We start from the raw sequence: 72,089 nt of genomic DNA on the forward strand, positions 1-72,089 counted from the left end.
CAGAGCTTTAAATAGTTGTGTCTCATCCAAACCATACATCAATGGAAAGCTTATTTATTTAGCTTTCAGATGATGTATAAATCTAAATTTCGAAAAATTGACCCAAAGATTAAAAACAAATGTACAGTAGGCTACAATGCAATGTAAGTGGCTTTTGATAAAAACATCTGCCAAATGCATAAATGTATATAAACTCACCCCATTGCATGTTACTTCGTCAGGTCTAGTTGTCTTATGGTTGTTTCCTAGTGCCGACCGTGTTTTGCTTATCAATTTACCTGGGGATTTACCTGTTAATGTGAGGATTACTTACCTGTTTATCTGTGGAATTTACCTGTGGGTTATTTTCTGTTTGCTTGTGCAATGCTCCTTACTAAAAAGAACAGTACTTATCTGTGGTGTGTCTGGTCTCATCAGTACAGTCTGACAGAAGACCTGAATAACTTAACGATGACAACACCACAGACAGCCGCCGATCCATCCCAATTTACTGCCTCGGCACCCCCTGCACATCCTTTACCAGTCCGATGGCCGAGCCCAACTGTTTGGCCGGTTCTGTGCAGGAATGCAGCGGGTTCATTCTCCAGTGTGACCTATTCTTCTAGCTGAATGCTCACCAGTTTCCAACAGAACGATCAGCGTTATGTACCCAAGAGGTCACATATGATGATACTGTCGGTCTGGAAAACCTCACACAGCTCTCAATATTTGGGACAGTGGGGGACCTCTCACAGCCTCAGTAAAACTCTTTTTTTAAAAACTTACTTGACGTTTCGGGCAAATCGGCATACCCCCCCCCCCGGTACAAGACCAAGTCCTCCGGCTCCAAGGGGGTCGCTAAACACCTGTTAAACCACCAGAACCCATGTAAGTCGACCAGTACCACCACTGCTGGGACAAACGAGCCCGCGTCTTGCTCAGAGACTATGTTTATGTTGTGGGAGATCCGAAAACATGATCGCATCCTGCCCAGTGCACCCGCCACAACACTCAGTGAGTATTCGGCTCAATTCGGTCTCCTTCTATAGCTATTAGTTTGTCTCTCACTGATTACAATAACGGTAATGTCCCCCTCTTCATCTGTTTCATTCAAAGCCCTAATCGACTCTGTTGCCGCCAGAAATTGTCTCTCTCTCTCTGCTCACTGCCCTTGGGCTCCCCAGAAAACGAAATGAACACAATCTACGGATTCACAACATTCTCGGAATGTCGCTGGGCTGTGGCTGGAACTGCTTTCACCCCCCCCCACAATATATCTAAGAGTCAGTCCGAAGACAGCATGTTGTGATCTCTGGAGGGATCCACCACAAACATCGTCCTGGGACGACCCTGGATCCCACGGCATCAACCGACTGGAAAACTGGAGAGGTCCTGAGTTGATGTGAAAGCTCCCCAGTCGATGCCAGTGGGCTTCAATTTGGTGGAGTACATGGCGCTCCAGGAAGTATTCTACAAGAGACGGATACCAAACTTCCCCCTCACCGGCCATAGGACTGTGCCATTGATCTGCTACCTAGGGCCCCCATGCCCAAAGGTCAGATATAGCCTCTCTCCATCCTGGAACAGAGGGCCATGGAGGAATACATCCCGCAGGCGTTAGCACAGAACTTCTTTCGTCCATCCACGTCCCCTGCCTCTTCCAGTTTTTTCTTTGTGGGTAAGAAGGATGGGGTCTGAGACCGTGCATTGATTTCTCGACACAAAACAGCTTCACGAAGAAGTTCATTTACCCTCCTCCCCTGGTCCCAGCTGCCATGGAACAATTAACTCATGCCACCATATTCTCAAAACTTTACCTGCACATTGCCTAAAATCTTTATTCTGGATAATAGCTGGCGTTGAATGTAGATTCATAACCTTCATAACCCCCTCTGGTCACTACAAATATTTGTTCATGCCCTTTGGCTTAGTTAATGCCCCAGCCATTTTAGAATTTTATGAATTACATTATAAGAGACTTAAAGGTACAGTGTGTAGGATTTTGAAGGATTTACTCACCAAAATGTAATATATAATACAAAACTATGTTGTGAGTGGTGAAGAAATACCTTACAAAATGAAGCGAAATGTTTATATTATCTTACAATGAGCCATTTTATGTAAATACACCGCGGGCACACCCTTACATGTAATTTATCAATGTGCACAGCCATGTTTCTATAGTAGCACTACACGGACAAACTGAGCGCGTTTCGTAAAACGAAGGATGCGCGAGAATATGTTCTTCTTCGCCTGTGTTTTGAGGCAGCTTGCCACGCCACTACATAGAAGGATTAGCAAAAGAAGTGGAAGAACAATATCAAAATTTACTTGTCGTGTTTTTTATTAGAAATAGAAACGGTTCTTTGTTGCAGTAAGAAGTGTAATTTGCGCTAATGGCGGACAACACATACTCTGCACACGAGCCGACAGAGCGTCAATCTGTGTCGTCAAATAATAGAAAATGTGATGCAGCAAGGCGAAGTCGAGACAAAAAACGGCAGAAAACCTGAATAGACATCGCCGTAGTTCTTTTCAAAAAGGAGGGCACTGTAGCAGGAAACAGCTTTGCTAAGCGACGCCGAAGTTGCCAGCTTTCTGCTGGACCGGTAAGTTTGTCTAATTTCCACAATGTAAGTGAACTGTTTGTTTGATAGCTTTAGCTAATAGATGAGCTGATCATCAAGAGAAGTAGCGTTTCTCCTTGTACATTTTTAGCACTTTGTAATTGTAGTAGAAGTCCTTGTTGCATGGCCGTGTGCAAATCAAGTTAGAAATCATGTTTACAATCATAATTTGCACAAATCGGGTTTAAGTTATATTATAATACTGCTTAGCTTTCACATCCTCTCTTGTGCGGTCCTCCCGGGTAACGTTAGGTCCTCTGCTTCTCCTCGCCCTGCCTGCATCTCCAACACCCCTACCTCTCCGCCCTCTTCCTCTCCCTCTTACTACCTGTGTTAAGTCCTCTGATTGACTCTGTGATGATGAGAAAAACGTCTGCTAAGACTTTCGCGGTTAGATTACACGGCTTTAGCATTAGCAAGCCGTTTCAATAGGCTGTAAATTACGAATCAAGTTACCGTGCCAAAAAATTCTTTGTATAATAAGCGAAAAAATCACTCACACAATGTTAACAAGTAACAATAATAGGAGTAGGTGCAGTAATGTCCCATCATTAGGGTAACCTACCATGCCTCCAACCATGTGCCTACTTCGCAAGCTGTCACCTGCAGAGCAAAATGACAACATCGGACACCGCGAACTAATGGCCATCTAACTATACCATAACCCTGTACTTCAGTCATGTGTAAATGCTTGGTCTTTACAACACTGAAGCGGCTGTGAATCTTTGATCATGTCCACTCAAAGCCTCTTCAATGTCCTTTACACTTTGTAGTAGAGTAGGCGGGGCGAGACCGTGGTTCGAGTCCGGTGAGTAATTGTGAATTAGCACACCGGGCTCGAATCACGTAGGAATGTAATACAATTCATTAAAAGGAAGGAAGGAGTCGGGAACCGGCAAACATTTAAACATTTAATAACAGAAATAAAAACAGCCGGCGGCCCCTCACGGACGACCGCCGGCGAACAAAACATAAATATAAATACAAACATAACACAAGTTCGGGCCCGGTCCTCTCTCTTCAACGGTCCGGTCGCTCGTTCTTTTATATGCTCCCAACCTCCTACGTGATTCGAGGCCGGTGTGTGCACAGCTGGCGCTAATTCACAATTACTCACCGGACTCGAACCACGGTCTCGCCCCGCCTACTCTACTACACACTTGCTAAAAATAAAATAAAAATGAATAATGAATTCTGTACATAAAATGTGTTTTTATTATAGGATTCGAGGTCTTAAAAATTGTGTTCTTTAATCACTGGGCATGAGATGCCCTGAATCTGTAGTGATTATTCAGTGTGAAGCGCATACCTTAAGAATTTTGCCCATCCAATAATTGAAGGTGGCAGAACTGCATGTGTTTCAACATTGATAAGGTGTTATGATTTGCCATCATACACCTCACAAGGCTGTTCTCAAAATGGTCCCATAGGTCCCAGTTGGATGTACTGCCAAATTCTCTGAAACACCTTTGGAGATGGCTTATGGTAGAGAAATGAACATTCAATACACGAGCATCGGCTCTGGTTGACAATCATGCAGTCGGCATGCCAATTGCTCGCTCCCTCAAAACTTGCGACATCTGTAGCATTGTGCTGTGTGATAAAAAACTGCACATTTTAGAGTGGCCTTTTATTGTGACCAGCCTAAGGCACACCTGTGCAATAATCATGCTGTCTAATCAGCATCTTGATATGTCACACTTGTGAGGTGGATGGATTATCTCATCAAATGAGAAGTGCTCACTTACACAGATTTAGACAGATTTTTGAACAATATTTGAGAGAAATAGGCCTTTTGTGTACTTAAAAAAGTCTTAGATCTTTGAATTCAGCTCATGAAAATGGGTGCAAAAACAAAAGTGTTGCGTTTATAATTTTGGTCAGTGTATATTACAGTCCTATCAAGTAATATTAATGTAAAACTCACTGAACATAACTACTATGTCGTTAAACAATATAAAATAAGCCCTTCAGCGGTAAACCAAAAAATTCACGGAAAAGCAACAACTCACCTCACCATGCTGCGTCACTTTCATTCACTCCCCAAATCAGACTGAAAACTTGAAGATGTAAATTATAAGACAATGTGAATTATAAGGAAATGTGAAGATTCTGATTTAAAACTATGAAAAAAATAAACTTTACTTGCTTTGGCAAAACTTGAACAAAAAATGAATTCTATTAAGCATTTTGCCTTGTTCTCTAGTAAAAATATCTGTAACTTGTTATATCAAAAATCAAGAACAATATAAGAAAAATGAAAAGATATTTAGTCTTGTTTTATGGAAGAAAATATAGGAATGAAGTAAGTTTGTGCATAAACGAAGCACAAAACAAATAAATTTAAATTAGGTAAGAGAAAGATCAAACTAAATTCAAGTTTATTTTTCTATCCCCATTGGCAGATTATTTTGCTTGTTTTAAACATAAATTTCCCTAATTCTTATATTGTTTTTCATAAACAAGACTTAATATCTTAGGTCAGTTTTCTTGTCAAGAAAATGTATCTTGATTCAAGAATGTTTAGATATTTGTACTGTAAAACAAGACAGAAATGCTTATTAAGAATGTCTTTATTTGCAATGTGGCACTGGGTTGCTTAAGTGTTTCGACGTGGTCGCTTTGGTGTTGCAAAGGAATTCTGGGTCATTGCGAAGGTGTTGCAGGGTGGTTGATATGGTGCTCTAAATGATTGCTATGTCATGTCTCAAAAGCTTCACAAAGATCTTGTCTACAGGATTTTTTTGCCCGCCAGACGAACATCATATGCTCGATCACTTATAAAAGTCATAGCACACCTCCGAAGCCACTCAATTTTAAACCTCATTTATGGGTCTACGACAAACAGTGCAGGACAAGTTTTGAACCAAACTTTTGTCCAGAACAAAAAACTGTATAAGAAGAACACCACTCATTTTGTGAAGTCTCAATCAAACAATAAAGTACAAGTAGGCTATATGCCAAACTTAAACTTTTCGCTCAATAAAATCAACTATACTTGAGTAAATTGAAGTATATTTCTGAGAAGTACATAAGAAGCAGACTGAAAATATACTTTATATACTATATTTAAAGTTATTCTTTCGTTTAAAATAAGTATACTTATATCACACTTAAACATCTTTTTGATGAGTGTATTCATATAACCCTCACTTTCGAAAAAGAAACGTTACTGTAATTAACACATTGTGTGTTGTTTTGTGTTGATTTTATGTTAAATAAGTCAATTGGACGGCACAAGGTAAAAGTAACACATCGTGTGTTTTTGAGAAACACATCATGTGTCATCAGTATTTGAAGCCCTGAGACTGGCAAGAGCTGCTTCGAACTCATCTGTACTCATCCTGCTCGATCTATCTGCTGCCTTTGACACCGTTAATCATCACATCCTCCTGTCAACCCTCAAGGCTATGGGGGTCTCTTGATTGGTGCTTCAGTGGCTCAGGTCTTTCTTCTCAGGTAGGTCATTTAGAGTATCCTGGAGAGGTGAGGTGTCTGAGTCCCAACATCTCGACACAGGTGTGCCTCAGGGCTCAGTGCTTGGTCCGTTGCTATTCTCTGTATACATGACATCCCTAGGCTCTGTCAGTCGGTAAACATGGCTTTTCCTATCACTGCTATGCGGATGCTACACAACTCCACCAGTCATTTCAGCCTTGCGATCTGACTGTTTCTGAACGCATTTCAGCATGCCTGAGTGACATTTCGCTCTGTATGAAGGACCATCACTATGGTGGTTTTTCTATCATAGTATTGAGTTTTCTTGGATAAAATGATACATTAAGTTATTTATAGGTTTCATGTATTCTTCTGAAATAATATTGGGCATGTGCCTCATGTATAAGTTTGAGCTCTTGAACACCTGTATGAACAACAAATATCTTATCACAACTGCACGTACACCACACATAATTTTTAATAAGGAAGTTTGGTTTGTCGCATAGAGTCAAGGACGCTGGGTATCTCCGTGTAGCGTCCGAAAGCCCAGGACAAGTGTCAAGATAAAGAGGCACTTGTTAGCGCAGAGGGACGGGCTAATGAAAAGGTGATGTCATATGAAACCTGATTGGAAGAAGACGATGTCAGGCACACATGATTAGTTTAAACTGTGATAACAACTTGAGAACAATGTATAAAAGACGGAGTCAGATATGTTTTGGTTGGATCACTTCAGATGAACTCTGAATATCCCACTTTGCTTGCCTGGGCAAATAAAGTTTAAACTCTTGGCACCTGGAACCCTTGTCTCTGAGATTTCTTTCTGCGATGGAAGGCCGATTCGCCACAACATCACCTGCAGCTGAACCTTGCAAAAACAGAACTGCTTGTAATCCCGTCCGACCCTAAACTCCATCACAACTTCTCCATTTAACTGAGCTCATCAACCATCACATCTTCCAGAACAGCCAGAAACCTGGGAGTGGTGATTGATGATCAGCAAAACATCACAGATCAGGTTGGCAGCACCACTCGGTCTTGAAGATTCATTCTCTACATGATCAGGAAAAATAGACCTTTCATATACGAGCATGCTGCGCAGGTCCTAGTCCAGGCTCTTGTTCTGTCCAGACTGGACTATTGCAATGTGCTACTAGATGGACTTCCTGCTTGCACGACCAACCTCTACAGATGATCCAGAATGCAGCAGCAAGAGTTATCTTTAATGAACCGAAGAGAGCACACGTCACTCCTCTCTTCATTAAGTGACATTGGCTCCATATAGTCCCTCGCATCAAATTCAAGACTCTTGTCCTGGCCTACAAGAACACCACTGGTTTGGCACCACCTTATCTTCACTCGCTACTGCAGACATATGTACCTGCCAGATCCCTACTCTGCAAATGAACAATGTCTTGTGGTGCCATCCCAAAAAAGTAAGAAATCCCTCTCACGTACCTTCTCTGAGCCGGTTCCACATTTGTGGAATGATCTTCCTGCTGCTACAAGATCAGTAGATTCTGACGCCATCTTTAAGAATCGGCTGAAACACATCTCTTCTGCAGCACCTTACCTATCACTTCTGATTTCTATATCTTTTCTACAATATCTAAAAAAAGAATGCATGCTTATTTAAGCTTAGATAAACTTTCTCTGTACACTGTAGTAGGCTTGTGAGACATGTTTTATGGCTCTTATGCTTTTTGAATGTTTGACCCAATTGGTTTCATTGTTTACCCAACTTGTAAGTCGCTTTGGATAAAAGCATCTGCTAAATGACTAAATATAAATGTGTTTTCCCAGAAATAACACAGATTGCGTTAACACAAAATAACACAGTGTTTTTCAAAATATTTTTTCAGCAGACTGTTGTTTTTAAATTAATATAACTATTCTCTCCAACGGTGTATTAATTCATAGATGTATGTTTTTAAGCTGGCAATAACTGTTCCTGCATTGACTGGAATCTGCTCTTATTCAATAGATTCAGGTAATAAACATTGAACACACCAGTGATCATCTATTCTAGTTATATTAACATCCTTATCTATTAAGAAGCTACTGTATCTTTAGTTGTCATAAAAAATATATAATATGAATGAATGAACAGAAATACTGATAAGTGTTTAAACATTCGTTGATACAAAGAACAACAAATTTGTAAAAACATACATATTTATTGAGGACGTCTGATATTTTATAGAGTTGTATGTTATTAACAGTACATAACAAGATTTCCTCTTCAGGACTCCAGACGTGTAGTATTAACATACAAAACCTCAGCAATATATGAGCTGGGTTTAATACATGACATACATGATATTTGAATGCATACATATAGGAATCTCTTCAGAAGAGGATTTGAGATGGATGTCTGAAACAAACTTGGTAAGACTGCGCAGCTCCTGCTTCCAAACATGAGCAAAGCATGAACCGTTAAACCCACGATCCAAAAAAAGATGAGGGGAAAAAACTAACCGACAGACACAAATGACTCTGCATGCGTTTGCAAAGAAACGTAAAGGACGAACAGTCCATTGATACACAAGGCGCTGTCATCTTTGCAAGACAAAAAAGTACGAAACAAAATACAATAAGGTGAGAAAAGTGGTCCAATTGGAGTACAGATGTAAAGCATGTATATACTGTAATGCACAGCGAGCACGAGACCAGCGTGCCGAAGCCTCTGTGCTCTACATTACACCCCGTCACCAGGTATGAACACATCCAAACCGTCAGATAGCTTGAGTGACAAGAGATATCATGCAAACATGCATGCATTACTGTGTGGAGGCGGGGCGAGGCTGCTGAAGGACCGCCCCTCGCCTGAAGATGGTATGTATTTGCTCTGTCTCTACAGGTCCCTCATCAGAAACATTCTACATGAACTCATCTATATTAAACCCGAAAAACCCAAATTGACCTGCCAGAGTAAATATCAGAGCATGTCGATGTTAGTCTTTGGCATGGTTATTAAAAAACGCCATTTATCTACATTAGAAATAACTCTCAGCTTTATCTATAGCTGACAACAACTAACCTGCAGAAAAACTGTCAATTGTTCCTCCCAGCAAACAGTGCACTGTAGCTTTCAGCTCGTTCAAGCAATACGTGAAAAGTCAATGGTGGACCTTAAACCCCACAGATGGTTCAGTGGGTGTCAAACGGGTCAAAGTTCTCGTGGGAGCTGATCCAGGACGAGTTTTGTTTTCAATCATATATAACTGGGACTCAAGAGCCCTGTAGTTTCTCAGAACCGCATGCGTGTTCCACACAAACTGATGAAAATATGGCAGTCAGGAGCCGGACTGATGGAAGTGAGAAAGTGTTTCAGCACTACACTCGGTCACCTCATGACTGCCTGTGCCCTTCACAGCCAGATGAAGCTCACATTTAGCGGGGAACACAGCAGATTCAGTCCAGTTGAGTGAATGTGAGTGAATCAGCCCCAGATCTCTCTAGAGCCTGATGTGTGAATGTGTGTAACCGTCTTAAACCTGTCCATTGTGAACACTAACAGAGACTAGAACACAAAAAATATGATAAAAAAACTAAAAAAAGTTTCATATTTCAGCTGCGAAAACAAACATATTGAACAACAACAATAATATTAATATAAAACAACAAAGATGGTGGAGTATAAACAATAGAGAGGAGAATATCCAGTTGTGTCCCTTCTTCAGGTGAAGTAGATCCCTCAGAGGGTTTGGCACAAGACTCTGATCAGCTCCAGAGAGAGACTAGACTACAGATCTCGCTCGACTCGCCTCTGCCGCACTGAAACAGAGAGAGAGAGAGACGTGTTGTGGTAATGATGAGGCGTGTGAACATGCTGTGAGCGAGCAGAAGCTTTAATGCGATCTGCTCCTTAAAGAGGCTCAATGAATCAAAGTTGTGTTAGTCAAACCGTTATCCTGTTACACACAATCAAACAGCAGTCAAATCACTTATTCTCCTCACTCACCGTCTGTCCGTTACAAACAAAACAAAGAGTCTAATGCTTTACTTTGTGGAACAAGCCTTACTTTTAATTCACCCTGCATTTATTGGTATTTATTTTGGGTTTAGATTTAATGAATGGTGATTGTTTTCCTATGTAAGTGAACCAGACATTATGTCGTGTCTGGATTGTGTGTTTGGTTAGTTCACGTGTGATTTCAGCACAGTGTGGATCTGATCAACTCTTGTACTATGTACATGCAAGTAAAAAACAAACATAGCATCACCTTAACACGACATGCCCAAATATCAGCAGATCAAACCCGTGCGTTCACACATAATACCTAAAGTTGTGTTTGACGCTGGAGCAGAGCTGGGCACATCACCTTATTTCACACTACACAGTCTGTGCGTGTGCGCTAACATAATAAGACTGGAGGACAGGAGACAGATCCAAACTTTACACCAGAAGAAAGAGAAAGAAAGAAAGAGAGTAATGTCCATTTCTGCAGTTACTTCAATAAATGGCTTTCAGAGACTCGAGGCGAGTTTTCAATTGTTGCAATATTTCAACCTTGGAGCTTATTATAGTTGAAAACAGAAAAGGACCAATCAGGACACACCGTTTTATAAGTCCCTCCCCCACAGTGTCCTTCAATCAAACGCCTGTTGAGGTTGACACATGTCCACTGAAGCTCTCTGTGTTCTACACAAACTATATACCGAGTGTGAGTACATGTGATCTTACCCAGGTCATTGTTTTTTGTGATGGCGGCAGCGGCGCGGGCTCTAGGACCCTGCTGAGTGAAGTGGTAGCCGAACTTCATGATGCTCGTGTTCTGTTCCAGCATCTTGGCGATCTCCATCTCCACCGAAGTGCCGAGCTGCTGCCGCTGAGATCCAACAACACACACACACACACACATGAGGAGAAACATCATCGTCTGTATCACACAACTTCTACTTAAACATCTCACTGAGTGTGTTTAAATGCACAAAAAAAATGAATACCCATCAAAAATCTGCTTATAAAATGGTCAATTCTAGTACTTGATTCTAATTGGCTGAGCCGAGTTCTAAGCTTTTATTAATTACACTGTAACCCACTGCTTCACACTGTTTATTGCTTTATTATAAAAGAAATCAGTTTACATGCATATCAATAAACCGGCTATGCAGAAAACTGTGTCTACATCTAAATTTTAAGTCTTGCCTGGGTTCTCGTGTGCAGTAACATCACCATCGATAATCCGTCTGGTAATTAAAAATGCTGCGAAAATCACTGTCCATCATGTCTGCAGAAGCCACATATGCAACAATAGTTTTTCATTTAGCCGTTTCTACATCAACTGCATGATTTAAGAGCGAACTTTAACGCGTTATTTATCTATAACTTCCTGTCAGACATGCGCACATAAATAAATCTGAGAGAAAACCGGTAAAGGCGTTCACATGCTACGTGCAATCGTAGTAATGGGCAAAAAATGACCTCTGCAGAGCGGGTTTTTCTCACACCGTTTAAGAGCTATGCACACAGCTCAGTGTTGTCTTGGCATCTCTCAGTTTATTTGTCTATATCAGTGACGAGGAAAGGTGGTGTGATGTATGATGGTACCTGGTTGTCGATCTTGATCTCTGTGAGCACGTCATTCTCCCTCAGAGCTTCAACTAAAGCCTGAGCTCCTGCGCTCGTGATAAAATTAGACTCCAGATTCAGACTCTTCAGGCTCTTGTTCTCTCGCAACATATCTGAGAACGCCTGCACGAAAACACACAAACAACAATGACATGCTATCAGGTTCTAAATGATAGATCTGGCATTCATCCAATCACAACCCATGAGAAATGCAGCTCTGAAGCATATCGTGGTGTCCCTCACCACAGCCACGGGGTCGTTGCTCCGAGTGGCAGCCATACTGAACTTCTTCACATGAGTGTTTCTCTCCAGGGCTTTAGCAATCTCCTTCAGAGTCGGGATGGGAATGTTCTGGAAGAAAACACACAGTTACATCATCCGTATACAAGAGGAATGCTCATCACGTATTTTCATATTCTCCTCTTTTCCAGGTTTTGGAGTCAAGTGGAGAATGAGTGCCATTGTTGTGATATCTGTTTGTCAAATACAAGCTCTCTAAAATCAAAACAATACTAAACAGTGAGTTTCTCTTTAGAATGTGTCAACAACAACACAACAACTCTCATTTTTCAGCCGATTCATTTTCAAGAATCGGTTGAAAACACATCTCTTCCGTCTCCACCTGACTGATCTTTTCTACAGTATCAAAAAAAAAAGTATGCTTATTTAAGCTTAGATAAACTAAACTTGGCTCTGAACACTGTAGTAGGCTTTGTTAGACATGTTTTTAATGCACTTATGCTTTTTGTTGTTCTAATGTTGACCCAATTGCTTGCATTGTTTACCCAACTTGTAAGTCGCTTTGGATAAAAGCATCTGCTCAATGACTAAATGTAAATGTAACACATCTGTCACGTGGAGTTGTAATGCAATGACTGAATGGATTCTCAAGTACTTTGATGTTGTTGAGATTGACTTCAGTCAGCGAGGGATCATTGGATTTGATCCGCTGGAGAGTTTCCTCCACGTTGGTTGGGTTTGGTGGCTCGTCGAATACCGGCTTCACCTTCTCTCCTTGAACAACATCTACAACACAAATCCGCTTTAAGTGTCATGCTGCCGTGAGATGTCACAAACGGCTATTATGAGCTCATTTATGAACCCATATTTTGACACAAGAGAACATTGTGTCATCATGAAAGAGAATAAACTCACTGTTATAACCGTCTTTACAGGTGCCGTCATAACTCCTTGTGCTTGTCACCAGTGTGTTCACTCCAAGAATAGCTACACAAACAACAACAACACACAAACTTTTATTACAAATTATTCATCATGACCAAACGCATTGAAAGAATGAAGCAGATGACATGTATAAAAAGCCTTCAGTGATGTGAATCCCATCATTCATCTGTCATGTACCTGCCAGGTCACACAGTTCAGTGTCAGTAGCGCTGGACAGAGCCTCTTCCAGTTCCGGGTCAAGGGTCGTGGATTCCTCCTTAAGCAGCTCAATGGGTTTCTGTTTGGGGACCCACGCCTTTCCTGCACCCCAAAAAAAAAACCACCGCTCTATTAAATATTCACAACATACAGACTTTCATATGCTTTTCTGATTCTATGTGAATCCTCATCATAAGAGTTTAAAAATAGTGTGCTTTATTTAATGATACAATGAGCGTGAGAATCATGAAGCTGGTGTTTTGATGACTTCATACTGTGAATAACACACAGTCTCCAGCTTTGTGTGACAGGACATGATAGAGTTCTGTTATTCTCTTTTCTTTCATCACAGAAATAAAATGTTTCGCACAGTATATTAAGACATTTGTAACATTACAGCTCCCACCAAAATAAAACTTATGTCATCAGTTCTTGCCCTTATACCACATATATTAAATTACAATTTACTATTCAACATTGTAACTATATTTCCAGAAGTCAAATGTCATGAGTAATCCTGGGGCCACGCCAAAAGATGTTTTTAAATCTTATAAGAGTTTTAAACGGTGAGAGACCACAAACAACTTCTAGATGGAATCATTTGGCTGCTATAATGTGTGATGTACTGTGATGTGATGAAGAAAGCACACAACACACCAACAGATTTTCACATCCTGACTGTCAACACAGGAAATCTTGTAAATTCTCTCGAGATTTCAGAAGAAGTTATTTATTCTCTCACTGTAAGCTTTGTTTATAACATATGTGTTTAATATAAAGAATTGTGTACATATAATCTTTTAGATCATTTTAAAAATACAATTCATGATTGAGAAATTCCTTAAGAAGCATCGTATAAAGCATTTAAGGTGGATCAGCACTAGATATCATTTTATTGCAACTCAAATATTGTTGTATTTATGTCTTCAAAGTCATTAAAAAGAATATTTATACAGTTTTGTAAAAATAGCAGCTGATATTATCACCCGAAAGAGTGGCTCCACTGGACCTATCTTTTCTGTTCCACCTTTAAGCATCTGCACATTCAGACTCCAACCACTACCGTCACTTACACATATAGTGATTTTAATTAAAGTTATTTGTAATTGTGATGACAGTGTTTGTGATGCTTTTGACAGAAAATTTACAGAATAAAGAAAAGGGTTTGTTGGAGTGATAACTACATTATTTATACTTCTGTCAGCTGGCCTTCTAACAGGGTATTATTTTGTTCCACATGACAATCAACAGAGTTCTTGAGCGTTTGTCTTCGGGGTTTCCCCCACACATAAGGATTTCTGATCTCAAATATTCAACATGTTGAATATTTAAGATTCGCGATTGGGGCGCCTCTGATGTTCTTCTGATCAGGTTCATTCACTCTTGACACACATCACATCACATGGAAATCTGATAAGATCATCTGTAGAGCCGTTTAAGATCATCAGGACTTTAACTTGGACTGTCGGAAAGGGAGAAATTGGCCCGATTATCTTGGTGTGGCCACATCATTAGTTATAATTTAATCATCCATTCCTAATAGCACATGACATGTACCATGACTATAACATGCAGACGGTCGTGTGTGACTGGTCTGTATTCATCGTATGAAGAAGAGCAGCTCAGACTATCCTAAACATCTTGCGGTGTTGGATGGAGGGCATAAGATGATACAGGTTTGGAACAGCGACTTGAAAACAATGTCTGGATGAATGATGAAGGGGTGCTTTAAGATGCTGTATAATTAACAGCTGATTCCAGACTTTTATGTACAGTGACAGAATCTTTCCAGACATCATAATGACATAACTGCTATAAAACCTCTCATTACACAGACACACGTCATATTCAATCTCAGATCTAGCCTGGACACACTCACACTTGCACATACTGGTTCCTCTAATTTTCCACATTCGCAAGCATTCTGAGAATGATGTCAGACACACAACCCTGTGAATGCCTTGAAAAACACATTATACACTGAAGCAGAATATGATATTAGATTTTATTTAAACCTTTCCAAGATTTCTGGGCCTCCACCCAACACTCATTCATTACACTTCTAAAGCCAGATTATAAATCCGATCTAAGTACACTTCAAAATATAACTGAATGAGCAGAATTTAAGCCAATGCTTGTGATGACACATCAATTCTGACTAAAGGTGCAAGTTGCTTTGATCATTTTGTGGCTGAAACATTTGTGGAAATGACAAACATCACCCAGTTAGGATAATGAAGCATTCTTGCCAGAGGAACTAGGGCCCAGGCACCCTAGATGCAAAGTCCAAGGGCTGGGACGATGTATCGTGATTCACACGAATCATACCTGTTTAGGGCGATTATGAAATCCCCAAAACTTCAATTCTGTGTTTTATGCACAGCTCTTCCGTGAACTACAGCTCTTTGATCAGAGACTGCCGCTGAATCTAAAACCACTACGGGAGTTATTTATAACACGCATTTGAAAAAGCAACACTCGTCAAACATCATCATTGTAAATATAATTTATATCTCAAGAATACCTGAAAAAGTTTGAAGAACAGCAATAGAATATGTCCACTGGCATTTCCTGGAACTACGTGTGTAAATGGTAATTCTTCTACGCCCCATATCTGGAGTTTCTCTGCGAGAGCGCCCTCTGGCTTTCGGCTGTGACTGCATTTAACCGTAATTAATTGAGAAACCGAGCATAAGAAATCACCCCAGCCCTACTGTTTTGGGGCCATTACATGCTTGAAAACTCTTGAAACTTGGCACAAATGTCAAAAGTCGTCAGCCATTAGGCCCAGGCAAAGGTTGGCACATGGGTTTTGCACTGGGACTCTGTAGCACCCCTTTGTGTAAAATAAATCTTGGTTGCACAGATTATACCAATATGTACGACATTGATGTGGATATTGTGAGTCATGTGGGCTAATCGTCGCTGCTTGCAGCAATATTTTTATGGTGTTTAGTGCGATAATTGGCGTTTTCTTCATCTAATGGGATCTGAACCTCTGACCCTTTTCATGCTTCAGACGGAACTGATACCTTAAACCATGCTGTTTTCTTAGTGGTTGTGGTCAGGGAACAAAATTCTATAGTCCCTTGGAAGGGCTCTTTTGACTTGGCCCATTAAGCAATGATTAGCCTCCACCCTGAAAACCATAGCAACAGCAAACCAATGCCATAGCAACCACCCAAACATTCACATAAGGTAGTTATTGTCAGTAAATTTAGTTTCAAAAAAACCTTTTGTCATCATTTACTTGCTTACCATTTTCTATTTTGTTGAATAACAAATGAGTTTTACCAGCTCTCTTTCATACAATGTAAACGGATGGGGAGTGTTAAGCTGCAACATGGACAAAAAAAGCAACATAGAAACATAAAAACTGTGTGGGTTTGAAAGAGTCGTGTTCAGGGAATAGCTGCCCTGTAAACACTCTGACTTTAATAGCTAAAAAACATTTTCTAAAACAAATGCACTATTTATGATCTATTTGTCTGTCTAACACATATAGAAGCATGTAATGCCTTTAAGACCTCTACAAAAGAATTTCAAATAACACATTAAGCTCTTATGCAACAGATACCACTGACAAACACCACTGCAGGACATGATGATGTGGATTAGCTCGTCCTGCAACTATTTTAACAACGGTAAATGAACATGAACATATTCAAAATGAGTCACATGCTATTATCATGTCTTGCTCACAGAGTAACACCTGAAAGAACTTCCAAGATAAAGGTTGGTATGCAGCTAATCTACATCTTTAATAAATCAAACATGTAAAAAAAACGTCCTACCCATTCACCCAGACCTTTTACTGCCACTACATGACACTTTCACTGAACGAGTCCATCTTTCCATCCATCAATGAATAAATCATGTGACATTATTAATCTTGATCTAGACTCGGGATAATCTTACACCAGCAGCTCCACACAAGAAAGTGTAACGAACATGGCCCTCTAAACACTAGAACTCATTCAGCAATCCAATCTTTACATTCTGTACCTCCAGGAAATCAGGACAAAATGGTGTTTAGTGGTTAAAGCGGCCCTAACACACACGGATTCTGCCAATCTCATATTAATCTTGAGTACGAAACAGTTTTATGTGTTCAAAAAAAGCTTTCTGAAACCTGAAGGATCGCTGGGGAGTGTATCCAGCACAGAAATACTACGTAATACGCCCAACACATTCCATGACAAGTTGACCATGTTAAGCATGACAAGACAGAACGTTTAACATTGCAGTCAGAATGCATGACACAATGTTATATGGCCGCTTTAGAGATCTGGGATTGATGTTTTTTGATGATTTCTGAACCATTACTCCTCCCATGGTGCTCTTGAGCAAGACACAGCTGTATGACAATAAAGTAGATTTTTCAAAGAAAACTTAAAATAATGCTTGTCTGGTTCCTGTAGTTGCCAGAGAGTTAGTAGAGATTCCCATTTGGTTGCTGCATATGGAGATCAACCCACTGCAGACATCTGTGATTTCTGTAGAAAAACCTCATGTGACCTTTCACACATAGTCCTCGAGTCCACTGCCGTCATCAGAAGAAACCAAACAACTTAAGATTGCAGATCACTAACCAACCAATCACACTGCACCTTGGGTTTCACTGGTGACAGATATGAACAGAGACGTTCTGTACTGAATCTTAAGAGGCAGAAGCTTTTTTTAGCTGGTGTTTTTGTTCCGTTCATCTAAACCCCTGCAGCTTCATACAGCGGGTGTCTATTGGGCTTGGCCGAGCCACTGAGCTGACCTTTGGCTGACCTCTACCTCCCCAAGAACTTCCTGTCCTCGCTGGACCCAATCCCATCCAGTTCTGTCCCCTGAGGTTGAGCCATTCCGCTCACAGCCCCCAGCAAAGAGAAAAGAGCTTCAGTCATTTTTACACATCCCACAAATCAATAGCGACTAAAACTCAAACCCCAGACCGGAGCACTGAGACGTATCCCATCATGCCTGGCCCCCCCTGACCTTGTTACCCTAGAAACATCCAGCAAAAGAGAGAAATAGATGCCTATCGCTCACATACTCTCTGTCGCTAAAAGCCATTAAGGCTTCATCCCCGAGGACTTCCAACATATCCTGTTTCCTGCTCTCAGAACTCATGTTCTCCAGTCTTCTTCATGCATAGTGTTCCTGTACTTGTACGTAAAAGCAGATGTTCTTTAAGTCCAAACAGTGTCATCCGTGCCAACTTGGGTAACACAACAGAACTGTATGAGAGAATAAATGGCGTCAGTGTGTGTGTGTTTGTCCTGTAGACAGTGACACATGAATTAATGATGAGACATTTGCAATCAGTGACCCCAAAAACTGAGCTGATGAGACGTGACGGGGAACAAAACACAGTCAAAGAGAAAAACAACCCCGTTTGAGACTTCCACAGGTCTGACAGCTGTAACACACAACAGCTGCAGTGTCATCATGTGCACATTTGCTTTATTCAAGATTGTCCCATCTGATCAAAAGAAGAAATCGGTCACTTTAAAGGAAACGGGCATCAATGTAAATTAAAGCCACAGTTTATACCAACACATGAAAATCCGTCTTCATTTCAGAGAACAGCAGCATCCGCACTAAAACTATATCCATACAGAGGGACAATAATGTTGGGATCACTTTACACTCTTAGAAAATAAAGTAGAAAACTGAACCTTTGAAGGTATGATTGAATGTCAAAACTGTCTCTTTACGGTCTCTTGTATCCTGGCAGTGTAGAGTGAGTTTTCCTCCAATCCAATCAAGATCTGTTCACGTTTAATGGGCTCTCAAACTGAGAACATGATCATTCACTGATGTGGATACTAATAGACGCATCATTACAGTTATTGTAGTTGTGAACAGGCCTGAACTCTGGTGTGCGTTAATACATCAACATCTTATCATGCAGGTGTGTGTGTGTGTGTGTGTGTGTGTGTGTGTTTGTGTGCGTGCGTGCTGACTGGGAGAAATATGACCTTAAACCCATCTGAGATAATGGATTTAGCAGACAAGAAGCTCAAGGCCAGGAAAGAAACAGTAGACACGTCTGAAAACACTGACAGGAGCACAACGTGTCAAAATGAGCACACATCTCTTGTAACAGACGTGACAGCAGAGATTTCTCCCGTTAAGATCAGCGTTTATCACATCAGTACACTGCCGTTCTTCATCTTGATCAAATATCTCAAATCACACAAAACACAATCATGCATCAAACTCTTTGAGCAAACAGACAAAATCAAGCACACACACACACACACTTAACATCTATTCAACTGACCTGCTGATATATAAAACTAATGACTAACTACAGACCAGCCCTAAACCAAACAATGCATTTTTAAAGTGAACATATTTTGATGATGTTCCTGTAAGGGCGGGGGTGTTTATATTAGCTTAACTTATGGGGAAACTACAGTTATGAAAACACGCATATAGCATCATTTATTATTAGGCAGTGTTCACATTTGACTTCTTTTTTGACAAGAAAAAGTTGAGAATGGCGCTTTATGTGAAAAAAAGAAAAGAAACGCTCGCAGCGTCGTGGTTACAAATAGCAGCCGGCAAGTTCAAAGATAGCATTTGTGCACGGAGACAGCTTAGAGAGATCATGCTGGCTTCATAGGCGACAGAACAGAATTATAAAGAGAGAGCGTCTTTGCTATAATATTTTACTTTGCACATATTTTAAAACTACAATACACATTTCTCGCTAGAAAATAGAAATGCAATCAAAAGTTGTTGAAAGTGAAAATTAAACTTGCATTTATACAAACTATGCTCCAACAGGCGTCTCGGCCGCCATTTAATTTTTTCGAGCTTGAGGCTTCCCGACCAATTATGTTCCTCGCATTTTGTTATGGAAACGACAGGTCTCTGTTATTGGTTAGCAGTGAAAATGTTTTTTAACCTCAAAAGATGCTCTGAGCTGCAGAAAACCTCCACAGGATTTTAATGTAAAACAGACGCTAGCAGCTTAAAAAAAGATGTCAAGTGTGAACACAGCCTTATACTGTTCCTCTACATACTATCAGCAGTTAAAATCAATGCGTGTTTATTTACAGGGTGGGACATGCACACACACAGATACACTGACCCCGTGTGTGTGGTTATATAAGAACAGCAGAGAGCTTTACTGAATCATGCCTGCAGAGACAGCAGAGTCTAAATCACTGAGTGAACCGATACAGCTCTTTCTCTCTCATAAAATCACACACACACACACACACACACACAGCTTTTGCAGTGTATGATGACATCACATAACATGACAAACATGCTGGAAACTTCAGACAGGCCACAGAAAAAAGAAACAACAGAGCCACAAAAGCATAGAGAGAGAATGATGTGAACTCTTCTGTTGATTCATCTTCTCTGCTCATTGTCAAATGGATCATTTTATTTTCAGTTTTTTCACAGGATTTGTGGAGCTGATGACGTCACACACTTATCACATACGTATAGCGATCTAGTGTTGGAACTTGAAATCTGTTTAACTTCAACTCCCTGCTTGGTCCCATTATACTGCTTTGAAATATGACAGAATGCTATTCGCACACATGAAAAGAGTATAACACCTCGTGTTTAATAAAATCCTCATTTATAAACGCAACACGGTCTGACAAAATCCCAACACGTTTACATTCAACACCAGCTATATGCGCTCATTTTGACTATGAATTTGTCTCCCGCAGCGCACAGCCTTTACTATGATTCACACACATTCTATAACTGTTGTCACACCTTAGATTGACTTGCTTGTTACTGATTTTGTTATTTAAAACCTATTTAAAGCAATACTGCTATTATCAGCGTTTCCTCCATAAGAAACACAGCGACAGAACTTCACCGGTCATAGTTGACCACACCTCAACACTGGAATGTGCAGAAATGTGAAACTTCTTTGTTAAAGCTTGTGTTTCTGGACTCAGAAGGAAATTCATTTCAAAAGGTTTACTGTGACTGTCCCTTTATTAGGGTTCGAGCCCGAAGGGCTAGAAACCTATTGTATTTGTTAGTTTTATTAGGGTTCGAGCCCGAAGGGCTAGAAACCTATTGTATTTGTTAGTTTTATTCTTATTATTATTCTGCCCTAAAACTGATGCTGCAGCCCAAACCGTAAGACCGACAGAGCTGAGACTTGGTCAGATGGTAGTAGTCCTTGTCGCTACTCAGATACACGGAGCCAGCCAAATCGGCCCATAGGTGGCGCTACAACGATGAAAAGCGCGTTTGCGCCTTATACTCCTAAACCATTGGTCGCACACCCAAGTGTCTTATATCAGTGTAATCACTGGCTCAAAACTTAAAAAACGTATATCTCCGATTTCATTTCCGGTATGCAAATTTTTTCGCTAATTTGCATTTTATGAAAAAAAAAAAAAATGAACTAGTCCCTGGATTTTTGCCCTATCGAAACCAAACCAACGTTGATGAATTCTGTGGAGTGTGAATGTAAATAGTTATCGAAAAAAAGTTGAATTTTCTGCTCACGGCCGCTAGGTGGCGCTAAAACGTCCAAACCGGAAGTGGCATATTTAGCTAAAATGGCCATAACTCGTGAACTGTTTGAGATATCTTCATGGGGCTTGGAACATATGTGTAGACCCTCAGTCCGGAGTTATAATAAAAAAAATGTGGCGTTTGGCCACTAGGTGGCGCTATAATTTGAATGAGCTAGAAAATGGCTATAACTACGCAACCCTTTGCCCGAATGACTTGATAATTGGTATGGTGGGTCTTTGTCTCATGCTTCATGAATATCTAAAAGGACATTGACGTATGTCAAAAAACATGGCCGCCATTGGCCAATGAATTTTGAGCACTCATTACACCGGGTAAACGGAGGCCGATCAAAACGACACTCGCTGGGCTTATTCATCTCAAGGTCCTTAAGGTCTGTAAGAAATGTGAACTCATTTGGCCACCGGGGGGCGAAATAACGCTTTAGTAGTGCTTAAACATTTGTGTATCATGTGACACTTGACATATAACCAAACTATTTGTATTATATGATAGATCTCCTTATTCTAAACAACTTTGCCTCTAGAACAACTTCTGTCGATCAAATGGTTTGTGAGTTATCGCAGATATTGATAGAAACCTTTCTTCGCAAACTTGTCCCTGAGTTTTTGACCGATCAGACCCAAACCAATGTAGATGACTTGTGTGGAGTGTGAAGGTAAATAATTATCAAAAAAAGTTGAAATTTCCTTTCACGATCGCTTAGGGGCCCCAAAATAAAAAAATGGGCGGAGCCTATCACATTTAAATGGCCTCAAATCAACAACGGTTTAACATTTCAGCAAGGGGCTCAGGAAATATCTGGAGACCATCACTAGGATGTCACATAAAAAAGAACGTGGCGTTTGGACACTAGGTGGCGCTATAATAATAAAAATGGCAAAATGCACATGTCTTTTGGTGGCCTAGACAACTGTTCGTCACGTGACATTTGAGTAATACACAAACTATTGATATCAAACGATAGATCTCCTTATTCATAACAACTTTGCCTCTTGAACCATTGATGTCTATCAAATGGTTTGTGAGTTATTGGTGATGATTTAAAAAACTACTTTTTCAAACTTGTTCAAGGATTTTCAAGCAATTTCAAAATTTCCACCTCAGTTCATTTCTTTGGACTCTCTAGGTCAATAATCATCAAAATCATGTTGAGTTTTTTTTTGTTTTGTGACCATAACAGGGTCCTTTATTATATTAGCGTGAAACGAGTATGTTATATGTCGATACTCCTTAATAAATAATCCAACTGACTTGCCATGTAGTACTATTATACATATTATAACACTTAACAAGCATGCAAAATGTGATGCTCATAGGAAGAGACATTCATTTCGATGGCTTTCTTATAGAGTCACCAGATCACAATGCATGTAGCTTTGCTAAAGGAACGATAAATATGTGCAGGATAAAGGTGTGTAGTGTGCGTGTGTGTTTATGGATATCATTTCCCTCTGTATCATATGAGTTTGAATGCACTGTATAGTTCTGTGTGTCTTGTGTGATCGAGAGTGTGCATGTGTGTGTAATGAAATGTGTCTCACAGGAAGACAGTGTTAGAAATATAATGTATTACACATTAAACGTTGCTCCATATTTACACATCTATAAATATAGCACATGTCTGCTTGCTTTTAAGATGAGTGTTGATATATATATATAACACAGCTTTATTAGATAAAACCAGTTTAATTGCATGTAAACCCAAATTGCTACTCAGCCAGTCACATGGCAGCAGCTCAATAAATTTAGGCATTTAGACATGGTAAACATGACTTCCTGAAGTTCAAAGCAAACATCAAAATGGGGTATATTGTATTATGTGAGGTGTTTGTATAAAATTAAGCATAATTTAAATGCCATGGCATTCTAGAATATTATGAATGTGAATCAATGTATCTATTTAAGATGCTCCTGGCCTTAAGCCTTAAAAAAAATGTATACACGTCTATCATAATGTATGGCAGGTGCCATGCCACATCCATAGCAACTAAACAGGTTAACTTAGCAACCATTAAGCTAGACCTATATCTCTGGAACAGAACATCGTAGAGACATGAGAATTGGTTAATTTCACTCGTCCCTTATCTGTTTAAACCTGCATATGAGTGTAAGCATGCGTGGTCTGTATTAACCGTTGCTGACCATTTCTTTCATTTTTCTGGATATGGGTAAGTGTCATCCGTTGCGGATGTGTTATGGTGCGATTCCTGACCGTAGTCAGCGAAGGCAGTCGACCTTAGTCCCCTTAGACTGCTCGAACCCGATGATTACTGCTTGCAGTTATATTTAGGGTTTCGAGCACGAAGTGCTGAAAACCTATTGTTTTTGTAAGGATTTTTAGGGTTCGAGCCCGAAGGGCTAGAAACCTATTGTATTTGTTAGTTTTATTAGGGTTCGAGCCCGAAGGGCTAGAAACCTATTGTATTTGTATGTTTTATTATTAGGGTTCGAGCCCGAAGGGCTAGAAACCTATTGTATTTGTTGGTTTTATTATTATTATTATACTTCTTCCCTAGAACTGATACTGCAGCCCAAACCGTAAGGCCGACAGGGCTGAGACTTGGTCAGATGGTTGTAGTCCTTGTCGCTACTCAGATACACGGAGCCAGCCAAATCGACCCATAGGTGGCGCTACAGCGATAAAAAACGCGTTTACGCATGTTACTCCTAAACCGTTTGTTGCACACCCAAGTATTTTATATCAGAGTAATCACTGGCTCAAAACTTAAAAAATGTATATCTCCGAATTCATTTCCGGTATGCAAATTTTTTCGCTAATTAGCATTTTATGAAAAAAATAAAAAATGAACTTGTCCCTGGATTTTTGCCCTATTGGAACCAAACCAACGCTGATGAGTTCTGTGGAGTGTGAATATGAATAATTATTAAAAAAAAGTTGAAATTTTCATCCCCCATCGCTAGAGGGCGCAAAAATGTCCAAAACGGAAGTAACATATTGAACTAAAATGGCCATAACTCCTGAACTGTTTGAGATATCTTCATGGGGCTTGGAACATATGTGTAGACCCTCAATCCGGGGTCACAGTAAAAAGAATCCTGCGTTTGGCCACTAGGTGGCGCTATAATTTGGATGAGCTACAAAATGGCCATAACTACGCAACAGTTTGCCCGATTGACTTATTATTTGGTATGGTGTGTCTTTGTCTCATTCTACATGAATATCTAAAAGGACATTGGCGTATCTTAAAAAACATGGCCGCCATTGGCCAATGAAGTTTGAGCACTTATTAGACCGGGTTAACGGAGGCCGAACAAAACAACGCTCGCTGGGCTTATTCGTCTCATGGTCTTTAAGGTCTGTAAGAAATGTGAACTCATTCGGCCACCGGGGGGCGAAATAACGCTTTAGGAGTGCTTAAACAATTGTGTATCACGTGACATTTGACATATACAGAAACTATTGGTATCATAGGATAGTACTCTTCTATCTGAGCAACTTTGCCTCTGGAACAACTTCTGTCAATCGAATAGTTTGTGAGTTATCGCTGATGAGGTCAAAAACCTACCTTCGCAAACTAGTCGTTGGATTTTCGACCGATCGGAACCAAAACAATGCAGATGACTTCTGTGGGAAGTGTTTGTAAATAATTATTGAAAAAAAGTAGAAATTTCCTTTCACGGTCGCTTAGGGGCGCCAAAATAAAAGAATGGGTGGAGCCTATCACATTTAAATGGCCATAAATCCAGAACGGCTTAACATATCATCATATGCCTCGGGAAATATATGTAGATCATCACTCCGAGGTCCCATACAAAATAACATGGCGTTTGGACACTAGGTGGTGCTATAACAGTAAAAATGGCTAAATGTACATGTCTTTTGGTGGCCTAGACAACTCTGTGTCACGTGACATTTGACTAATACAAAAACTATTCGTATCAAACGATAGATCTCCTTATTCATAACAACTTTGCCTCTTGAACCATTGATGTCTATCAAATTGTTTGTGACTTATTGGTTATGATGTAAAAAACCTACTTTTGCTAACTTGTTCAAGGATTTTCAAGCAATTTCAAAATTTCCACCACAGTACATTTCTTTGGACTCTCTAGGTCAATAATCATCAAAAATATGTTGAGTATTTTTTAGTTTTGTGACCATAACAGGGTGCTTTATTATATTAGCGTGAAACGAGTATGTTATAGGTCGCTACTCCTTAAGAAATAATCCAACTGACTTGCCATTAAGTACTATTATACATATTATGACACAAAACAAGCATGCAACATGTGATTCTTATCGGAAGAGGCATGCCTTCACAACAGTCAAAAAGGTGAAATATCATACATTTAAAATTACTATTTTAAACTTGTCTTTAATAAATACATCATTTGCTAGTCAAATTGCTAATCAGCCAGTCACATAGCATAAACTCAATCCATTTTGGCTTCTAGACGTGGTAAACACTTGCTGAAGTTCAAACCGAGCATCAAAATGGAGAAACAATTGGATATATGGTATGGGATATATTAGATAACACATACCACCTGAGGATTGTTGCCAACCATGTCCATGTTTTGATGGCTACTTCCAGCAGTAAAAAAAATCGACCATGTCAGAAAGCTCAAATGATCTCAAACTGGTTTCTTGAACATGACAATGAGCTCACTGTACTCCAATGGCCTTCAGAGTCACCAGACTCAACCAAATAAGCATCACTTAAATGGCAAGGTCTTCTGGAATATTGTTGCAGACCATGAATGTGAATCAATTATCTATTTAAATTGGTCGTATTTTTTTTATCAATTCTTCAGAACACAAAATAAGCTATTTTGAAGAATGTGCATTGTATTAAAAAAAAGACCTATATATGTGCAATAGAATGTTTTGGAGACACAGGAGTTGCTTTGTTTTGCTAATGGCTTCATTCTTTATCAATTGACAGCTGCCAAGCCACGCCCTTAGCAACCAAACAGATTATTTTTTGCAATCGTCTAGCCAGACCTACATCTCTGCAGTAGAATATTATAAAGACACGGGGCTTGGTTCGTTTGACCTGTGGTTTGATGTGTTATTAATTGACAGGTATTAATTGACACCCATGGCAACCGAACAGGTTAGCTTAGCAACCGTTTAGCAAGATCTCTATCTCTGCAACAAATCATCATAGAGACATGAGAAATGGTTTATTGCACTCGTCCCTTAGGTATTATCGGTTTACGCCCGTTTTTGCATACGAGTGTACGCATGCATGGTCTGTATTAAAAGTTACCAACCGTTTCTGTCATATTTCTTGGTGTGGAAGAGTGTCATTCGTTGTGGATTTGTTACGGTGCCATTCCTGAGCCTAGTTGACAATGGCAAGGCCAATAGAGGCCTTAGACTGCTCGAACCCGCTAAATGCTGCTTGCAGCTTTAATTCTTCTTATTATTATTCTGCCATAAAACTGATACTGCAGCCCAAACCGTAAGGCCGACAGAGCTGAGACTTGGTCAGATGGTAGTAGTCCTTGTCGCTACTCAGATACACGGAGCCAGCCATATCGACCCATAGGTGGCGCTATAGCAATACCAAACGCGTTTGCGCTTGTTACTCCGAAACCGTTTGTCGCACACCCAAGTGTCTTATATCAGTGTAATCACTGGCTCAAAACTTAAAAAACGTATATCTCCGATTTCATTTCCGCCATTATAGATTTTTCGCTAATTAGCATTTTATGAAAAAAAAAAAAAATGAACTAGTCCCTGGATTTTTGCCCTATTGGAACCAAACCAACGCTGATGAGTTCTGTGGAGTGTGAATATGAATAATTATTAAAAAAAAGTTCAATTTTCAATTCACGGTCGCTAGGTGGCGCTAAAACATCCAAACCGGAAGTAACATATTTAGCTAAAATGGCCATAACTCCTGAACTGTTTGAGATATCTTCATGGGGCTTGGAACACATGTGTAGACCCTCAGTCCGGGGTCACAATAAAAAGACAGTGGCGTTTGGCCACTAGATGGCGCTATAATTTGAATGAGCTAGAAAATGTCTATAACTACGCAACAGTTTGCCCGATTGACTTATTATTTGTTATGGTGTGTCTTTGTCTCATTCTACATAAATATCTAAATGGACATTGGCGTATATCAAAAAACATGGCCGCCATTGGTCGATGAAGTTTGAGCACTCATTACGCCGGGTTAACGGAGGCCGATCAAAACGCCACTCACTGGGCTTATTTGTCTCATGGTCCTGACGGTGTGTAAGAAACATGAACTTATTCGGCCACCTGGGGGCGTAATAGCGCTTTTGGAGTGCATGCACAACTGTGTATCACGTGATATTTGACATTTACCCAAACTATGGTTATAATATGATAGTACTCTTCATTCTGAGCAACTTTGCCTCTGGAACAACTTCTATTGATCAAACGGTTCGTGAGTTATCGCTGATGATGTCAAAAACCTACTTTCGCGAACTAGTTCCTGGTTTTTCAACCGATCGGAACCAAACCAATGCAGATGACTTCTGTGGAGTGTGAATGTAAATAATCATTGAAAAAAAGTTGAAATTTTTCTTTCACCGCTGCTTAGGGACGCCAAAACTTAAAATGGTCTGAGCCTATCACATTAAAATGGCCATAAATCCAGAACGGCTTAACATATCATCATGGGGCTCAGATGACATGTGTAGACCATCACTCCAAGGTCACATACAAAGGAAGGTGGCGTTTGGATACTAGGTGGCGCTAAAACATTAAAAAAGGCAAAATGTACATGTATTTTGGTGGCCTGGACAACTTTGTGTCATGTGACATTTGACTAATACACAAACTATTGATATCAAACGATAGATCTCCTCATTCATAACAACTTTGCCTCTTGAACCATTGATGTCTATCAAATGGTTTGTGAGTTATTGGTGATGATGTATAAAACCTACTTTTGCAAACTTGTTCAAGGATTTTCAAGCAATTACAAAATTTCCACCACAGTACATTTCTCTGGACTCTCTAGGTCAATAATCATCAAAAACATGTTGAGTTTTTTTTTTGTGACCATAACAGGGTCCTTTATTATATTAGCGTGAAACGAGTGTGGTGAAGGTCACCACTCCTTAATAATTAATCCAACTGACTTGCCATTAAGTACTATTATACATATTATGACACAAAACAAGCATGCAACATGTGATTCTTATCGGAAGAGGCATGCCTTCACAACAGTCAAAAAGGTGAAATATCATACATTTAAAATTACTATTTTAAACTTGTCTTTAATAAATACATCATTTGCTAGTCAAATTGCTAATCAGCCAGTCACATAGCATAAACTCAATCCATTTTGGCTTCTAGACGTGGTAAACACACTTGCTGAAGTTCAAACCGAGCATCAAAATGGAGAAACAATTGGATATATGGTATGGGATATATTAGATAACACATACCACCTGAGGATTGTTGCCAACCATGTCCATGTTTTGATGGCTACTTCCAGCAGTAAAAAAAATCGACCATGTCAGAAAGCTCAAATGATCTCAAACTGGTTTCTTGAACATGACAATGAGCTCACTGTACTCCAATGGCCTTCAGAGTCACCAGACTCAACCAAATAAGCATCACTTAAATGGCAAGGTCTTCTGGAATATTGTTGCAGACCATGAATGTGAATCAATTATCTATTTAAATTGGTCGTATTTTTTTTATCAATTCTTCAGAACACAAAATAAGCTATTTTGAAGAATGTGCATTGTATTAAAAAAAAGACCTATATATGTGCAATAGAATGTTTTAGAGACACATGATTTGCTTTGTTTTGCTAATGGCTTCATTCTTTATCAATTGACAGCTGCCAAGCCACGCCCTTAGCAACCAAACAGATTATTTTTTGCAATCGTCTAGCCAGACCTACATCTCTGCAGTAGAATATTATAAAGACACGGGGCTTGGTTCGTTTGACTTGTGGTTTGATGTGTTATTAATTGACAGGTATTAATTAACACCCATGGCAACCGAACAGGTTAGCTTAGCAACCGTTTAGCAAGATCTCTATCTCTGCAACAAATCATCATAGAGACATGAGAATTGGTTTATTGCACTCGTCCCTTAGGTATTATCGGTTTACGCCCGTTTTTGCATACGAGTGTACGCATGCATGGTCTGTATTAAAAGTTACCAACCATTTCTGTCATATTTCTTGGTGTGGAAGAGTGTCATTCGTTGTGGATTTGTTACGGTGCCATTCCTGAGCCTAGTTCACAATGGCAAGGCCAATAGAGGCCTTAGACTGCTCGAACCCGCTAAATGCTGCTTGCAGCTTTAATTCTTATTATTATTCTGCCCTAAAACTGATGCTGCAGCCCAAACCGTAAGACCGACAGAGCTGAGACTTGGTCAGATGGTAGTAGTCCTTGTCGCTACTCAGATACACGGAGCCAGCCAAATCGGCCCATAGGTGGCGCTACAACGATGAAAAGCGCGTTTGCGCCTTATACTCCTAAACCATTGGTCGCACACCCAAGTGTCTTATATCAGTGTAATCACTGGCTCAAAACTTAAAAAACGTATATCTCCGATTTCATTTCCGGTATGCAAATTTTTTCGCTAATTTGCATTTTATGAAAAAAAAAAAAAATGAACTAGTCCCTGGATTTTTGCCCTATCGAAACCAAACCAACGTTGATGAATTCTGTGGACTGTGAATGTAAATAGTTATCGAAAAAAAGTTGAATTTTCCATTCACGGCCGCTAGGTGGCGCTAAAACGTCCAAACCGGAAGTGGCATATTTAGCTAAAATGGCCATAACTCGTGAACTGTTTGAGATATCTTCATGGGGCTTGGAACATATGTGTAGACCCTCAGTCCGGAGTCACAATAAAAAAAATGTGGCATTTTGGCCACTAGGTGGCGCTATAATTTGAATGAGCTAGAAAATGGCTATAACTACGCAACCCTTTGCCCGAATGACTTGATAATTGGTATGGTGTCTCTTTGTCTCATGCTTCATGAATATCTAAAAGGACATTGACGTATGTCAAAAAACATGGCCGCCATTGGCCAATGAATTTTGAGCGCTCATTACACCGGGTAAACGGAGGCCGATCAAAACGACACTCGCTGGGCTTATTCATCTCAAGGTCCTTAAGGTCTGTAAGAAATGTGAACTCATTTGGCCACCGGGGGGCGAAATAACGCTTTAGTAGTGCTTAAACATTTGTGTATCATGTGACACTTGACATAACTATTTGTATTATATGATAGATCTCCTTATTCTAAACAACTTTGCCTCTAGAACAACTTCTGTCGATCAAATGGTTTGTGAGTTATCGCAGATATTGATAGAAACCTTTCTTCGCAAACTTGTCCCTGAGTTTTTGACCGATCAGACCCAAACCAATGTAGATGACTTGTGTTGAGTGTGAAGGTAAATAATTATCAAAAAAAGTTGAAATTTCCTTTCACGGTCGCTTAGGGGCCCCAAAATAAAAAAATGGGCGGAGCCTATCACATTTAAATGGCCTCAAATCAAGAACGGTTTAACATAACAGCAAGGGGCTCAGGAAATATCTGGAGACCATCACTAGGATTTCACATAAAAAAGAACGTGGCGTTTGGACACTAGGTGGCGCTATAATAATAAAAATGGCATAATGCACATGTCTTTTGGTAGCCTAGACAACTGTTCGTCACGTGACATTTGAGTAATACACAAACTATTGATATCAAACGATAGATCTCCTTATTCATAACAACTTTGCCTCTTGAACCATTGATGTCTATCAAATGGTTTGTGAGATATTGGTGATGATTTAAAAAACTACTTTTTCAAACTTGTTCAAGGACTTTCAAGCAATTTCAAAATTTCCACCTCAGTTCATTTCTTTGGACTCTCTAGGTCAATAATCATCAAAATCATGTTGAGTTTTTTTTGTTTTGTGACCATAACAGGGTCCTTTATTATATTAGCGTGAAACGAGTATGTTATATGTCGATACTCCTTAATAAATAATCCAACTTACTTGCCATTTAGTACTATTATACATATTATGACACTTAACAAGCATGCAAAATGTGATGCTCATAGGAAGAGACATTCATTTCGATGGCTTTCTTATAGAGTCACCAGATCACAATGCATGTAGCTTTGCTAAAGGAACGATAAATATGTGCAGGATAAAGGTGTGTAGTGTGCGTGTGTGTTTATGGATATCATTTCCCTCTGTATCATATGAGTTTGAATGCACTGTATAGTTCTGTATGTCTTGTGTGATCGAGAGTGTGCATGTGTGTGTAATGAAATGTGTCTCACAGGAAGACAGTGTTAGAAATATAATGTATTACACATTAAACGTTGCTCCATATTTACACATCTATAAATATAGCACATGTCTGCTTGCTTTTAAGATGAGTGTTGATATATATATATATAACAAAGCTTTATTAGATAAAACCAGTTTAATTGCATGTAAACCCAAATTGCTACTCAGCCAGTCACATGGCAGCAGCTCAATAAATTTAGGCATTTAGACATGGTAAACATGACTTCCTGAAGTTCAAAGCAAACATCAAAATGGGGTATATTGTATTATGTGAGGTGTTTGTATAAAATTAAGCATAATTTAAATGCCATGGCATTCTAGAATATTATGAATGTGAATCAATGTATCTATTTAAGATGCTCCTGGCCTAAAGCCTTAAAAAAAATGTATACACGTCTATCATAATGTATGGCAGGTGCCATGCCACATCCATAGCAACTAAACAGGTTAACTTAGCAACCATTAAGCTAGACCTATATCTCTGGAACAGAACATCGTAGAGACATGAGAATTGGTTAATTTCACTCGTCCCTTATCTGTTTAAACCTGCATATGAGTGTAAGCATGCGTGGTCTGTATTAACCGTTGCTGACCATTTCTTTCATTTTTCTGGATATGGGTAAGTGTCATCCGTTGCGGATGTGTTATGGTGCGATTCCTGACCGTAGTCAGCGAAGGCAGTCGACCTTAGTCCCCTTAGACTGCTCGAACCCGATGATTACTGCTTGCAGTTATATTTTTGTTTTATTATTATTACTACATTGCTTTTTCAGACATTCACAGCCTCTGGTCACCGTATGCTCTTATTGTATGGACGAGAGCGGCTGCTTTACAAAAGTTTATTAATAAGTAGTGATGTTTATTTGATATATATATAATATAAAACGTAATGAAAACCTCTACATTCCAAAACATGTCTGAATGTCTTCTGTGATGTTTTCACTTGATTATCAGCTAATCGTTTACTAACTTAACAGGAAGTTTTTGTATTTGGTAAAACCCTGAGCCGTTTACTGATAAACTGATCCTGAGAGCAATGTCATACAGGTTTGAAATGGACATGAGGGGCAGTAAATCAGGAAAAGATGTCAACTTTGGGTGAAGCGTAAGATTGAGATGTTGAAACCAGTTAGATGAGCTGACTGATGATAATGAAGCTCATCTTTAAGAGTCTCTCACAGACGACAGACACAACATCTCTCTGAAATAATTAGGGCTGGTCCGAACACCATTTTTGGAGCTTCGAAGCTTTGGGAGGAATCGACACAGAATATTGGAAGCTTTGGAGGGAGGGGCTCAACATATTCTTCTCTCTTATAAAATTCAGGAATCTCTGTGTCGGTCTGTTTGCATTTTATTATGTCAAGAACCGTTGATCCAAGGGACTTCAGGCATGGTGGGTGTGTTGCTGCTGAACCAAGGGAGTGCACGGTCTCATTTTGGAGCAATATGCACACAAGACGCTCAGAATGAATACACGTTTAATAAACTACAGATCAGCGCGAGCCAGAAGCAGCATGCCTCACAATAAAATAGTTCTGTTTTGTTTTTAATGGGAAATTATATTTGTATTAAAATTTGTATTAAACCTCATTCTCGTACCTTTTCTTTCTCCGGAGAAGGGGACGAAATCTTCTCTGTCTTTATAATCCATGGCCTCCTTCTCCAGATATTGTTGGAGTTTGTCACGATTAAAGGTACCGGTGTCCATCTTTGTCGTCTGGTCCTTTTGTCTGAGTCCGGCTGGCAGCAAAGCATGCTGGGTAATAAAGAACAGATGTGATTTAACACATTAAACCACAAGATTGTCGTGACTTGTAAACTGAGATAACATCAATGACAAAATGCTTAACATTAATGAAACTTAGCAACAATATTAATGGTATTTGCTTATATGTGTTTAATAAGGATCAAATCCAGATCTAAATTGAAACTTTTACAATGTTTTATTGAACAAATTCTTTCTGAATCAGAAGCTCTTGTATATGGGGAAACCAGAGCTTGTATTAAGCCAAACATCTCTCTACACACTGGGTTCCCTTTAAATTTGTGGAGGCCTGTCGGGCTCAGGCTGAAATGCAGGACTCTACTTCAAGCATAAAAAATGTTGTTATATATATTTGGGATTTCAAGTAAATATGTATAATTAATTTATTGTTTTATCTAGCAAACATCAGAAAATGATTTACCAAGCTTTTACCACTGGTTGTTAATATATGCCGATAAATAAATGAGTTCAACTGTTAAAACAATTTTGTACTTTTTTTTACGGCTCATGATCGACATGTTTTGCATGTTTGTGATCTCCCATTTTACCACGTGTTCACCATTTATAACTATGGAGCCCATGATTAAATTACTACCATCACTATTGTATTCTTATAGATTAAGTCACTTCATTTTGCCCTTCAAATGCACCATATTGCAGCATTAACCTTTGAGCTATGCAAACTATGTGTGACCTCAGCTTTACATTCTCTATGTCAGTGGTTCTCAAACTGTGGTACTCGTACAACTAGTGGTACTTGAAGAGACCCCTGCAGGTACATGACACCACAGGAAATTAAAAACTGTATTTCTTTTCATGTTTTAAATACAATGTCACATGATTAATGGTTGATAATTAGTGAATGCATATAGCCTATGTGCAATTATAATACAGTTGTATTAACTATGGTTTGTTTATCATTGGTGGATGTAACTCAGGCGCGTGACAGGCAGCTCAAACAGAGCGGGAGAAGACAGGTGCTTGTGCATCTCTCACTCGCTTTCTCTTCTGATGAGCTGTGTGCAAATTAAGCTTCTCATGTATTTCTGCACTTGAAGCGCTGTTTAAAGCTGTTGTTATTGCTGTAAAACGCTAATTTAACACGCGAATGCATCTATACGAGGTTAAATCAATGAAGTGCACATTGTGATTTAGTTTTGACACACCTCATTGACGAGCCACTGCAGTCAAGTGTGAGTCTCTGTTACATACAGCTGTTCTCTTGATGTTTAAGTAACAGATATTTATCTTCTGTGTTAAATATTCTTTCTGCATTGTCTGTCTTTGATATAGGTTTGTAGTCTATCTGAAAATTCCAACAAAGTCAATAAATCCCCCATAAAAGACATTTCCAGAGCCCAGTATGTGCACTACAGAGAAGTGTTTAGTGTACTGCTGATTCATTTGAAAGACATGAAATAACATGTTAATTAGCTTGAAAACAGCTAGAAAATAAGAAGTGTTTGTCTTATTAATAATACATTAGAATTGGAGGATGAAAATTCACAGCTGTACTTTTAATTCTAATGTTTATTTATGTGATTTTCTATGGCGGTCATTAGATGGTCCTTGGGAAAACTCATTTTATTAAAGGTGGTACTTGAAAAAGATTTGTAAAAAGATTGGGATTATATATATTGTTTAACCTTCCTTTCTACTCTATTCAGACAGTCGTAAAAGCATTTCACTGCATGTTGTACTATTTATGGCTTTGTATGTGACAGAAAAACTTTGAACTTGAAATGTTTGAGAACCACTGCTCTATAGTATAAATGTTTTTGCATTGAAAATAAACAGAAATCAATTATAGAGCACTACAGCTTTAAGATTGAGGTGTTTTGTGTGCGTCACCTCTGGGTCGATCTCGTCCAGAGCATTCTCCAGCTGTTTGAGTTCCTCCTCTGAGAGCTTGTTCAGAATCTCATCCTCATCGATATCCTTATACTTCTCCAGATCTTTCTTAAAGGATAGAGCCATGATTCACGCCGCCCGTCAGAGAGAGACTGCCGTCCAGTTCAAGTGAGGGTCTGCAGACAGACAATTCAATAAAATATTAATATCAGATATTTCTCTCTCTCTCTCTCTCTCTCTCTCTCTCTCTCTCAGAAGTTGAGATCAACTGAACAGCACATAACACAATCTCTTTCATTCACTCACAGCCCCCTCCTTCACTTTCATCTGATCTTCAGTAGAGTGGAAACCTAACCCCAAAATAAAAGGACAATGATTTTGTAGAGATGTAAAAATGTTTGTTAACATTCATCTATTTATACAAAATAAATCAGCCTGTGATTGCAAGAAATTGTGAACCTTTGATCAGGATCTAGAAGTCTTTGTGGTCACTTACACAGCAGAGCTATATACATACATTTAAATAACTCTGGTTTTCAGAGTTTTGTGTGCATATGAAATACATCTGGCCTCAGAATTATATTTTGTTTTCAGAATGGTGAAGACTTTAATTTAACTGTAACATAAGTTTGACTGTGACCAAATAGTCACATTTTGAGACTATTTTTCCTGCTGCTACAACCAGTTTTTCTTGATGGTTGCAATGGCGTGACTGGCAAACTGAGAAATATGTCATTTCTGCGCGTTATAAGTTTAATGAGCAGAAATGTTCTATTGCCATTAAGTCACTAATTTATGTCTCCCGTTCCTTCACCCATTCACTTGTGTCCTTACCCCCAAAGATGTAAGTGGGTGTAAGAGACGTATTTCATGCTCTGATGAAGCGGAATGATCGACAGAGCAGACAATTGAAGCGCTTAATCTTGCACATGAAATAAATGTTGTGCCGCTTGCAGAATACAACAATCTTCCCACCTAAGGTACAAACGGCAAAGATAAAGAAATGAGTTGTGTGTATTTTATTCAGTGTGAAGCTAAGGCAGGAAACATGTGTTTACCTTAAATCAATATAACTATTGCATAAAGCTCTCCTCCAAAACTGCAAAGCATACAAAATGTTACATCACCTTAAATACTTTTTACTTGCGATTCGTTATGGATAAAAGACTAACATGTGTATCAACGCAGCTTTCATGAAGAAACATTACAAAATGCCTTGGTCTATGCCTGCTAGTGCTGGGCGATATAACCAAAGATTAATAGAACTGTTTTTTCCAGGTTTATACCAGTTTACCGGTACATGGCTGTAATTTTTTAATCACATTTTTTACTGATTGAGAGAGGAAATAGTGCTGTTGATTGACTTAAAATGCCCTTTAATACTGTCATGGTAATCTCCCCTATAATAAATGCAAAGTTTAGACTTGTTTAACAACTGAATACCATGATAAGGCTTCATGATTTCCGGAAATCATATATTTTAATCATAAAACAAATTAAATTAGGTATTTGAGAGAAAAGCGATCGCATCACGCTGTCAATCCTCCTTCCTCTACTGACCCTTATTTCTCAGTATATGGAGAAACAGTTCAAACTAAAAACACATCATATTATATGCTTATATTGAGCAGATATGAGGGGAACACCATCGCATTTTGAAAATGTTTGTTGTGGGTATATTAAATATGACGGATTTCTCTCATTGTAACACAAAGGAAATATGTAACGTTACTGCTCATGCACGAGACACACACAAACCTCCAAACCCCTCCGTTAAGCATAATTTTTCTATATAAACATGTGCTTAAGTAGTGCATAAAAGCGCATTCTGTGTGAATGTCCGGTTACAGGGCAACAGTGAAAGAGGGACCTCAATGAAACAGTGCTGAGCTGAGCTGCTTTCTAAGCAACATAAACCGGTAATATGATATATTAAGAATGTATATCATAACAAAAATACACAACGGTATTCAGTTTGAACCGGTATATCGCCCAGCACTAATGCATGAGCCCCAAGAGTCAGAGCGCAACATACTAAACGGAGTTCTCTTTCACGCCTTCTTTCTCTAAAACGGACATATAAACACAAAATTGCGTCAAAATTCCCATATTAGCAAGAATCCTTGTAACATTTGGGAAATGCAACCGTTGCAACGCATGCATGTTGCAGTATAGTGCACTAGCTCTTAAAGGGGCAGCAGCATAATAAAGATCTTGGTTTATAATGTTCATCAGACAACAAAGAACAGGCCCAAAAACCGTCATAGATAGTAAAGGAATTGTGTTCTCTTATAAGAGTTGTTCAAAACAAATAAAAGGAAGCAAATAGCATAAAGTTATCTTGTTGTTAAAGGAGACATGAATTAAAATCACAATTTTACCCCAGCTTTTGTTATATGACAGGGAATCGTATGCACGCAACATCATTTAAGTGTCAGAACTGAAAACGCCCTTGTTACTGAGATTACATCTGTTATTGACACCATGCCCAGAGAATGGAATGCTCCTATCTATGATGACATTGATAGGTTGAACACCACCTCCACACAAAAATATCAATGACTACTTCTCTAGCCCCGCCCACTGGTTCAAGCATGACAATTCTGATGTAACACGGGTGGCGCGGAACCAGATAGAGCGAGCAAGCAATAAACACACATCCCTTTAAAGATAGCTAAATATTGTTCCATCCCTGGTTGTGGAAGAAAACAGTCGCTGCAAAACCTTCCTTCAGATTACGATATTAGTAATGTGGGGTCAAAGTTTATTTTTAAAGACGTTCCAGCTCATGTGGGAAAAACATGGAGCGTTTGTACGTTTCATTTCTCTGAAGATTCCTTTGTGAACAAAGCAGAGATCGACACTGAATTTGTGGAGAGTTTAAAATTAAAAAGCAGTGCTGTGCCGTCAATATTGGATCTGACAGGAATGGCGCAGCAATCTTATGTGAGTAAAACATTTTTGTACTATGCTTTACTATTCCTATGTTAGAATTCGCTTTGATGTGCTCTGAGCACTATTCAAACAAGATTAGTATTACCTGCAGACCTCTAGTCATTTGTATTAATTGAATTAAGGTTGTCTGTGATTTTAAGCCCGTGAGAATCGGCATCTCTGTGATTTGATGGGCTCATATATAATTTTTCAAGGTATTATCCACCGTTTGTGAATAATGGAGGCTGTTTTGAAGTGTTTTGGTATTAATTCTGGTGCTGGGTGACATCCATAAGTTACCGGGAGTCTCCCATTTGTTTAATTATCATGGAAACTCTCGTAACATTTGAGACCCGCGATGGCGGTGATCTTTTGACCTGTTTGCGATCACGGGTCTCAAATGCTGACATGTACGGTCATATATCATTAAATTAAATACTGATGTGGGGAGGTCATTTATAAATCAAAAGAGGTCTCCGGATAATACTAAAGCGAAAATTGTGAATGGTGCTAATGTGTAATCTTACGTTACGTCTCGAACCAAATTCACAGAAGGCTCCAACTACGCAAACTGATATCCAATCAAAGTGGTGGGCATTAACTTCAAAGTGTCTTCAATGCGGCACACCCATTAAAACCAGTGTAGAAAATAGCCTAGTACTTATTGATTTTTATGTTTTAGGACATAAAAACCACTCGAACGTCAAAAGTAGACCTCATATAACAGGAAATAACAAAAAACAAACCTTTAAAGATGTGCTTTAATATCGTAAAGTTTTGAAAGACAGTTTACATAAAAAACATTAAATCATAAACAATGATTTGTTATCATTTTAATTGATTTATTAATGTATTAAACAGGTTTGGATGTAGTTTTTGTGATTATTTTTTCTTGCCTCACCACATGACTCTACACCAGTGACACCTCTCTCAAGTGTTACTGTGTGTTCCCACCAAAAGCGAATGAAGAGTTAAGCTTGAGTGATTTACATGTCAGGTCAATGCAAAGACGCGATAGGACATCCTGCGGTGCGAGTGAGGCAGCGCAAATTGAGCGTTTCAGGCGTTTGATGCGATTCGAGTGAAAAATCTGAACTTTTGCAAAAAATTCTCGCCGCGTTAACCAATCAGGAGCTTGCTGCAGTAGTGACGTGATTAAGACTTAGTGAGCAGAGGCAAAATCCGAAGCAACAATCGAGGACAAAATCATCAACGCTGTATGTGCATACCTGTAGCTGTACGATACATCTTCTTACTTTGATCGAAACAGGAATTAAAGGATCTTGCTTGGAAGAAAGTGGGTGTGGAGGTCGGACAATCTGGTAAATTGTAAAAATGCTCTTTCCTCAATTTGAGCTATATATATATATTTACATACGAGACTGAAGCCGCCTGGCAGAAGCCCCTCCCATAACGCAAATTTGTGTCTGTTGTGAAGTGAATTTCTCACACAAATGAAGCGTATTTCACTCGCTAATGAACCGAGAAAACTCAAAATGTTCAAGAGTCCAACTACTCGCGAATAGCGTGATTTATTCGCACAAGTCGAGTTTGTTGGGAACACACTATAAGTCAAGAGGCCTATACAGACTGTGTTCCTCCCTCACATGATCACCCGTCCGCTCACCTCCTGCTGGAACTGAATTCTGAATTCCCATCTGGAAAGAGTCTGACCTTTCACCTTCACTCCCCACCATGTAACAATTCCACAACTAGTTTATCACGCTGCTGTGTTTCATCAGACACTAATCATCATATACATTACTACAGTACACTACACTCAGAACAGATCACTCTTGATGGTCCACTTCAGTGATTCATCATTAACTGATAGTCTTGCAGTTACCGCTCTGAATAAACTTTCCTGGGGTATTCAAAAGGCTAAAGGGGAATGACCTCTTAATAGAAGTCTGATAGTTCCATTCCATTCCATTTTCTACCGCTTATCCGAACTACCTCGGGTCACGGGGAGCCTGCGCCTATCTCAGGAGTCATCGGGCATCAAGGCAAGTCTGATAGTTAATATTTGTAAATAAAAAAACGACTGACAACATGCAAACAGCAAATGTAATGTAACAATTAAAATGCTCTCATCATAAACAGAAAGCAAAGTTACTTACTAAATTAGCCATTCCATGCCATTCCAGGGCTCCAGGCTGCGACTAAATGGTCGCATTTTGCAAACAGTTTTTGAGACAGCGCAAGCGTTTTTTACAAGTGCTGCCAATTTTGATTTTTCCTTTTTGTTATATCTCATGTGAAATGACGATTAAATCGCGAGCCCACCAGTGTAGGCCTGTGTGTGTTCTTCAGCCAATTGTCTTGTAAATCACATTCAACATTCAACTACATTTGTGATTAATATTGTTTCACATTTTCCTCTGGAAAAAGTTTCTGTTCAATGTGCCGTTTCACTCACAAATGTTATGTGAAATTGGGTGACATTTGCATGTTACCCTTAGTCGTGGCAGCCATAATTGAACTGTGCTGACTGCTGAAAGATACAGTCAGCAGTCTGAAACACGAAAACCTCCAACGACCCAAAAATAATTTCATCTCTGTCATCTATGCAACAACTCTTTTATTATATAAAGCACATCATACTTCAATGTTGTTATTTTAACATTTTAGTTCTTGATTACATTAAAATCAGCATTTTCACTTTTTTATTTAAGAAAGACCATAACAACATTTCAGATGCTGTGTAACAAGATCAGTACTCTGGTAACCCAGGTGACGCAGTCTCATAGTGCAAGGTAACATGAATTTTAGGAGGAATTTATTTAGCAAATATGTTTCTATCTCCCATTATTCGCATTAACCCTTTTAGGGCTGCAGCTATCAGTTATTTTAATCGTTATTTTAATCGAGTATTCTACTGACTTTCCATCGATTAATCCAGTATTCGGAAAGTACTTTTTCTTTATTAAAGAACAAAACTAAATATAAAAGAGAAAATAAGACAGGTCTCTTAAAATGAACAAATAATTTGTTTCCCATTTAAAAAATGCATACATTAATATCTGTGAAAACTATACCCATTTGGTACATTCCATAATACATTCACAATGCAATATAATAAAAATAAATAAATAAGAACATGCATAAAAATAGAAAGAATAATATCAAAGGTAAACCATTAACTTCAGGTTATGCATGACGCATATAGTTGATCTAAATTGGGTTTTAGTTTCGGTTTTTTTTAACTATTAAATAGTTATATATTTGTCCGCATAAAAATACTGTGGTTGATCAGACTTTTGCATTGGCAGGTTGTCGCAAGACGCTTATTTTTTAGAGTTTGTTTGTTTCTTCACTCAAACAATGAAATGTTTGAGCAACTCTGGAGATGAAGTTCATGTGTTCATGTCCTCATAAAGCACAGACGCAGACAAATTCATTAGCATCATGCGTGTAGCATGTGAAACTGTGCAGTTCATTCACTCATACACGCAGAAAAAACAGATGGCATGTTTAAATAACAGGATTCGGCATCCACTAGTCTGCATCCAGTTTTATGAACTTAACAGACTAAAACTGAGTAAAATAGCAGTTCACAGTTCCAATAAGATATCACTTATTTATCAGCATGAGAAATACAAGATATGGCACATGAGAGCCCTTTAACATGAGTTGAGCGGGCTGTGCATTAGTAATAACGGTCCGTGGGAAACGCAGTGCTCCATGTGTACTGTTGTTAAATAGTTTAAACGAAGCTTGACTTTTTGGTAAACTTCAAAATGGGCATTAAACAAGGGTGATGAAAACCCAGCTACTGTTGGAGTTTGTATTAAAGAGTTTTAAGTATTTAACTCAAACCCAACGTATCACAGCAATACTTTACGCTTAACTCAATCTCACTTATGAGTGATTAAAAGCTAAGCAAAGTAGACTTTCCCTAAGAGTAAGAGAAGCCTGTGGTAAATCTGTCTGACTGTAAAACACTGTTGGGCCGCTCAGCAGGATTGCTATCGGCTTAGCGCTCGAGTCGTGACAGAGGTTTGTAAGCGTCTCCCAGGAGTACATAAAGCTCTAATGTTCTCACACAACTGTTGCGTTAAAAACAACACAATCTGACTTTATTGTCCTTATGTCTTACTTTTAACTCAACCTTGTGTTTTCCCTTTTATTTATTTAACACAAAATGACTCGTATGCCGGTTTCACAGACAACGCTTAAGACTTGTCGAAGACTAAAAATAATGTTTGACCTGTCTAAACTGAAAATAACTAAACTAAAATATCTTAAAATATGTCAGTGCCATTGTTTTGTCTCAAGATGCAAACCAGTAATGCTTTTTTATGTCATTTTTATAAACATGCCTTAAATATCGTAATTTAACTAGTCCTGGTTTAAGCTAAGCCTTGTCTGTGAAACCGGGACATAATGTTTTAAAATAAAGCAATGAGCCCCAAGAAGCAGTGGGTTAAAGTGCAATTTATAACAGCTAAGGGCCTTTGTGACCCCCTTACCCCCTCTGCTATAAAATGCACTGTAACCCACTGCTTCATGGGAATCATTGCTTTAATAAAACGGTTATATATGCGTAGCAAGGTTTCATAAAATGAAGTAAATAAAATGATATTTAGGCTATGTAATGCGGTCAGCCGGTATAAATCTGGGAATTTTATAACTGCTTCAAACTCAGCTCAGCCAATTAGAATCAAGGACCAGAACCGACCGTTTTATAATGATCCTTTCTGGGTACACCAACACCCTGCACGGAGCTGTCAGCGACTCATCACAGAGCTAGATTCACTCATCACATTACGCTCAAATCTGACAAATTTCCTGCTGTCTGCATGAACACGATAGAAGACACATGGACAGACGATCTAGAGCAGAGTGGGCTTAAGTGTCTTAAGGGTTAAACGGTGCTAAAAATGGAAAGTGATTCTGGAAGCTCTGGGTCGCTCTTCCCTTGTGTCATACCAGCAACCTTTGGGACAACTAGTATTGCGAAAATGTTTGTTATTTTCTGTAGACTTTCTATCAAACAAATCTTAACACCTCTTGCAAGATAATCAGACAAACAAACCCAGGAGGAAATCTGTCCCGTTCTGTTCTCTCCTGTCTGCCGTAAGTGCATTACAGGACAAACCGATAATACGGATGAAAAGAATGGGGGCACAAAGTCACACCACCACCACACATGGAAGCAAAGCTTCTCTCCACTGCACAGAATGAAGAACCTTCACATGAATGTAAAGATGCCATGATCCCGGACAAGAAATCTAATATCCTTAAAGTAAAACTACAGGAGATCAGATTTTTTCTCCAGAATGGGAAAATGCTAAATGTAGCTGGGGTCCTGAGATTGCCCGCACTCAGAATCTTTTCCATTGGGTTTTTCTCATCCAGCACTTCCTCCAAAAGGTCTTATGAAAGCCAGATGGAGGGCGTGTTATGAAATTTCTCACATATGTGTATTGTGTAAGAGCATTGATTGAGACAAGTGCTCTTTCAAAGGGAAGGGCTTATTCAAACAAACTCTTTATCCCTCTAGCTTTTACTGAGCGTTCTAGTGCTTTTAAATCTTTCACATTTGAAAGATTTCAACCATCTTCGATCACATCAGGGGTTCTCGGGCCTACCCAAACCCACCAAACAGAAAAGGACGTTCCCAACAACTTCCTGCATCCCATCACAGAGGCGACAGAGCCCCCAACTTATTATATTATATTTAAGTTATTATAAACAGCATAAATACAAGTACATAAGTGCATAAAGAGTAAAACCAGCATCGGTTTTACCTTCAAACCTAGTTAGGATGATAAAACCAACGGATCGTCCAGGAGGACAACGTTAAAGAAGTATTATTTATTATGCGTTAGAAATAGGGGAATTACAAATCGCCTTTATTGTAGTCCGTCAATATGACAGATTGCCTTCAGATTTTACCATCACTGGTAAAGAAAATTAATTTTCGTTTGACGCGATCTCTGCAGCCGAGTGGCGCTCGAGCTGCTGAACTATCCCGCTCTCTCTAAGTGCTAGTTAACTTTATTACTCGCACTTCTTTACGTGACTAAACTTCAAATGTCTAATGAGGTTGGTGGTGTAAAAATGTGTGCTTCCGCCTAGTACACACGTTTCAGGTTGCTAATGCATTGTCTTTTTCACACACCTTGTAGAGTTACCAGACCGGTGAAGCCATTTTCATAGCGCATAAAAAAAATGTGTCACCAATTTTGCATCATCTGATCGGATCGGCCTTTACAGAGACCACCGATCATACTTCCCAAAGTGATTATCGCCCGATTATGATCGAAAACTGAAGCCTCGCCTTTTTCTTTGCGTGTACATTTGGGCGGCATCATGCAAACATGACCACTAACTGACGTAGAAATGTGGGGGTGTAATTTTGGGCAGAACTGGATCAGACTTATCTAATCTCTTTTAATTAGAGTAAATCATCATGTACTAAACTTAGATTTTTGTGACTTTGGACATCTTATACATGCACAAATGGTTATATAACACATTTAATAAAAAGCAAAACATGAAATCGCGCTCAATAACCCGCGATCCATAGATCTATAGATCCAACAGAAAAATATATACGTGTGTTGATAGTTGTTATGCGGAAAATGACACCGGCCCTTGCAAGGACTTCTGATGCAGACAGCTTCTGACTATAAAATGATTCTTAATTTGTTTTATTCATGTTTACTTTTTAATTTGTTTGCGTTTCATATTGTGTCCTTGTGTTAAGCTGATTGGCAGTAGTGTAAACTGTGAAAAGCGATATAAGCTAAACGTAAATTGATTGTACTGGATCTTAAAATAAAAATCTAGTTAATTTGAAACATTCATTGTTCGAACAGTGCCTCACGTCTCCAGAATAGTTTTGATATCATTATTATATTGATACTTAAGTTATACTTAAACCATTTGTTATGCATTACATGGGCTTTTATAAAGACACACATGTCATGGTCACGCCCCGGATGGAGACAAGATACAATAGCTCACAGTCCTCATGCGGACAGATATGGTTATTAATAAATATTATCGTAATAGAAATCATCTTAAAGTCCTATAAAACCGAAAAGGGGCTTATCATGACACCTGAAATGTCATCGGCATCAAGTGCATGTGATGATGTCATTCCATGAGGGTTTACACCGCAAGCATAGAAATTAAATTGACAACCTACAGGATTTAACCAAGCGATTAAAATACACACATTTAAATGGCCCATATTTTTGATAACTATCAGCAATAGTCCCCCACTATTTCATGTAAACATGCCATGCAATCGGAGATATGTATCATATAGTTTTGACAGCACGTTACAGTTCAGTCTCCAGTCACTGCAATGGGTGTGCACATCACATATGGACTCCAATGGTAAATAGGTAAACCATTTGTTAGATATTTTTGATCTCCGGCTTACGAGCATCACAAACATAAATCAATATTTTATGTTTATGATGTAATTTGATATATTTGTAAATCTGTAATAAGTCAAACTGTTGGCCCATCTGATCGCGCTCTCACGGATATCAGTCGAGCGCTTTAGCCAGCTCAAGTTAACCAGTGAACAACACAAGACTGCAACATTTGTATACGTTTCTTTAAAATACTGCTGTTACTGACAGAATAAGCAAGCATATATCTTACCCTATAGAAATTCTTCCTCGGGTTTTAACCTTTTGTTGTCCTATACTCCTCGGGAATGTAAGAAATTCCCGCACCCGTCTTCTCTGTCTCGGTCCAAGGGCGGTAACACAGGAAACTAGACACTAGAAATGTCCCGATGATTGACATGTACAAAATCCAATCGAAACACACGCCTCTCAAAGGGTGTTCCCGTCCTCTGGAGCCCCTCGACCAACCAGAGAGCGTGTAGCGCAGATTGCGTCATTAGGCTATATTAGAATGCAGTACCTCTGAGATGACGTATTTTTGTGTGCTAACCCGGAAGTAAGCCTCGCGCTGGGTCCCTCGACCGAAAGCCTATGCATTTGCCCCATATACTTTTGGAAGATCGCCAAAAATAAGCTATATGACTAACAATGGTTTATGATGTTTACACGTTTTGTCTAACACGATCATTCTTTACAAAAGAACACCACATTTGTTACTTTTGAAGCCGAAATACAATCGGTAGAAGTAAAAAAGCTAACGCGCTGCTATAGAGGGTATGCATTGACGTCACTTTCCCACGTGCCCCTGTCAGGACACGCCCTTGGACACGCTCCCGTGGGTGGCAAAACACCAGCAAAATGGCTGAGCAGAAAAAAAGAAACAGGGACTATATCACACAATTATTTGCTGAAATTACAAGCAGCTGGGCTCAACTGTGATCCTTACTGCTTCAATACGACTTACAAAGGAATCAGGTGTTCCTGGACACTGAGATGTGGCGCGGAATTGCGTTTCCTGATATTGTAAGCAGTCATTTTGCAGAGTTTTACCACCCACGGGGGCGCGTTCCGCCGTGCTCACGTGGTAAAGTGACGACACGTTCATAAACACATAAACCCTCTATAATCAGACTGCACTAAAGGTCGCTCGATATCAACGTCACCACCACCAAGCCTCCGACAACTCTATTAAAAATGTTTTCCCTAGAATTTAATTACTCTGTGAATGAAACTGCATCTACATTTTAATAGATTTGTGCGCATGGTGTATTATGTTTTATGTCATAGAATAAAATGTGAAAATATTTAGAGGTTTTGCTTACCACAGACCTTTTTTCAGCTGATTTACCAAAAACCCATAGCCGTGGAACCGGAAATCCTAAAATGTTATCTCGCTTCCGGGTTTTGTATGCAATAATTTGTAGTATCTGAGCCACACTATTGAATTGTTTATATGCTTATGCATGTATTACCTTTTTTGTTTTAATTATGTTTCCGATTTAATTTATATTCCAATTTAAATGTATTATTGTTTGTGTTTTTGTGTTCTTACGCTTAATACAATTAAAATGATCTATTTATGAGTATTTAGGTGATCAATAAAAAGAAGCACTTTTCAGTGAAAATGACTTCCTTAAAAGCCAGTAATACGATACTTGAAGGACTGTAGCGAAACCGGTCAGATCGGTGCACATGTTGAATGACACGTAACATTCACCTGCAAAATCCCCAGAGGGGGGGCGCTGCATTCCCTCCACGAGTACTTTCTAGTATAAATTTCACTATGAGCGATTTCCCTCACAATCTTTAAATATAATGCTAATTTCAATATGTCAGATGAAAGGTCACAGGTAGATCACAATTTTTTAGGTTTGGAACACCTTGAGGCTGAATAATTTATAACATAATTTAATTTTTGGGGTAGAGTCTCCTTTTTAGTAGAAATATACATACTATAATACATGTTAACAAATAATAATAAATAAAACATTTGTGTCAGTCCAAAAGTCATTATTAAAAGTTATTTTTTTACATTTGACTGAATAAGAGCTTTCTTATTATACTCATCCTGTAAAACGCCAATTTTATAGAATCAAATGATGGCCCAAACATAAATCTCAAATATAAAGCCATGAACAACACGCCTATCTGCCGCCGTAGCGTGGTGATAGTGAGTCGATGCAATCCCCGGGCTTTTGTTTTCAATACGGCTCTGTCAGGGCTTTTATTTTGTAAATGTTCACCCGGATGTTGTTGATGATTACTGCTAGCGGCGGTGAGTATGGCGGACATGGATGAGCTCTTCGGCAGCGATGGAGACAGCGAGAATGAGCAGCGAGGTGCTTTACACTTTACAACCACCACTGAAAACCTGCTGGATCTATGTGTTATATTTCTTGGCATTACCTGGTCTCGTATTTATTCAGTTGGATAGTTTAAATTGGTCAGTTTTAGCCTTACACAAATAAGTTCATTGAGCATTTATCAACCATCAGGTTAACGATATTAAAATACAGCCGAAATATCTCCGTTACATTTTTAACAAGCTGGTGTAATAGTGGTATTTTGATGTCAAATAAGAAACGTTGACTCAAGAAACTGTCGATTACAGTACTCTTTTACTCTCTATTATTTGTTATATCTAGAAATCCATTTAACTTACAATTGCGCTAGCCCTAAAACATCTCTAAAACTATAAGTTTGGTGCATAATATTATATAAAAAAGGAATCAATTGCTATTACAAAAAAATCGAACAGGTAATGCAAAACAATATTTCACTTGTTTTGTTGACAACTACATGCAAGTTTTGATTTGATGTATTTTTACGAATCTATTCTTTATGTTCTATAAGTTTGAATATGTAGTGTTACTTATTCATCATAAAGTGCTGCCCTGTTGTATACGATTCAAGTTTATAAGTCTAAGTAAACATCTAGTTATTAAGAATGAAAGCCTCAGCTCAATGAACTGGATGTGTACTGAATGTTTTTCAGAGTCCGGCTCTGGTTCTGGCTCTGATTCTGAGCACGAGAGACCCAGATCTGTCAGCAATGCTTCAGGCAGCGAGAGCGAGAGGGATCGCGATGAAGACGAGGATGAGGGAAAACCGAGCAATAAAGAGCTCTTTGGAGATGACAGCGAAGATGAGCGCGGTAGCCAGCGCAGTGGTAGCCAGCACAGCGCCAGCCAACACAGTGGAAGCCAGCACAGCGGCAGCCAATCAGAGCGATCTGGCAACCAGTCGGACGCGAGCATGCACTCGGACAATGAGCACAGCGGGTCGGAGCGGCAACATCATGAGGAGGAGGAGGAGGATGATGATGAACGAGGTCACAGGTCAGATGTGGGGAGCCCGGCCTCAGGGGCAGGAAGTCGCCAGTCTGAGATTGGAAGTGCAAGTCCAGTCTCAGAGGTGGGAAGTCCTCGCTCAGAGGTGGGAAGCCCTCGCTCAGAAGCAGGAAGTGGTCACTCGGATCCCGCCACACCTCGTTCAGAGGGTGAAGGGTCAGGGAAAGAGACCCCTCAGCACTCCGGAGATGAGAAGTGGGGTAGGGATGTAAAGAGTGACCAATCAGAGGACGAAGAGAAACAGCAGAACTCCGACGACGAGAGGGACAATTCAGACGATGAAGGGATGAGGCGGAAGTCAGGTGGGTGGGACTGAACCTTAGATGGACAATTTTTACTAACAAAAGACATTTGTCCTGTATTAAAGACATGCATGGGGAGGTTGATGTAGATGTTTGTGGTAATTCGTTTTAGAATCTGTAAAGGGCAGCGACAGCGAGGAGGAAATCACAAGAAGGAAAAAGAAAAAAGCAGCGTCAGACTCTGATTCCGATTCGGATTCAGGATCACACAGTGAGTAACACGCCGGCTTCAAGAAGCCTGGCTGATCAACACCAGGGCCACAGCTTCCATAACCAGAAATGCACTGACTGATACTAATTAAATATGTGCAGTAACGTCTTTTAGTCCTCCTGCCATCTTATCAAGCAGATTCTTGCAAGACGCTTGCACAATCACAGTAGTGCTAGAGGTTAAAAGGGCATCATCTGTGTGTGTGTGTAGGCAAGAAAACAGCAGCGAATGACCTGTTCGGAGAAGCAGATGATATTTCATCCGATAGCGATGCAGAGAAGCCCCCCACACCTGGACAACCACTGGTGAGACATTTACACACACGTGTTGCAAACCATAGTTTTCATCAGCATACATGTTATTTAATGTTTATGATGAAAGCCATATTCCAGACACCCGTACCTGTGTTCAGACCTGTGTTGAAAGATTCCCTCAACTGAACTGATGCCATCTGTATGTTCAGGATGCAGAGGACGGCATGGACGGAGATCAGCCCGAGGAAGAGTCCGCTCCAGAGACCAGGATCGAGGTGGAGATTCCTAAAGTCAGCACAGATCTGGGCAGTGATCTTTACTTCGTGAAATTACCCAACTTCCTCAGTGTTGAGCCCAGGTGTGGTGACGTATTCAAAGCACTGAAGGCATGGCTGCTTCATCCTCGCAATGGTTCACTCTCTGTGTTTTCTACAGGCCCTTCGATCCTCAGTACTATGAGGACGAGTTTGAGGACGAGGAGATGTTGGATGAGGAAGGGCGGACGCGTCTGAAGCTGAAGGTGGAGAACACGATCAGGTGGCGCACTCGTCGAGACGAAGAGGGAAATGAAATCAAAGAGAGCAACGCGCGGATAGTGAAGTGGTCTGACGGCAGGTGAGGAGACAAACACATCATTTGTGCTGCGCAGGTGAGAAGATGAGATGCAGCGGAAGTCAACCTCTGTCTCTCTCTCAGCATGTCTCTGCACTTGGGCAACGAGGTGTTTGATGTGTATAAAGCACCACTGCAGGGCGACCACAACCACCTGTTCATCCGTCAGGGTACAGGACTGCAGGGACAGGCAGTGTTTAAGACCAAACTCACCTTCAGGTGAGTCACACACACAATTGCTATGAATCAGCTTCAAGAGTACAAATGTATGACATATAACAACTTTAATTTAAAATAGCCACAGAATGTGTGCTTCAGGATTCTGTGAATGTTGCGGAGGCTGAGTTTTTGTAAGGCCTTCACTGAGTAAAAGATCAATGTTGACGGCCGATGAATGATTTCAGTTTTCCACCAGCAGGAGTCTCTTCAGCACCACACAGCTTCCACTGCAGAGCCCATGTAGAAACATTTCTCAGAAACTTGTGTAGAAAACAATGCCTTGTGATTTTCCACATACATATCAGAATTTGTTAAAAAGTAAACTTCTGCGTATATGTGTGTGTTTAAACTAACGGCTGTGTGTGTGATGTGTGTAGACCTCACTCCACAGACAGCGCTACACACAGAAAGATGACGCTCTCTCTGGCTGACCGCTGCTCAAAGACACAGAAGATCCGCATCCTGCCCATGGCTGGCAGAGACCCTGAGTCCCAGAGAAATGAGATGATCAAGGTAACACACACACACACACACATTTTGAGTTCAACACCATACTTACAGAAGATGTACCTGAAAAAAACATTTGATGGGTTGTGCAGTATAATATAGTTATTTTCTGATGAGGACACATTATATATTTGGAGGTTCTCGCACTTCCTCGCGGCACATAACGCATTTCTACGACAGTGGGAGTTCCACATATAACTTTTCTAAACAGATTGATTGAGGTGGAGTGCTGAGTCTCTTATCAGGTCTTGATGTCTAAAGGTCCAGATTTCATATCAAGTGAACAGCCATTAGTCAGAAATGCCAGCAGTAATGACTCGTTACCTTTATGGCGCATTTCCACCGAAATTACCTGAAACAATTTGTCCTAGGAACATTATTCTCCCCAGACCTGTTGCTGTCTGTGTTTCCATAGCGCTCTAAAGTACTGTGAAGATTAGGCAAATCAGTCCTGTGACGTAGAACTGTATGTGAGGACTCCTTCCAGTCCAGGAGGGGCGGTGATGTCGAACAGCGATGACGTCACATAAAGCGACAGACACTTGTCAATTTTTTTGAACCCAGAACGCATAACCGACTCAATATTTTTAAGTATACCTTTTCATTCGTTTCCAATTCCCGTTGGATTTGGTCCTCAGCAAAATCACTTAATAAAGCCTGGACCTCGTCGTCTGTCCATCTGTTGTATCTTTTATCCATTTCAAACAGTAATCACCTGAAACCACACGCACTGCAACAAACTTTTCAAAATGGTGGTTTGTTTTCACAGTCCTGAGTTTCAAAGTCCTGAGATCAGGGGGAAAGTTTCTGAGGTGGAAACATCTCCCCATTTGATAACCTCAACAGTCATGTCACAACGCTATCGTCATGTTTTCATGAGCTTTATTAAGAGTACTTTATAGAAAACATAAAATAATAATGCAAAATGATGCATGCCTATGAATGTCAGTTGGTTGTTAAAAATTGCAATAATGTAAGAATATGCCTTTATTATAGCAGGTTTATAAATAAAGACATGAAACGATGATTATATTTCTGTCAACATTTACCTGAATGTTTTGCATTATTTGTAGTAGGCTTTGACTCTTCAGTGTATTGAACTCTGTGTGCAGAAAGAGGAGGAAAGGTTACGAGCGTCCATCCGCCGGGAGTCCCAGCAGAGACGCATGAGAGAGAAACAGCATCAGCGAGGTCTGAATGCTGGATATCTGGAGCCCGACCGCTACGACGAAGATGAAGAGGGTGAAGAGTCCATCAGCCTGGCTGCCATCAAGAGCAAATACAAGGGCGGCGGTCTGAGGGGTGAGTGACAAACAAACCTTCACTCATATTATACTGTAAATCTGAACATGAGTCTTTCTTCTTCTGGAACACAAAAGATATTTTGGTTTCATGGAAGTCAATGGGCTTCAGTGTTGTTAGTTTATTAACATTCATTAAAATATCGTCTTTTGTGTTCTGCGGAAGAAAGTCATACAGGTTTGACATGACACGAGGGCGAATAAAAAAATAAAACATTTTTAATCCTTACAATATCTTCGTGAAAACACAGACAGAAGGGACAGAAAGTGTTTGAACTACTTTTCGATTTTATGAAAAAGTGTGAAATTTGAGAAGGCAGCTTCACACCATCAGAACCCATCAATGAACGCTCCGGCGTGAAAGCTCTCCTGGTGTCTACAGGAATTAGGGCAGTGCAGATACCCTCTGAACCACTCCGGGGTTTTGGGTCTCGTCTCTAGATTGTATTCCCTGGCCTCCTGCGGGTCAGTGTTTCTGCACAACAGATTCTTTCAGTGAGTTTGAGACCCGCTGCGATTAGCCAGAACATTCTGCACTGCAACAACAGCTTGTGTTCCCAAAACAGCACGTCACACAAACACGTTCCCGCTGACAGTAAGAGCTGTAGCTGTAACTCCTTGAGACTCCATTATGCTGGAGTCCGGCTGAGATTTAGATTAGTTCTGGTAAGAAGTATTTAACTAAAAGAACATCTCTCTGGAATGGAAGTGCATTTGGGAAAATAGGTCCACATTTGTGAGCTGTACTGTAAAAAAAAATATGTTTGTGTGTTTGTTTGTGGGTCACAGAGGACCGTGCCAGGATTTATTCATCAGACAGCGATGAAGGTTCTGATGAAGACAAAGCCCAACGGCTGATGAAGGCCAAGAGATTGGACAGCGATGAGGTGAGGTCTCAAACTCAAACTGTCTTCTGGTCCTCACAAAACATTTGTTGAAACCAAACAGCAGCTATGTATAAAACCTTAATGGTTGTGCTGTTACAAATAAAAGTTCTTCAACATATTAGGTCTTGATTCACACATCAACATGATTCCTGTCCTCATGGTTACAGCGGCTGAATTTAAGCTGGACATTTCAGTGTTTTCCACAGAATTTTATGATACCATGGGGGTGAAACGTATTTTTCTCTAGGGGGATCTGGGGGCAGTCTCCCCCCGAAGAAAATGTTGCATGTTTAAAAGGTAAATGCTGCAATCTGGTGCATTTTAAGAGCAAAATTAAGTGTCTCAATCTATAAAAATACAATAGCTAGAGTAATAATTGAATCATTGGCTTCATATATAAATAGGGATCATATGGCACAACATGTGGTAAAATGGGAGTCAAAACATGTAGAATTGAATTGTTTATTTATTGTCCTTGCGGAAAATCTCTTTTATCTGTGGCACCCTCCAGTCATCAACAACAACAACATTGTCAATTACAAGCAAAGCACTAAAATTAACAACAAATACAGGCAACCCCCCCCCCAACATTAAACACCAGACCTCCCATTTCCAACAGCAAAATCACACAAGGAAAACAGACACCTGTGGTATCACAGGGATTTATTTAACAAAGCTGTGCTGGAGAGTATAAAAGATCTTTGTGCATGGGCAGTCCGTACCCACACTACCCTATATCTTCACCGCTCATATTCACCATAAAGAGAATGTAATTCATCAAGGAAAATTATATGGCTTTTCCTCACAACCCAAAATTCACATAATGTTATAATAGCATGTTGCTGTTGGCCTGCAATCTTACTTGCCATATTTACAATCTTATTCAATTTATTTTGATTTACTACAGACGATGAAAAATACGAAGTCAAAACACTATGAGTGATAGAGATGAACCTTGTTTATCCACACCAAACAGCAGAAGCTCACGCATGAAATATAGTCGTTGCATCCCCTTCTTATTAGTTGCCCCTGTGTTTGCACCCCATGTCAATTTTGAGTCAAAGACTGTCCTCAAATATTTGTATTTGTCTACTACTACAATACACTCACCATTGACAGTTTTGTGTTGATCATCATTATAAATGTCCTGGTGTGATTCGTACAGCTATGTTGTGTAGGTGTGTTGCCCACATTGCAGGAAGAAGCGTGTCATCTAGCTGTGAACAAAGGCACAACGATGAATCAACTGTGCACAATTCAACGAAATTCAAAGAAGTATTTATGTTGTTATAAAATGTGGCTTGTTTTAAGACTGTGCCAGAACAAAGTAGAATATGGTGGGTCGACATAGTCTCGCAATGACTGGGAAACACTGCATTTTATGGGTGTGTGATTTGAACCCAAAGCAATCGCGCTCCATCATCTGATTTACAGACACACTGAGCTGTAAGCCATTAGGCAATTCCATGTTTTTGGTTTATTTTATATAAATGCATTGTGCTGATGAGTGCCTTACAACGTCACAGTTCTACCTTGACAATGTTAGTAAATTGTATTTTCTAATATTTGTAAAAAAAAAGGTGTTACATTTGAATTGAAGTGTTGAATGTTTTTATCCGTTCAATCTTTTAGGAAGGAGAGAACTCTGGAAAGAGAAAAGCTGAAGACGACGAGGAATCTGCTGCAAAGAAACCCAAAAAGTATGTCATCAGCGATGAAGAGGAGGAGGAAGACGAGTGATGTTCAGTTTTTATTTTATTTTTTATTCTGTGATTGGTTGATCACAATAATGTAAGTTTCCAGTATCCCAACAAAATGCAGTGGTGTGTTTGTATATTTTGTAACGAGTGAAAAGGCTCATCATTGCAACACATCAATAAAAAGGAATCATCAAAACACTTCCAGCTTGTGCTTGACAGAAGAACGTCTCACAGTTACACATTAATCATTTTGTAACATATGCAAGACTCGCACGTGACAGCATTTTGGTTCGTTTCAACTGGTTCGGACCAAAGCAATATGTTTGGTGTGAAAAGGAACCAACACCACTGATAAATGCTACAATGTATAATTTTTTTCCTCATTGGTACGACCAAGTGAACAAAACTAAAGGTGAGAAAGCGTCCTAAGATAGTTTTGATGTTGTCCGAGAGGCTTCAGATTGCCCACATAGACAGCAGTGAAACACACACTCAAAGCACAGAAAGTTAAGCATAAAGACAGCTTTCATTTTATCAAGCGAGAAGAATATTATTATATTATATATAGTCTCCAACACCTGTCCACGAGAAAACCTGTTGCATGCGAGTAATTTTAGATCCTAATCATTTCTTTTAGCGCTAAATTTGTTGAAATGTAGACACCCACTTCATTTTGCTACATTGTTAATACATTATATTATATTAGACTATACATTGATTAAAATGTTAAATCACTTTAATAGAAATATGCATTAAAGCTTAACATTTTAGAACATTTTAATGATGAGCATCGCAAATATATAGTTGATCTTGGACTTTCAGAGCTTTAATTCTGAAGTTGAGAGGGAACACTTATCATTGAATATAACATTGAACACTTGAGTATGGTTCCAAATACTTTAGTTTAAGCTTAATTTAAGAAGGTTGGTTAAAAAAATAGTGATATTTGATTAAATGGGCCCCTTACATATAGTTTTGTGATAGAAGTCCAATTGTTTAACTATTTTTTATATTAATTCATCATTTTGTCATAATGATGAATAATCATTGTATTTCTGGGTTCATAACTTATGACATGTATACCTTAGAAACCTGACCACACCCTTAAAATGTCAAAGTATCTCATGTTTTTAAGAGTTATTAACCTGTAACCTATTAACAAAGTTGCTCCTTGACTGGTGGTTACACCACCTTGACACTTGGCTCACATTATTCCATGAATTAATTATAATATTCAGAACAATGGTGTTTCATTCACTTTTGGTTACTATTAAAATACATTTTCACCAAAGAATGTCACCTTATTTAAACAAGATCGATGATTTTGTATCACGTTTTTACGATTACGGCATGGACATTTGTGCAATTATTCCCCAAATATTCTCTCAAAATGATTTAAAACCATCATTTCTGTCTTGTTCTTCAGAAAAGAGAATTTATGTAAGTAATTAGCAAATTGAATTTGAAATTTTAACCCTTTTAAATATAATTAAACCATAGGGACACCGCCCCCATTATACCTTCACTCTTTATTTGATTTCCTAATTTATATTAATCACAGTGGTGCAAAAAAAAAAAATTTAAATAGTTTTTATTTTTTTCCTGTTCTTTTTTTATATGAACTGACTTTTTCGTGACATTTACCCAGATTTGCCAGTTGTAAGGTATTGTACTAGCAAACATCCATCACATGTGTGATATTTCGTTCTTTCTCTCCCTATGTGCACACTGTATAGAGGAGAAGGAAAGGCAGGTGTTTTAATATTAATTATACACCGGGGCTGTTGAATGCTTCAATCTGATTGGTTGACAAGCGTTCTATGGGTATGTATTAACTTTCAGTAAATGCACCCCTATGAAGGTGTTCCAGGTCTGTGGACCACATTACAGTTCCACATCACTTCAAGTTTAAACAACAGAGATTATAATGTCGCCTACAGACCCTCACCTCACACACCATCAGATGTTCTTCATCTGACCTTTATCATCTCAAACTTTACTGTTCATTATCACTGGCTTTTCTGTTCCATTACCACAAACATGCAGGTGTGAGTGCAATCAAATACACACACACACACACCACATGGCTTAAGTTTTACCGTGTCTGTTCGCTCTAACGGAAATGAGATGTACAAGAAAGTAGTCCTACCATCAACAGCATTATAAAAACGATTGCAAGACAAATATTGGGGCTGTCAATTAATCGCATCCTGAATAAAAGTTATATAGACATAATATATGTGACCCTGGACAACAAAACCAGTCTAATGGGTCAATTTTTTGAAATTGAGATTTTTACATAATCTGAACGCTGAATAAATAAACTTTCTATTGATGTATGAGTTGTTAGAATATGACACTATCTGGCTGAGATACAAAGTCAGGAATCTGAAAGGACAAAATAATCAAAATATTGAGAAAATTGCCATTGAAGTTGTTAATCTGAGGCACTGTGGTAGGCCATCCACTCACAAAATATAAAGTTTATGTAGGAAATGTACTAAATATCTTCATGGAACATGATGTTTACTTAATATCCTAATGATTTTTGACATAAAAGAAAAAACGATAACTTTGACCCATACAATGTATTTTTGTCTTTTACTAAAAATGTTCCTGTGCTACTTGAGACTGGTTTTGTGATCCAGGGTCACATATGTTCTATTTACTGTTCATATTCATTTTGTATTTATAAATACAAACACATACACATGGAAACGTATTTAGGAAATATTTACATGTATTTATTTATATTTACCAATAATTTAAATTATATATAAATATTTATTAATTTTTCGATTTTCCGTAATTCTATGTATGTGTATGTGTTAAATGCAAAATTATTATGCACAGGTACATGGATATATATTATGTAAAAAAAAATTATTCTGGATGCGATTAGTCACGATTAATTGTTTGACAGCCCATTTGATCAATGTCCTATGGTGTGTAACTGTGGTATAAGTGGAATAATGGACTCGGTCCGTTCAATTATAGTAAAGTTACCGCACACCGAGTGTGTACACACCCGATGTGCATTAACGTTCAAATAATTGAATGGGCCGTCGTCAATTATTCCTTCCATATTCATTCCACAACACTCTCCTCTTCAGGACACACACGTACACGCACACACACACACGTTCTTAGCTGTCCATCATATTCGATGATGACGCTTGCTCCAGGGATGGGGGCGTGGGGTGGGAGTTCAGGAACCGTGCCACTGGTCCCACTTCTCATGTGCGTACAGTCCGATCCTTGAGCCGCACAGGGGTGAGCAGTGTGGGGCTGCACACACACACACACACAGTGAAGATGATGAGTCTGTTTTGTTGAGGTATGATGGACAAAACAGAAGGTACAAAACAAAACACACTGAGTCAGCACCAATGTGCTATACACATACTGTTCAGTCTTAAGACTTTATCTTTTTTGATTTTACTTTTGCAGCCAAAAGTGTATAAACCTGCAAAGTGTGTGTGTTTCCAATAGCTTATCATCAGCAGTCTCTCTCTCTCCCTTTCTCTCTCTCTGCAGTAGGTTATGTAATGGTGTGACAGTGCTGGCCAGTCGACACACACACACACACTGGGGTTTTCAGACCTCTGCAGTATTTTATCAATGCCCTCCTCCCTGTTAACTCTGTTAGCTGTGGCCATTGCAGCAGTGAAACATTACCATAACATCTGAATTCTGCATTCTTTTATAATATATTTCATCCAAAAGCAAGACTTCAAATCATCAGCATATCTAACACCTAATTCAAAGACATTAACCCGAACTGTGTGTGTTAAATGAAGAATATGCAGAATAACGAAGAGAACAGGCAATAACCCATGATAAAGATCTGGTCAACATAGCAGATAGTGTGCTGAAAGTGGCGTGATTAAATGTGGAATCAGGAGTGCTTAGAGCTGCTACCTCACTTTAAACCAGGACGAGACAAAAATGACCACATGAACAACAGCAGTATCAGTGTTCGCATCTTAAATTTGCATGCTTGCATTTGTTCTTTTTAAGTAAGTTAAAAGCATGTTAAAATAATGCAAACAATTGGCATTTTCAACGAAAGTACGTATTACGTGAAGTCATGAAAGCGCATCGCAGAACAGAGCAAGCAGAACATTTCTGTTTAGAAAGCTTTTTTTTTAAATGACCGATCGTTTCGCTAGATAAGACTTTTATTCATGGTCTGGTGTCGTTTAAAGCCCTTTGAAGCTGCACTGAAACTGTCATTGTGACCTTCAACCATTTCAACATGAATCCATTGAAGTCCACTATATGTAGAAAAATTCTTGAATGTTTTCATCAAAAACCTTCAGCTCTTTTCCACTAAAGAAACAAATACATAAACATCTTGGATGAGATGGGGGTGAGTAAATTATCATGAACATTTATTTTGAAAATGAACTACTCTTTTACGATATGAGGCTTTATGTGTTACATCCAAGATGGATGCAAAGGAGCATCGTGGAGCATTCTGGGAAAAAGTGCTATTTCTGCACAATTTAAGCCTAACACCATGTCACCGGACGCGAAATAACCTTCCCAGAATGGTTCTAATTGGATTGTCCCACCGTGCCGAATCCAGTGTGGAGAATGTTTTAAAGGCCCAAATCCCCGCGATCCCATTTTTCAACCTTTAGTTTGTGTGTAATGTTGCTGTTAGAGTATAAATAATACCTGCAAAATGATAAAGATCAAAGTTCAGTGCCTCTTATCAAAAAACCAAATTTAGACCCAAATGAACTTGGAAGCTATAGACCGATTTCAAATCTCCCGTACTTGTCTAAAATACTAGAAAAAGTAGTGTCAACTCAACTGTGTACCTTCCTACAAAATAATGACATGCACGAAAAGTTTCAGTCTGGCTTTAGACCGCATCACAGCACTGAAACTGTGCTCGTTAGAATTACAAATGACCTTCTTATTGCTTCAGATAAAGGAAATATCTCACTCTTAGTCCTGCTTAACCTTATTGCTGCTTTCGATACTGTAGACCATAAAATACTACTAGATCGTTTACACCATTATATCGGTATTCAGGGACAGGCACTGCAATGGTTCAGATCTTACTTAACAGACCGATATCAATACGTCCATTTAAATGGGAAATCATCAAATCTCACGCAAGTAAATTATGGATTACCTCAGGGACCGGTTTTAGGACCCTTGCTTTTCTCCATATACATGCTGCCCCTCGGCAACATTATTAGAAAACATGGAATTAGCTTTCACTGTTATGCAGATGATACTCAGCTATATATCTCATCAAGACCAGATGATTCCTTTAAGCTATCCAAACTGGCAGAGTGCATCGAGGACATAAAACATTGGATGACTAGTAATTTCCTCCTTTTAAACTCTAGCAAAACAGAAATATTACTTATAGCACCAAAATTAAGTAAACCGAATATCTCCGATTACAGCCTGCAAATTGAAAGCTGCACTGTTACTCCAACAAATACAGTTAAAGACCTAGGCGTTATATTAGACGGCAACCTGTCATTTAAAAATCACATCTCAAATATCACAAAAACAGCCTTCTTCCACCTTAGAAATGTTGCCAAATTACGAAATAGTTTATGTGTTGCAGACGCAGAAAAGCTTATTCATGCATTTGTGACCTCAAGACTTGACTATTGTAATGCTCTACTTAGTGGTTGTCCTGTATCATCGATAAACAAACTACAGTTAGTTCAGAATGCAGCTGCCAGAGTTCTTACTAGGTCAAGAAAATACGATCACATAACCCCAGTTTTATCATCGCTTCACTGGCTACCCATTAAGTATCGTATTGATTTTAAAATTATTTTAATTACTTACAAAGCCCTGAACGGTTTAGCACCTACTTACTTAACCGAGCTTTTATCACGTTACAACCCATCACGCTCGCTGAGATCTCAAAACTTAGGACTTTTGACAATACCTAGAATAACAAAATCCACCAAAGGTGGACGAGCTTTCTCATACGTAGCACCTAAACTCTGGAATAGCCTTCCTGATACTATTCGAGGGTCAGACACACTCTCCCAATTTAAATCTAGATTAAAGACACATCTTTTCAGCCAAGCTTTCACTTAATGCATAGTTAATGTACAGCAGCTACGCTAATTATTCTCTTTATTCTCTTTCCGCCTCTGCCTCGGGATGCCCATCCCGAGGTAGGAAGAAGTTCCACCATGTCCAGACGACCGACAGATGCCCATCCCCATGCCCATCCCGAGGTAGGAAGAAGTTCCACCATGTCCAGACGACCGACAGATGCCCATCCCCAATTTGAGATTACACCAGATACAGCTGCAGACTGACTGACCATCCCAGCTCCATCTAAGGCAATTCCACCAGCTGCCAAGAGAAATATGACCATCGGACCATCCCAGCTCAGACCACTACATCCCCAACCAAGAGCAAAGACGGGCTATTTATCTTATTAATGCTGAAGTTACAATATTTGGTATTAAATGCTAAACTAAAATCACATGTCAGCAGTTTGAGTGCAGCTATGACAAATCAGAGGGGATCTGGCCCTCCCGGCTGAGCCTGGTTTCTCCCGAGGTTTTTTTCTCCATTAATCAATCATTGGAGTTTGGGTTCCTCGCCACAGCAGGGCAGTGTTGGCCTGCTCACCGGGAGACTGCATTCATTCATTTATTTATTTATTTAGAAATTAGATGTTATTTATTAGAATGAACTTACTCGTTGTATAAATACCATGCACTGTGCTGTGTTTTAACTTTTCTGTTTTTCCTGTTTGCCCCTGTAAAGCTGCTTTGAAACAATACACATTGTGAAAAGCGCTATATAAATAAACTTGAATTGAGTGCCAATTGAGATATTGTCTTAAACAGAATTCACTTTTCAAGGACTACAGAGAACGACTGGATCGGACTACAGCCCTCTACTTCCGGGGTACATGATGTCACTATTCCGAGTGCTTTTAATAATCTCCACCCAAAGGAATATGCCAGAATATGGCGAGACCTTCCATAGCGGCCGGAAGTCATTTATTTTCAATGTGAGCCGGCGCTAAAATAACAGCTTCATGACTTTAACATCGGCTGTGAAAGCTGTTCTGTGTGATACACTGATATTGTGTTTGTGTGTACTTACCTCTAAAACACTTCTGTGAAACGTCTTTTGAATGTCTGCTGGTCAATCTGCTTGATTTATTATCTAACTCTGGTCCAATATTAAATGGCAAAACTAACACTTCTGTTTTTAGTGTTAATTAATATAACCGGTCTGACGCCATTCGGAGGAACATCAAAAGACTGGGTCCATTAAATTAAAATAGGTTCTAATGCTTTTGTGGCGTCCGATGTAGATAGGTGTTAGAAACCAAATGTATGGTACAGCTGATGTGAGGTTTAATTGTTGGTGGGAAATGTTGTTTTATTGTTGTCATGAGGAGAGGGTATTAGAGGATGTGTGATCTAGAAGGAACGTCTCCTTGTACGACTGAAACAGCTGGCCAGAGAAAGGACTTTCCTTAAAGGGACTTTGCCGTGACCCACAATCCCCTGCTTCAGATGATATAACAAAGTCTGGTGCTATGTTGAAAATGTTTCTTTACTTAGAGGGGGAGGGTAAGGGGGCTGGGAAAACAAAACCCACCTGACCATGCCGTGAGTTGACACAAGAGGAACATCACTCTGACTGCCAGAAAAGTTACTTCATTTCTGAACACAAAGCTCCCTGAACTTCATGGAAGACTGGAGGCTTCTCAAGCAGTCAGACTTTTCTTATGATGTGGAAAGTGAAGAAAACATGCAGAACAGAATGATCTATCCAAACCAAACACTGTCCTTAACTGTGAAATCTAACCAGCTGAGCACTTACCTGATGACTACTCCTTGTAGTGACCACTATGTCAGGATCACATGACTTGAATCCATAAGAGTATGCCTGCTCCTCAAAGCCATATTGAAACGTATCAATTTTTCTGTTACATTTTGAAATTTCCTCCCTTCAGCATACCACACCAGCTGGCTTTAGACTGCTGCCTATAACGTCATTGCTTTACATCCTGGTTATTTAGCAAGAGGGATAAGAGTGATATTGTGCAAGGACAACATTACCTGATATGCGTCGCAGAGAATGAGCACAAAGCAAACCGTCACTTATCTTAAGGTAGTTTTACCTTGTGGGTTAATGATAAAATGCTATCAAAATGAAATGATATTGTGATGTTATCCTACAGTAAAAGAATTGACTTTGTCAAATCTGAGCAGAGGTCTCTTCTGTGGATCTCTTGACATCTCTAACTTTGCGTGCTCGAGCTGATTTTGCCGAATGAGAGATGTTCTTGGGGCAACGTACTTATTTTTGACCCCAGAACAACATTTTTGTAGAGAAAGCCTATACCCACCCCAAACCATACCACTAACATATCCTAAAACGGAAGACCAATAACAATGGTGTAAAAGCACCTAAACCTAGTTGTAAACTTAAAGGGGTAACATGACACTTTTACATAGAATGCATCTTTTGTTCCCACACTTTTATTTCTGCAATTTTACGTGTCTAATACATGCATGAGCGACACATAACAAAGACACAGAAAAACAAGCGTTCGCGTCATATGACCCCTTTAAACTTCACATGAACTGTACTTATCCCTCAAATCTGATTAGATTTCAAATTGACTGAAATGTTGTCGCAGGGCCAACCAAGATACTGACCCAGGAACATCTCTCACTTTTGACATGAAAGCCCATTTGACATCAGTCACTTCAGTCTACAACAAAGAAGAGCGCTGCACTGAGCCGAAGCCCACATCTCTATCATACATATAATTCAACCAGATTTTATTTGTCAGTGCAACATTTGTGTGTTGTTGTCCGTGGATTTGTGCAAGAACGTAAATTTCCAATAAGAACCCGTGAGGGGTGCTAAAACTAGGGTGACCAAACGTGCCACTTTTCAAGGACATGTCCTGCCCAGGATTTCAGCTGCGTCCACTGGATGTCGCATTTGTCATCAAGGTTGCCTAATTTCACTTACAAAAATATAATGAAATTCATATTTCTTTCTCTTAGGATGTAATCTTTGTAGTTGTATTCTTACATTGTTATATTACGGTTGTTTTCCTGAAATAAAACATGAAATAATAAATCTCGGTTAATTATGGAATCGACAAGTGACCTCTGGAGGACACAGACGAAATCGTGGGCAGGACATGTCCAGAAAAAACTGAACATATGGTCACCTTAGCCAAAACTGCATCACATGTTTTTCCACAAATGTGACTTTATGGCTTAAGGAATATCGGTCTTACATGGACTACTTTAATGATTAGTGCAAATCTTTTCAATTCCACAGGAGACAAAAATGACAGCATATGATTTGGTATGTGTGATAAAAATGTCATGTTCTGTCAAAATATTAATTTGTGGGGGGTTTTTTCCTGATGAAAAACCTGAAAAAAAGATCTGGGATCTGCGATCAACGCTGACAAAAGCATTATCTAACTCAAGGTAAACAGTGAGAATCCCCGCTCAGCAATCTTTCTCTGCATCTCTGCTTCCCCCTCCCATCTCCATGTGAGATTAAATAACAGGAGAAACACAGAGAGACAGTTACACAAGAATCGGTGTGTGGAGCTTCTCTGTTTGTCTTGAGAGTGAAAAATGGATTTCCCACACGGCGATGATATCATACCAGCATCCTTCTGAAAACCCCGGCGTGTCCAAAGAAGAACAAAACCATGACCATGCGTCTGTCATGTGCCACACCCACATCTCAATCATTTGACATGATAACACAAAATCATTGAAATGAAACACTGTCATTTATGACACATTCAAGTGTGTGCTTGTAGCAGCTCCTCAACAATTCTCTTCAGAAATCAGCTCTTTATTGTACACAAGCTCTGAGTTAGTCAAACCTTTCGAGAGAAGTTCCTGATTTGTTACTGATTTTGTTGTTCCTAAAATAATGTTATTCCTGCCCGTTCTCATCGATCTGCATATGAATAGCACACTATCACAATATTGTGTAATACCTACCCCAAAGTTCAATTGTGCGTGCATATGATATGCCAGTGGTTGCGTGCATCTTGGTGCAGAGCAGCCATTTTGAAACTTACATGAAGAAGAAACACAGAAATAATTAAAAGAATACCTTAAGGTTTGGGGTTAGGGGACAGATCAGAATATGCACACACGCTAACATAAGCTTTGGGGTTTGGGTACAGGTTAAAGGACAAATTGCCGTCTATTATTTAGGCACGCTAAAATTGCCGTATTGTATGCACGCACAATTGAAATTTGGCACACATATTACACGATATTGCAACAGTGGATGTTTTTTATACCCAATTGATGAGAATGGGTTCTTATTCTAGACAATAACTATAAGTAAGCCGTTCATTGGTTGATTTTTGTGTTGCTGATAAATACTGTCTGTGTTTGAATGTGGGACTCGGCAAGCACGTCACAGCTAAAGTAACTGACTGTGAATGACCTCTTCCGAAGCAATAAAATGTTCAGCTCAAGTAAAGAAACATACTTACATAATATACACACTTGAGTGCACTTTTTCAGACAGGGCTTTATATTAAGCCAGAATTAGACCTTATTTAAATGAGGACATTCAAGAAGCTTTATAAACACGTCCTAGAAAAAAACAGTACTCATGTGTGTCATGTGCAAAGTTATAGATGTATTTTTTGTGCAGAATTGGAATATTGCATAAAACAGTTGCGAATAAAGCACTGTTTCCCTTTCAGTCTGGATTTAAGCCTTAAGTGTGTGTGTGTCTGTGTGTACGTGTTTATGTAAAAGGCATTTAAGAATGTAATCTTTCTGCTCATCTCTTTTCTTGAGGACATCTCTAATGAAACTCATGATATATATAACTCATGTTGGGCTCACTGTTATTGCCGAATGAGAGCAGATTATGGACCGGTTGATCTGAACAGAGACGGCTATTGTCACTGTGATCGTGAATTCAGATCTCTTTCATAAACTGCTGCTCAACAGTAATCCCACATTCAAAACAAAACTGCATCTCAAGCTGTTTTAAGAGCCGCAAGACTTGTTTTAGGAGATTTAGAGGAAAATGTCTTGCATGATTATCATTTCACACCAGTATAAACATCTGCAGATCAATGCAGGTCATGAACTACCCCATCTTTTGCTCTAAATAGTGTCATAAATGCTGACAGGGATGTGATAAATATCATGGGTGTTTAACCCTGCTCCTGGAGGCCCACAGTCCAATCTGCTCCAACACAACTGTCTGTAACACAAGTGATCCTGATCTTGTTTAGCTGCTTCAGTTATGTTTGATCAGAGTTAAACATTGTAGGACTAATTCTGAATTTGAAACAAAGTCAGAGGCGGAAACAACCCAGTTCAATTGGCCTACAGTGGACCAGAGTTCAGAGATTGGGTATCAGACTCTACTCTGATTTTGTAGGAAGGATGTTTCGTACATAGTTCAATATGGCGGACAGGAAATATGGTGAAATATAACAAGTTTTATACCAAAGTACTTGGCTTGAGCCAACAAATTATCTAATATAATTTAATTGACATTATGATGACTTTTTCATATGTTATATGTTTCCTTTGTTTGAATACATTTGGGAGGTGCTGGCCTATAACTTCACAGGTCCTTTCAGAACTCTTAAATCCGTCATATTTCTTGATGCTACATGAGAACCGCTTGGACAATTGAAAATCTTTGAATAACTGTTTGTCAGCAGAGTCTCTTGATACTGCATACCAAATTTCTTGCAAATCGAATAAACCGTCTAGAAAGTGTTAGAAAAAGCACGTTTTCAACAACGTTTAAAGATTGCATTCGAAACGGCATGAGCCAAGGTTTCAGAGGAAAGTAAGATTTTTTTTTCTAAAAGTTATAGGCCAAAGTGTGGACATTAGGACTGATGGTGGGGCTACGGAGACTCCATATATGCCACTGGAACAGCTCACACTGTCCTCTATGTGTGTGCCAAATAATAAACTTTCCCATGTGTGGTTCAATGGGCTTCCCTAGAAAAAGCTGAAAAATAAGAACACTAACGGATACAATAGGTATCTATGCAACTTTGTGGCTTGACCCCTAATAAAGAGAGAACATTCAGAGCTTTGTTTGAAACATTGTAATAACAGGACTGACATGGGTGTGACATCTTCCTGAAAAACCTAAAGAAGGAACTGGTCACTTCAAGAGTGTAGGTTACGGATTAACATATGCCAATAAACAGCGACATTGTCAGCTGGCAGTTAATTTTATATTGTGGGGAATCACAGCTGACGATACCTAAGCCTTGTCAAACGGCTCACAGCCCCCTTGTTGTGACCTCTAGGGGTCCCATCCCCAGTTTGGTAACCACTGGCTTACAGGATTTTTAGAATCAAGGTTGATTTAGAAATCTGTTAGCAGTACACACATACTACCTCTAGTACATTGGTTAAAGCTGTCAACAACAAGGTCATGAGTTTAAACCCAGGGATTGAACATACTAAGAAACAAATGTATAGTATCATGCAATGTACCTCGTATTGGAAAAAAGCGTGTGCTAAATGCATAAATGTCAATACTGTAATGAGAATCCAGACAGATCCGCTTATTTAAAAAAGATTGAGACTTCTAGCGCATCACACATACATGATATTTTTAGATTATCATTACAGATAACACGTATTACATGATCTCACTGCTCTTGCCACATTCCATATATAAAGACCCAGTCGAGGCCCTGGACACGATTTTCTTTAAGATTCTTGGGAGGGGAAATGGGGTAAAATCGGGCAGAGAATCCTGTTGTCAGGGAAATATTCAGGCACTGAAGATAAGAGGAATTTTTATTTACACATCAATAATCTATCAGATGAAACTTTATCTAAAATGAGCATTAAAGGGATAGTTCAACAAAAAATGAAACTTCTGTCATCCTTTACTGCAACCTCAGATTGTTCCAAACCCTCTGTGCTCTGCCAAACGCAAAGGAAGATTTTTGAATTAGTAACCAAACAGATCTTATCCCCCATTTGCTGCTTGGTCTGTTTGGTTCTGACATTTTTACAAATTTCTTCCTTTGTATCTGACAGTTTTGGCATTACCAAATAGTAACTGATAATTGATATAAACTGAAATGTAAACAAATACTGACATTGTGGTTCTATGAAAGAAAAATATTGAATCCAAAAGAATACTAGGTCTAATGACAATTTTAGTTTGAGTACTACCTTGGGACTAAGGTCCCAAGTTATAAACCTACCGTGTTATTTCCTTGAATTAGACTAAATCAAACCGCTGTTAGTTTTCTGATTTCACTGCAATGCACACAAGAGAGATGCACTGCAGCTGACACAAAAACATGATGCTTTGAATAAAAGCCTTTGCTAAAAGGAGAAAAATTAAAAAAGAGCTCTTTTAAAGTTCCAGTGTATGACATTTTGCGATATCTAGTGTTGAGGTTTTGCACCTACTGTATCAGTCCAAGCTCTCCTGAGACATTATTCCTTGCTCTTATTTTAACCTTGAGACCATCTTAGATTAAACAAAATAACATGTTTGTTTTGCAAGATCAGAATGTTAGTGTGCCCATAATCCCATATTGGACAGGCAGTTAAACAATAAAACCACTAGCACAGTCAGACAACACTACACTTTTATAATTGAATGATTCCAAGAAGTATGCTTTAAACAAGGTCACCATTGACATCACTAAACCTGTTATTTAAACCTAATGTTTAGTGATGATTAACACACGTTACGCAACCTTTTCAGAGGGTGTTGACACATTAAACAGGCCCTAAATCTAAAAGCCCATGATGATACACAGAACAGAATGAAATGTAGTTTCATGGATAGAAATAATTATTCCTGTGGTCTTTGAGTGTTCTCAGGTCAGCCACCACTGCAGCTTGGTTGTGTGAGTTCAGGCCGCTGTACCCATGGCGGGATAAAACCAGAGTGAATCTCATTCATGAGAGGCTAAAAATAAAACACAGTCCATGTCATGTCCACTCATTATTGATTTGTCTATTTATGAACTTAATGGCGCAAGCACTTTAGCTGGCAGAGAGTAGGGTGCATGCAATCTGTGGGTTTGTAATCTCAGCCAAAGGCTGTGGCAAAATGCTTTTCTACTACAGTAGATTAATACAGAATAAGTGATAGAAAACTAGCACAGATTTAATACTTTTGTGAATTTCATGTTTGCTTTACGCTGTAAGCTATTTTCAAAGCTTTTTGTAGAGATTTTTATACCATGTGATAACATTAAAAGATTCACAGAATACTCAGAAACTAGATTAAATATTACCAGAGTGACGTTTTGGTAAACAAAAGTCTGTATGCCAATGTTTCCCTCGTGAAACTAAATTGACCAGGGTGAAGTAGAGTATAAGATCATAGATGAATTGATAATGACATCATGAGGTCAACAAATCAATCAGTGATGTACTATTTGACCTGGTAAACAGTTCTTGGACCCCATTGACTACCATAGGAAATGTAACTTTATATTTACTTTTGTTCTGTTGAATACAACAGAAGATATTTTGAAGAATGTTGGACAGCAAACTAATCTGGGGCACTTTTCAATGGGGTCCAAGAACTGTGTGGTTGCAAGCATTCGTCCAAATATCTTTCTCTGTTCAACCAAACAAAGAAATTTATACAGGTTTGTTTTTGAGTGAACAGTCGCTTTATTATTCCCATAAATATGCCCCAGGGATCTGTAGTCAGCCCTCGTCTTTATTCCGCAGTCTTCATTAAAGCCTGTTTAAAGTTTGTGATTGAGCTAATCACAGAATATGGTAAGAAAGTCTACCTGGAGATGGTTGGAGTAGATAATGAGACAGTTGTGACGTCACAGAATGTGATCAAATCTTTATGGACGTTTTGGTATTGTTAGAAAGGCCAATTTACTGATGGACTCCCGGAACAAACATGATTGATGACATTTTGTGCTCAGGTGTGAGTAAAATTAACCAATTTACATCCAGATTCTTGTGAAGAGACACATCCAAACTTAACACAGTTAACAAAGTTGATACCCTGGTGCTAACAAAAAGTATTTTAAACAATCTCATTTATCATAAAGGTCTGTGGAAGTATTCAGTTGAAGCTCAAGCCATTCAGACTGTGAAGGAATTACACCTTGATCAGTACCGTCAAAGTTGAAGAGCCCAAGATCTCTCGTACCAGAGATCACACCAAGAGAATAGGCCCAGGTGCTCAGATTGTAATAACAAGGACTGTGCATGAAATCATAGCATTAGATGTTAATAATAATGATGTTTTATTGGATTATCTGGATGGGCCCTTGAACATTCAGGTGCTGATGATGTCATGAAATATTAGTTTTTTATTTCAATGGAGAAATATTAGTTTTATAACCATACAGGGTATAATTTGTCACATGCAGCATTAGTAAGAGTTCACTGCCCATGCTAATCAGCTAAACCCTGACCCCTCCATCATTAAAGTCAACAAAGAACAAAAGCTCAGATCACCACATGAGGCCAAATAAAGAAAGAAGAAAACAAAACAAACCATCTGACCTACTGAACCTGTTTGTTATTCTGAGTCTGTAAGAGAACATTCAACAGGACCATCAGGAGAACATAACAGTGTTGTTGAGTCACAGAGAGGGAAAGAGGAGGGATGACCGGGACGGACAGAAAAATACACTATACACTAGTATACACTATAGGTTTCAAAATGCTGGGAACAGTCATGCACAGCAGACACCTGACACAGAGACATTCAGACACCTAGATTCATGCAGAGATAAGCTGTGAAATCAGTTCCAGAATCACTCCAAGTTCAGTTTTAGTTTAAGCAGGGATGAATTTCGTTTCCACCTTTCCCCCAGAACTCGGGACTTTGGGGCAGAACTCGGTGTGTTTCCACCGCAGGTACTGCGATCAAAACAAAGTTCCAGGTAAGATCACCACCCAGAAAGTCCCTGCTTGTGAGGTAGCAAAATTGGTAGTTCGACATCACCGCCCCTCCTGGACTGGAAGGAGTCCTCACATACAGTTCTACGTCACAGGACTGATTTGCCTAATCTTCACAGTACTTTAGAGCGCTATGGAAACACAGACAGCAACAGGTCTGGGGAGAATAATGTTCCTAGGACAAATTGTTCCAGGAAATGTGGCATTAAAGGGATAGTTCACCCAAAATGAAAATTGTCATTTGTTACTTAGTCTCTTATCGTTTTAAACTTTTATGGAGACATGAAAGATTACAGCAGGGCAGTTCAATTTGTTTTGTATTAATGAGTTGGAGGGGAAATCCTGAAATGAAGAATACTCAGAAGAACTTATAATAAGCAATGATGACTAAAGAGAAAAAAGATCTCATTAGCAAAGCAGAATTGAACACAATATTCTCAGTCCATTTGGACATGTTGCTCATTGGTTTAATCGCACACTGCCATCTGTTCCAGTGGCATAAAGAATCTATGAGACCTATCCATACACTCCACAGAAGGCTGTAGACAATGACCCAGTTCCATATTGTCAAGGCCAGTGAAACATCGGTTTAATGGATGGCAGATAGGCGTTTCAGCAATGTTTACTCCACAGTCCACTGGTTTCATGCGTTTATGTTGTACTTAGAGCACCTACGGCAATGTTACGCATTAGCTAAATGAAACCTTTGTCCATGCATGACTCATAGACATGCTAAGGTTAGACTCAGTTAAATGTAAAAGAAGTTAACATTTTATTGTTGAACCTAGGATTTCCAGCTTTGTTTCAAGGAAAATCAGCTTTGTCTCCGATTCCTCTTTAAAAATGTTTTGAGACAAATTGATACAAATTTTCAAACCTTATAAAGAAAAATTATAATTGCATTTTGAGATTTTCGATCGTAAAAAAAAACAATGGCCTCTTTAAATCCAGTCTGAGGTATAATGATTAAAGCAAGGATATTTGCTGTTTTGGTGTCAAAATGAAACCTATCAAATTAAGGTCCGGCCATGGAAACTTGATAAAAGACCAGTGATGTGTCCACAGTGATAAAGAAAGAGAGAATCATGTAACTGACCCACCA

The 72,089-nt window shown here is 39.2% G+C and overlaps 2 protein-coding genes across 3 annotated transcripts; one reads left to right on the plus strand and one right to left on the minus strand.

The window, feature by feature from the left end:
- Nucleotides 1–8,201: 8,201 nt before the first annotated feature.
- On the minus strand, nucleotides 8,202–47,094 carry tmod2 (tropomodulin 2). 2 transcript variants are annotated; one of them, XM_056766430.1, is made up of 10 exons: nucleotides 47,041–47,094; nucleotides 35,412–35,587; nucleotides 33,395–33,551; nucleotides 12,982–13,104; nucleotides 12,775–12,846; nucleotides 12,515–12,645; nucleotides 11,863–11,970; nucleotides 11,599–11,742; nucleotides 10,732–10,876; nucleotides 8,202–9,821 (listed from the first exon to the last, which is right to left on the minus strand). In XM_056766430.1, exons 2-10 carry the CDS (start codon nucleotides 35,535–35,537, stop codon nucleotides 9,790–9,792), a joined length of 1,038 nt encoding a protein of 345 aa, XP_056622408.1. In that variant the 5' UTR covers nucleotides 35,538–35,587; nucleotides 47,041–47,094; the 3' UTR covers nucleotides 8,202–9,789. The 2 variants fall into 2 exon arrangements, with proteins under 2 accessions (XP_056622408.1, XP_056622407.1); XM_056766429.1 differs by lacking the exon at nucleotides 47,041–47,094 and adding an exon at nucleotides 45,972–46,478.
- An 889-nt stretch (nucleotides 47,095–47,983) lies between these two features.
- On the plus strand, nucleotides 47,984–55,259 carry leo1 (LEO1 homolog, Paf1/RNA polymerase II complex component). The gene is made up of 11 exons (XM_056766847.1): nucleotides 47,984–48,057; nucleotides 48,714–49,370; nucleotides 49,483–49,581; nucleotides 49,792–49,886; nucleotides 50,045–50,193; nucleotides 50,271–50,450; nucleotides 50,532–50,666; nucleotides 51,044–51,179; nucleotides 52,286–52,475; nucleotides 53,264–53,361; nucleotides 54,994–55,259. Exons 1-11 carry the CDS (start codon nucleotides 48,000–48,002, stop codon nucleotides 55,099–55,101), a joined length of 1,905 nt encoding a protein of 634 aa, XP_056622825.1. The 5' UTR covers nucleotides 47,984–47,999; the 3' UTR covers nucleotides 55,102–55,259.
- Nucleotides 55,260–72,089: the final 16,830 nt, after the last annotated feature.

The sequence above is a fragment of the Triplophysa dalaica genome, chromosome 14, assembly GCF_015846415.1.
Source record: "Triplophysa dalaica isolate WHDGS20190420 chromosome 14, ASM1584641v1, whole genome shotgun sequence".
In the NCBI taxonomy this organism is placed as follows: domain Eukaryota; kingdom Metazoa; phylum Chordata; class Actinopteri; order Cypriniformes; family Nemacheilidae; genus Triplophysa; species Triplophysa dalaica.

Coding starts and splice junctions, on each gene's coding strand:
- tmod2 (XM_056766430.1), bottom strand. CDS start 35,537: ATGGCTCTATCCTTTAAGAAAGATCTGGAGAAGTATAAGGATATCGAT. Junction 12,847..12,981: donor TGAACTGTGTGACCTGGCAG/GTACATGACAGA, acceptor TTGTTTGTGTAG/CTATTCTTGGAGTGAACACA. Junction 12,646..12,774: donor CTGTAAAGACGGTTATAACA/GTGAGTTTATTC, acceptor TTTGTGTTGTAG/ATGTTGTTCAAGGAGAGAAG.
- leo1 (XM_056766847.1), top strand. CDS start 48,000: ATGGCGGACATGGATGAGCTCTTCGGCAGCGATGGAGACAGCGAGAAT. Junction 49,887..50,044: donor CCACACCTGGACAACCACTG/GTGAGACATTTA, acceptor CTGTATGTTCAG/GATGCAGAGGACGGCATGGA. Junction 51,180..52,285: donor AGAGAAATGAGATGATCAAG/GTAACACACACA, acceptor CTCTGTGTGCAG/AAAGAGGAGGAAAGGTTACG.